At 39.4% G+C, this 72,089-nt stretch overlaps 1 protein-coding gene across 1 annotated transcript; it reads left to right on the top strand.

The window, feature by feature from the left end:
• Positions 1-3,514: 3,514 nt before the first annotated feature.
• Positions 3,515-57,079, top strand: STMN2 (stathmin 2). Its single transcript, XM_032610607.1, has 5 exons — positions 3,515-3,905; positions 32,936-33,031; positions 36,782-36,954; positions 47,042-47,233; positions 55,719-57,079. The coding sequence occupies exons 1-5, from the start codon at positions 3,887-3,889 to the stop codon at positions 55,776-55,778; spliced, it is 540 nt and encodes a 179-aa protein (XP_032466498.1). The 5' UTR covers positions 3,515-3,886; the 3' UTR covers positions 55,779-57,079.
• Positions 57,080-72,089: the final 15,010 nt, after the last annotated feature.

Here is a 72,089-nt window from a genome sequence, read left to right on the forward strand (position 1 = left end):
TCTGTCCCTATTTTGCCCCTACCCCATCAGGCTAAGATGCATGCTTGACATTGTTATGTTAAAAGAACATAAATATATAACAATAATTGATGTAACTCAGCTCTTTGAATTTATTTAGTTTTTCTTAGGCAGTTGATGATAGCCCCAGCTTGACATTATTTGAAAATCATACATAATGGGGGTTAAGTAGCTAGCACCTAGAAAGTCAGAAATAGATAAGAGTCACCCATCTAACACTTGCCCCTGTGAACACTGACCTCCATCTCACATTCCTATACATCAGTAAGTAATGTTCCCAGAGAGTGAGAGATTAGACCATAAAATGTGTGTTTTGTTTTGTTTTACTCACAGTGATCAAAAGTGCAATAGATCTTGTTCAACTGTTAATGGTGGTTGTTAAAGACATTAATGCCATGACTTAGGGACCTTTTTCTCCAAGGAAGCTAAAGAATGGGTAGTAATGACACATAGCCTGAGGGGAAAGGGTGTGGTGGGGAGAAGAGGAATACTTTAAAGATATTAATCACACAGACATACTGAAGATCCCTCATCTCACGATTGGAAACTACTCCACTGAGAGGGAATTAGCTGTCACATTTAAAGTGGGAAGTGACTATAGAGAGGGAGAAAAGGGCTGTTTATTTCCAGACGCTGCCAAATTCCATATTGCTCTCTTGCTGTGTCATAGTCACAGACCTGTACAATGACAGGAAACATAATTTCTAATCTTCCTGTTCAAGAAATGATTTTATTGATCTCCACTTTATCTTTTATTTTTCCTATGATTCAGCAGGTTAGAACTGCTCCAGCTCCTGTAGCTTTCTATCATTCAGCAAGATGTCCATGGAGTTAAAATGTCTTACAAGTTAATAGGAGGTGAAGAAATTTATTTCAGCACCAAGGAGAGTACCCTGTTATTTTCAAATGGTTTTATGCATTCAAAACTACATATTACTCATGAAGCTAGAAAGAAATTTTGAAAGGTGGTTTGACAGAAAGCTGCTAAGAACTTATTTCATTCATGAGAAAAATTCTAATCATTTCTATAAAATTAAAAACTTGCCACTTTTGTACCTGTACATGATTTCAACAATGCACTATTCTTTTAGCTTCAAAATGCAATGGGATTCGAGATTATTTGTCTATTTTTCAAATGTCAAAACCACAGATTCTGGATGGACTTAGATTGCAGGAAGTTTCAGTGAAGTCACAGAAGAGTTAAATTAACAGTGATGTTCCATGATGCAGCTAGAGATTATCATACTAAATGAAGTAAGTCCAAAAGACAAATACAATATGACATCACATATATGGAATCTAAAATATGACACAAATGAACCTATCTATGAAACAGAAACAGAATCAGGGACATAGAGAATAGACTCGTGGTTGCCAAGGCGGAGGATCATGGGAGAGGGTAGGAGTGGGAGTTTGGGATTAGAAGATGAAAACTGGTATATATAGAACAGATAAACAACAAGGTCCTGTTGTATAGCACAGGGAACTATATTCGATATCCTGTGATACACCGGTCAGAATGGCCATCATCAAACAATCTACAAGCAATAAATGCTGGAGAGGGTGTGGAGAAAAGGGAACCTTCTTGCACTGCTGGTGGGAATGTAAATTGATACAGCCACTATGGAGAACAGTATGGAGGTTCCTTAAAAAACTAAAAATAGAACTACCATACAACCCAGCAATCCCACTACTGGGCATATATCCTGAGAAAACAATAATTCAAAAAGAGTCATATACCACAATATTCATTGCAGCACTATTTACAATAGCCAGGACATGGAAGCAACCTAAGTGTCCATCGACAGACAAATGGATAAAGAAGATGTGGCACATATATACAATGCAATATTACTCAGCCATAAAAGGAAACGAAATTGAGTTATTGGTACTGAGGTGGATGGACCTAGAGTCTGTCATACAGAGTGAAGTAAGTCAGAAAGAGAAAAACAAATACCGTATGCTAACACATATATATGGAATCTTAAAAAAAAAAAAAGTCATGAAGAACCTAAGGGCAAGACGGGAATAAAGATGCAGAACTATTAGCGAATGGACTTGAGGTTACAGGGAGGGGGAAGGGTAAGCTGGGACAAAGTGAGAGAGTGTCATGGACATATATACACTCCCAAACGTAAAACAGATAGCTAGTGGGAAGCAGCCGCATAGCACAGGGAGATCAGCTCGGTGCTCTGTGACTACCAGAGGGGTGGGATAGGGAGGCTGGGAGGGAGGGAGACGCAAGACGGAAGACATATCGGGATAGATATATATGTATAACTGATTCACTTAATTATAAAGCAGAAATTAACACACCATTGTAAAGCAATTATACTTCAATAAAAATGTTTAAATATATATATATATATATATATATCCTGTGATAAACCATAAAGGAAAAGAATATGAAAAAGAATGTGTGTGTGTGTATATATATATATATATATATATATATATATAACTGAGTCACTTTGAGGTGCAGCAGTAGTTAAAACAACATTGTAATTCAACTATACTTCAATAAAAAATAAATTTAAAAAAAAAAGCTCCATGAGAACAAGTCCTAAAATCTTTCTCACTGCTGTATCCTCAGAGCTTGGCTCATGGTAAATGCTCAATGAATATTCATGTGAGTCAAGTGAGAAAGAATGAATTAATGAATGGCATTCATTAAGTGAGTAGGAAGGAATTAAGGAATACCTTGTTTGTAATGAATCACTTTCTGCAACTGGTCTCAGAGATCCTCACATTGCTCAGCCTGAAACATGGACACATCTTGCTTTGCCCTGTATCAATGGTGCTCTGGATCTCAGAAAAAATCATGCCCCAGATCATGCCTCTCAGCTCCATTAAGCTTTCAGTGTAAAGGGTTCTCCTTAGAGCCCTGGAAGGGTCACTGAGGTTTCTATCCATGTAATCCTACATCTCCAGGGTAGCATGGCATCCACCCACCTGTGGCTCGTCCAATTCTCAAGCCAACCAGTCAGGTTGGTTCTGCCCTGTTACCAGTCAGACAGGACCCAGTCACAGGAGGCTAACTCTCATCCTTTTCCACAAAGTCCCAGGTAGACCATAACTACTTGTCCTTATTCCCAAGCAACCCAGGCAGCCCCTTCCTTCTGTGCCAAAAGTAGAAAATATCAGGCCTTGCTCTACTGAGAGATCCTCAAGAGTCCAGCGACATCTTAGTTCAGATGTGCTAGGAGACAAAGGACAATAGTGCAGTTCTCCTCTGAGTTACCACCATAGCCAGACATGAGGTCACCCTGAGAGACTAGAATCTACCAGAGACATGGCCAAAGGTGAAAGAGGAAACATGAACGAGTAAAAACAGTGTTGAAACAAATGTTTCTGACAGTCAGCATGGCATGAAGACTTCTCAGGCCTCTGAATCCCTTTCCTTGTTTTATGTCTATTTGTTCAATGAAACACGTGCAAATCAAGTCAAGCCTCCTGGCTCCCAGGTAGGTACAGCCCAGTTCTTAGCTCCTAGAAGGATTCTGGGCTAAGGCTCCACTCTACTTGGACTGTACTATCAGGCCCCCAAAACGGGGGGAGCTGGCAGGGAAGGACTGATTTCCATTTCAAACTGCATTCTGGTACTTTGTACTCCAGCACCATTGGCCGATCAATATTTAATGCTTGGAGATTCTGACTCTGCGGGAGTCATGTCAGGGGACCTTGGGAGCCAATCTGCTTGAGCTTCTGAGTGATAATTATTCATGGGCTCCTGCCTCTTCTTGCTCTTTCTCTCGCACGGTCCCACTCTGCAGACTCAGTGCCTTATTCAGTCTTCTCTCTCGCTCTCTCCGCTGCTGTAGCTGGACCCTCCGCCTTCGCCAACGCTCAGCATCTGCACATCCCTACAATGGCTAAAACAGCAATGGGTAAGGCATCGCGCCTCGTTCTTCCTCGGCTCGACCTGGAGCCCACCTCTCACCCTCTCTCTTACAGCTTGGAAGACATTCGGAGATATTTTATAGAGAAAAAGTCATTACTGTTAACATAGCAATCGGGAAGGATGGAGGCCGCTCTGGGGTTTGAGGGAGGGCAAAAAGGGGATCCTTGAAAATCTAAAGCTAAGGATTTTTTTTTAAAGGTGGAAGAAGGTAAGTTGCCGTCCCATGGGTAGCGAATTTATTCTGTTTCCATATTTAAAATTAGGGCTCAGTCGTGGGGGGGAGGGGTCTACTCGAACTGTATGCCTTAAATGGGGTTAAGGGACATTTTGGAAAGTGCTTTGTAACATCCTTTATTTCTTCTCTAGTTAAAAAAAAGAAAAGAAAAGAAAGAAAATAGGGGAGAGAAAAGGGGACGGGAGAAAGGAAAAAGAAAAATGCAAAGTCAAAGCGGTCCCATCTAGGCTGTTTGAAAGATGGGTGGAGACGAGGGAGGCGGGAGAACCGGGCAAATGTATCGCATTGTCTGGTCGGAAAAACTGATGGTCCTGGGGCGCGGTGCGGAGAGGTGAGGGCGCGGGGCGGGGTTGGCAGTTGGGGGAAGACCTACACTCTTTTGTTTTAGGGAAAGGGAGGGGAAGGAGACAGGAAGTCGGGAGGGCACGGAGGGCGCGGGTGGGCAGCTGCAGGGGCGGGGAAGCGCGCGGTTGGGGAGGGGTGGAGGGACAGCGGTTTCGCAGGCTCTCGGGTGGGGTTTCTTTGTGTGAGGACGAGCCGTCCCGGGGGGGAGGCACCTGCAGAGCTGGGCACACAGTGCGGATGGCCCCACCCTTTGCGGAGCCGCGCTGGTGCCCTCCCCCTCCCCCCTCCCCCCAACCCGGTGCCGCGGAAAGGGGGCCGGGTGCGGAGCGCAGCGCGACGCCCAGGAGCCCAGCCCTGGGGAGACAGCAGCGCCACGCCCGGAGCCTCGCGCTCCCGACTCCCACCCTCGGCTTCCGAGTGAGACCTGACCATTGCCCCCGCCTTTCCCACCCTGGCCATATTGTTCCGTTTTACAGAGGGAAGGGGGGAAAAGTGGGTTAACATTTTTCTTTTCAAAACCGCATTGCACAGGGTTATTAGACATAAACGCGATAAAGCCTTCTTTGAACTCATTTGATCGTTTGGGGGAAAAGCTTCTGGAACCTAGATACGAGTATACATAATAATACAGACACAAAAGAGGTCAAGGTCTTAAACTGAGCCAAGTGAAACATGTTTTGTAGGTCAGACAGGGCCAAATATCGGCAATTTTCATAGGCTCAGCCTGTATCGGAGAGACGGTCGAGACGCAGAGACCAAACGAGGTTCCGGATCCAGGGCCGCCATCCCCACCGGGTCTTGCGCCTCCAGTACCCCTCGGTTCGGCGCTCGGTGGCCCCGGGAGAAACAGGCAGGGAGGGACCGGAGGTCGGGTGGCGGCTGGAAGCACCCCTTCCGCGGGACCCGGTGCGGGATGCGGAGAAGGGGGAAAGAGGCCAAAAGGGCTTGCTCTGGTCAGCTCCGCCCTGCCCTACCCTCCCAGGCGGAGCCGGAAAGACCTCAGGCTCAGATACTGGGCAAGGAAAGGGGGCTGGGGAGGGGCCCTTGAGCGGTCTGCCGTCCTAGAGTCCTTTTTTCCAGCTCCGCAGTCCATAACAGCCCGGGGGCCCCTCGATGTGCGCAGACAGCGGGCGTTGCTCGGAGTCGCAGCGCCGAGCCCCTCCCAGCAAAGTGCGTGGCTCTGCGGAAAGGCCGGCTCGAGCCCCGCCCGGCCACACAAAGGCGCCGCCCCACCCCAGCCGGCCGCGGGACCGCAGAGGTGACCCCTTCCTAGGAGCGCGGGGAGGGTCTCTTCTCGCCCTCCCACAGCCCGTGGAGCATGGGGCTGTTTCCCGTAGCCGAAGCCCACGGCCCACGCCCTGTTCTCCATGCTTTCCTGGGTGGAGACCCCTTGGATGGTCTCGGTAGGAGAGGCCCTCGCTCCTTGAGCCAGGGCCTCGGCCCCACCCTTCCCAGCTGGGGCCCAGGCCCGACAGCCGCTGGCCGGATGGGGGCGCACGTGGCGAGCCGGCGAGTGGAGCGCAGCCAGCCCTGCAGAGCCCCGCGCCGCGCCCTGCGCTCCCCTCCCCAGGGCTGGGCGCTCGCCCGCGTGGGTGCAGCCGGGAGACGGGTTTCTGCGCAGTGTCCTGAACTACCCCGGCCTCCCGCGGTTCGCGGTTCGCCTGGCAGTCCGGCAAGGTTCTGAGAATGGGAGGTGGGGGCCCTCTCGCTCTGCGCTCTGCACCCCCACCGAGAGGTTTCTGATGCAGGCGGGCGTCTGCAAACTCAGCAGTAGCAGCATTATTGCTATTATTTTAAATTACTATTATTGTTTCCTGACTCACTGGCCATATTTGTTCAAAAGGTTTGAATGACTGCATTTGAATAAGGATTAACCCTTGTTGTGCTCACTTTTCTTCCTCCTGTTCCCAACCCCCCCTCCCAAAAAAAAGAATGCATTCCCCCTTTCATTTTACGTTATAAAACAAATACATGTTCGGTTCCTATAGGGACTTTGTACGTTCATGTGGGTCAGATACAAGTGCAGGTGCTTGCTTAGGGCAAGGCTTGTGTGCCAAAGATTGCTGGAAAATTCTTCGCGGAGAATTGTTTGTGGCCGCAATGGATGAAAATATCCGTATATAACTGAAATATTTTGATCTTCACCTTGTAGTCCATAGACCCTATCTATAAATATATAAATATAGGTTATGCACAAAATTTTAACTTTTTGTTTTTATTGCTAAACTCTTCTTCCAATTGCTGATTCTTGATACCGACTCGATTCTGCACAGAAACATGGATGGTGAAATAGCCACCATCCCATTAATAAAAATCCCACCCCAAATATGACAAACGTAACGGCCCTTTCTGCCATGAGTAAGCAAATCATGAAAAGAAGAACAACCTCTGCATTATTAAAATAATGGATTTTGAAGTCATTCCAGTTGCAAAGCATAATCAGTTAATCACCAGGGCGGGAGATTTTTCCTGATTCATTAAACAATTATTGTATTCAGCAAGATTGTACTAGGTGTATATAATATTCCCTGTTAACTTCTCAAATGAAGTGGGCACCTTATAAATGGATATATAAATAACTAGAAGTGTAAAGGAGGATTTTGTCAAATTTTCAGGATAAAATTGAAAGAGAAATAGCAGTAGTTTATCACTTAATCTTATATGCATAGTTCGTACCAGGAGAGTAAGCTGAGCCTGCAGTAAGCATTACTGACTGACCCAGTGTAGCAGCGTTACTGACCCAGTGTAGCTCAAGGCAGGTAGCTGGTTTAATGATATAAATTAATACACTGGGTGGTGGTTGTCTACCTACGCATGGTAAAATTCTCTGAAAGAAAATTAATTTTTCAATGATAATTATCAATGATTATTGGATTGGATGGTTTGTCATATTAAAATATACAACTTTAAAGTTAATTAAAATTAACCATGGTTTTGTGATGTGACTTACCGAATAATTGTACTAAATTATTCTAACGGGGAAGGGAGTGTTTTTATTGTCAGAGCAATTGTCTCTGCCCTTAATCATTAACAGTTTTAGCAGAATTGTATCTGTTGCATTAAAAATACTTTTACTTACTTTCATATTCTTTTAATTGTTAATGGCTAGATCATGGAATAAGCATTTAGTTATTTGGCACAATATATTTACCTTCAAATAACTTGTTCTCAATGGTGAAATGCTGCAGGAGGCTACATTTTCCTCAGATTCAAGAAATGTCCTCTCAGAGTGTCATAAAGCCGGTTCACGCAATAAAATAGCTTTCCTCCCTGTAATTTAGAATCAAAATAGTTACTCAATTCTGTGAATATTTAGTAGTAGCTATTAAGCAGAGTTTTAAAGTTAAATCTGTACAATTAAAAATGAAATGGAGGATAAGTCAATTACATAATTAATTGAGAATTTTTGTCATTGATAAATCCAGACCATCTTTAGGAAAATTCCTGACTTATCGGTCACTCGTGTTTTTTATTCCAACCGACTATACACCCACCCCAATAGCTCACTGCTCACACAGGCTGGATGAAGCTGGCCTCAGAGCTAGTGGCTGCCTGCTTTGGGTGTGGCCACCCCAAGCTGTTATATCTAACTCCAGCGCACACCAGTTTTCCTCCGCGGTCTTAGAAAAACACACATTATTCTGTTGTCACAGAACCTGTGACCTTATGTGAAGAATGCAAGAAATTTTCCGGACAAGAAAAAAAAAAAAAAAAAAACGGAATTAGCCAGTGACCCAGATGTTTCCAGAACCAAGGCTTGGAGTCTGCATTAACTTTTCATCCCACTAGAGGGCACTCAGGTTCTCCAAAGAAGTAGATTGATTTAAACCCTGTTCCAAATACTTGCTATTTAAGAATGTCTTTTATCTGGAGCATTCAATTGCTTATTGGATAAGTTAATGCCACGCTTAGCCTAGTGAATGAAAAGAGTTTGTACTCTTTTTCAAGGAGACGAGATGAAATGAGCCATGTTCATAATCTGGAAGTAGGTGTAGGTCCTGGTTAAGTATTCTCTGATGATTTTACTTTCTAGTATCATTACATTGTTACTGTAACATCATTTATGTTATTAAGGTTTGTAGTGGATAAATAGTATACGGTGGTCAGTAGTAATATCAAGATTATATAGGAACAGAATGTTTCAATGTTTAAATAAAGGAATAATTAAACAAAAACATTGTTTAGTTATTCATTTATTTAAAATGTGCTCAGTGTTGAGGACACACCTGAATGTCACTCACCACTTCCAGAGAGATGTCATGTTAGTAGATAAAGCAGGTAGATACAATGTGATACTGAGAGGGGGCCCCCCAAACTGGCTGTTACTCTTTTTCCCACTTCCTGTTTTTGTTTTTTTTTTTCCATTTAAAGGATACCTTTTAAACCAAATCCAGTGTGATTTCAGCTTGAATATTTAAATCTAATGTTATGTCAGCTTTCAATAATTATTGAGTACCTCCTTGTAGTTTTATTATTTAGTAGAAAATTGATGTTAATTTTCATGAAATAAGAAATAGATAAGCATAAACTAATTTTTAGGATTATCAAAAGTGGATTTTTTAATGTTTGCTATGGTAGGAAATTCTTTTTCTCTTATATGTCATGTACTATAATCCAACCGTGAAATATTTAATAGGTTCATATTACTATGCTCCCCAGACTTTAATGTGCATGCGAATTACCCTGGATTTTCATTAAAATGCAAATTCTAATACAGTAGGTCTGGTTGAAGCCAGATATTCTGCATTCCTAACAAGTTTCCAGAAGATGCCAATTCTAGCCACCAAACACGTCAGTTTAAGCAATATAAAATTGTGATATATACGTTCCTCCCACAGTAAGCTCTGGCATTACGTCTTAACATTCAAGCCTATGGCAATCTTTACAAAATATTTCACCTCCAAACTCATACACTTAAGGATTTTATTCCTCTGGGAGTTATGTGTTCTGTGCCATCATTCTCTTTTAATTGGATTTTTTAAATATATTCATATTGCAGGATTCAGCAAAAGACCTTCAAGAGAAATGTGGAAATAAGAATTTGACTCTGGGTGGGGGGGGCGGTGTGTGTGTGTAAGAAAAAAATGAATGTGGCTTGCAGCACAGTTGAGAAGGACGATAAATCAATACTGCTAGTTTACTGTCGTTTACAAAACAATGCACAGAACAAAAAGTTCAATTCGGAAACTTTTAGTTATGGAATACAGTGCAAAAGTCTGTAACCCCATTTACCATATGGCTAATTCATTGCAAGTACTCTACATACAAAGGAAATTAACACAGAGGGTTGAGCAGCTCTAAAGTTGTCCCTCAGCATATCCCGTACTTATTACTTACCAAGTTATCCAACAGAACACTTCTTCCTGGATACCACATGAGCAAATTATTAATCATTTATTGAGTATGGCTGTATATCTGAAAACATTACGCGTGTGTTTTCTGCTTACTTAAGCCAATAAAGGAACTCCATTATTCTATACTAACTTTCTAAGAAAGTCAACCTAGAGGTAAAAAATGGGTCTTCAGGGAATATCATCAAAGATGTACTATGTCAGTCCTGGCATGCAGTGGGTGGCTGACCCTGCAAACATCACCACATCTCGGGAAATGCTCTCCTGCAAAAATGATACTATGCATGAAACATCTCAAATTAGAAATTTACCGTTTCCCAAATAGGGCACTAAAAACGTGGTCCCAAATAAAACTGGCCATAGAGATAATAAGATGTACTTTTTCCCCATGAAGTTGGATTAAGCCTAAAGCTTATCCATCCCTTTGTTCCTGTTGTTCATTTCAGGGTCTCTCAAAAGCTAGGGAACTTTCAATTTTGCAACTCCTGGTACATTTAAAAAGGAAGAAGACGTGCTAAGACAGCATTATAAAAGTAAAGTGTGTTTTAAATGTTTAATCCTAGCAGTCTGCTGTAGCTGTATGTATACTTCATTTGGAGATAACAGAAATTTAAACTAGTGGACCCCGAAAAATGAGGCAAAAAATTTCCTGACTGGTCCTTCAATCAACAATTTTCCTGTGACATTGCTTATTTTCAAGGATCATTTCTCTGGCATAGAAGTAAATTTCAGAATGTCTATAAGAAGTTAATTTATTGCTTTCATCCTTATATAGTGTATATAACATGCTAGGCACTAAGCACTTTACACATATTAGCTATGTTCATTTATAACATGTTATAACATGTTCATCATCCAATAATCCTAAAAAGTATGTACTATTACAGATGAGGAAACTGAGGTGCAGAAAAGAGGAATGACTTGCCCAAGGTCACACAGTTATTCAGATTCAAAATTTGAATCCAGGCCTTCTGGCTCCAGAATCTTTGCCTTTAACCAGTACCCTTAGACTTCAGAGGTGTTCCCATCATGGGGTTTGAACCAGTGATACTACTATTTTGTTTAACAAGCCCGATGGTCTTATCCTTTCTGAGCACAGATCCACCTTGAAGATGAAATACCTTCAAATTAATGACTATTTTAATAGCTAACCTGGGACTTATTAAAATAATTGCTGTGATTTAGGCTTTTGGTGAAAGAGAGCTATAAGACCTTGGGGGCTCTAATGTATGGGATCACTTTGCTCTCTGAAGGCTCAACTAAGAACACAGCAGGGACTTCTCTTGTGGACACAGTGATTTTTTTTCTAGAAAAAAAGAATTCTTGACTTATCTAATCAGTATCTTCCGGTTGACACATTTCAAAATGGGCTCTTAGCTGGTTCCGTAGACCCTAGATGTTTAACCTTAATATTTTGTTTTATGAAATAAATCTAGAGCTAAAAGAGAGATACAGCCATGGCATCCACATTTAACATAATCATTAGATATTACTTCAAGATTTTCTCCATCTTCTTACCTCAAAAGCAGACACTCAGGCAAGAGAGATCTGTGGGAAGGCTCTGACTCCCTTGCAAAACATTTCTAATTATCTTTTAATAAAGGAATCAGGTCCTGTCATTTGTCAAGGAGACATTTGCAGTAGTAAAACCTGTGTTTATATAACCCATTTTTATTAGTCATGATTAAGATAACATTTTGTGTACATTTGTTCTCACAAAACACTTTTATGTGAATGTAAAGGTTAATTAATGCATTTCAGCAGTCATTTTGCTAGTCATCTAGAAATATAGCTTCTCTGGGAATTGTACTTAAGAAAAGAAGCCACACGTTATACTGTAAAACCATAGCAAAATTTTAAGGCTTTTCCTCATTTGCAATTTTGTTGACCTCCAGATTAAAATATTTAATACTTTGAACAATTATAAGATTTAAAAAATTTGTTTTTGTGATCAAAAATAATTACAGTTCTTGTATACTCCATTAAATGTAGTATTATCTGGAATTGATTTTTTTTAATTGTAAAGCAATGACTATAAGTGTGCTTATTTAGCAGTTATTCTTCTGGAATAATTGTACTTTGGATGTCAGAATTTGTACATCACCCATCAGCACAAGTACTTAGTATCACAATAGATGACCAGTAATATGAATCTGTCAACCTTTTAGTTGTATGCCTTTATATCCGGAAAAGAAATGGATGAAATTCATCTAAACTTAGTTCCACAAATACTTGTACAAGAAAGCATTTTCAAGTTTAAATTTTCATTCTACTCCCTGTTTCGGAAGATTTTTTTTTTTCTATTAATGGCAGCCATAAACTTTAATTTCCATTCAACAAAACTGCTTACAGTAAACCTAATAACAGTCTTTCAGTTTGGGCTTCCTAGTAAACAGAAACCTAACTCTCATGATAAATCTCAACGGTATAAAACATTTGACTGTTGCAAAAACTGAGACCAGAAAATCACATCAAGATGTCACTTGTTACCACTTCCAGACTCTGATGGGGAGGGGCGCCAACCATCTCAGACAACTGAACAGCAGCTAGAGTTACAGCAGCCTGCCTTGGAACCCTGCTTCAGAACATAATTGTCTTTACTACTGCGTGGTTCTTTTTTGTTCCTGACACACTAATATCTACTGCTGTTTTTTAAGTCTTACAGCTTTATCTGAGCAGTGCCAGTTAGCATCTGTCTCATTGTTCAAACACGTGACAAATTACCAGAGTTGATTCTAGCCTTTTCATGCACAGATTACATGATCCAAGACCCCTGTCGCTTTTAAAATCATCTTTTCATTCTATTTCTGACCTAATCTTTACTTTTAGAATAAAAAAAAAAAGGAGCAGATAAACACAGAAGACTGAAAACATTCAAAAGAAAAATTGGATAGCATGATCTATCAATGTGGGACCTTGTAGTTCTCAGAAAATACTCACCTGTGCTACACTTTGTAACCTTCCTATAATTCTTATGAGATGGGCATAGTATACATGTCACTCTGTTTAAAAATGAGCAAATTTAAGCTCAAAGAATTTAGTAACGTTCACATGTGGTAAGTTTTAGAGCTAGGGCCAGAACACAGGTCTAACAAAGATATATGTATCTATGTATACATACAATATATGTGTGTGTGTGTGTGTGTGTGTGTATGTAATTTCACTGATATGTGGAATCTACAAAACAAATGAACAAACAAAACAAAATAGAAACAGAGTCATAGATACAGAGAACAAACTGGTGGTTGCCAGGGGGCAGAAAGGGGGGTTGGGCAAAATAGGTGAGGGAGACTAAAAGGTACAAACTTTCAGTTATAAAATAAATAAGTCACAGGGATGTAATGTATAGCATAGGGAATATAATCAATAATATTGTAATAACTTTGTATGATGACAGATGGTAATTAGACTTATTGTGGGAATCGTTTTATAATGTATGAAAATATTGAATCAGGGCTTCCCTGGTGGCGCAGTGGTTGAGAGTCCGCCTGCCGATGCAGGGAACACGGGTTGGTGCCCCGGTCCGGGAAGATCCCACATGCCGCGGAGTCTGCGCGTCCGGAGCCTGTGCTCCGCAACGGGAGAGGCCACAACAGTGAGAGGCCCGCGTACCTAAAAAAATATATATATATATATTGAGTCAATATGCTGTGCACCTGACACTAATACAATATTGAAGTCAATTATACTTCAATAAAAAGATATAGGGCTTCCCTGGTGGCGCAGTGGTTGAGAGTCTGCCTGCCGATGCAGGGGACACGGGTTCGTGCCCCGGTCTGGGAGGATCCCACATGCCGCGGAGCGGCTGGGCCCGTGAGCCATGGCCGCTGGGCCTGCGCGTCCGGAGCCTGTCCTCCGCAACGGGAGGGGCCACAGCAGTGAGAGGCCCGCGTAACGCATAAAAAAAAAAAAAAAAAGATATAGATATCTAATATATATTAATATATATGTATTAGATAGGATTAGATTAGATATATATATGAATATATCTAATATATATTACATCTATATTAGATATGATAATATATAATAAAAACAAAACTAATAAAATGTAGCACTTTCTCCTGTCCAGTAACAATATGCACAAGTGAGGAAAGGCACACACTAAGTGGGTTTACCTTCAGTCTAAATTTATTAATAGTTAATGGCATTCGCATAGCACAGGGAGATCAGCTCGGTGCTTTGTGACCATCTAGAGGGGTGGGATAAGGAGGGTGGGAGGGAGGGAGACTCAAGAGGGAAGAGATATGGGGACATATGTATATGTATAGCTGATTCACTTTGTTATAAAGCAGAAACTCACACACCACTGTAAAGCAATTATACTCCAATAAAGATGTTAAAAAAATAGTTAATGGCATTAACTGCAGTAAAATAGATTCAAATACCAGCTTTGTTCTGAAGCCTATGCTAGGTATTGTAAAACTATAAATAATCATGGTCCTTACCCTTGGAGAATTTAGTCTTTTGAAGAAAACAGGACCCTGTACATACAAAAAAAATTAATAACCAGTAATTGTAGCTTGTAACTATAAATAGAAGTCTCCACCATTTTAACAATCTTATTACACTACCCTACAATATTATGAGGCAGCATATAATGATACACTAAGATCATCAATTAGGAAGTACAGAGAGCCACTCAAGTGCTCTAAGAGACCTCTTGCAGATAAGAGGTGGGTATGGGAATTAGATGGATGTAATTTTATTTTTATTATTATTATCATTTTTTTTTTTGCGGTACGCGGGCCTCTCACTGTTGTGGCCTCTCCCGTTGCGGAGCACAGGCTCCGGACACACAGGCTCAGCGGCCATGGCTCACGGGCCCAGCCGCTCCGCGGCATGCGGGATCTTCCCGGAGCGGGGCACAAACCCGCGTCCCCTGCATCGGCAGGCGGACTCTCAACCACTGCACCACCAGGGAAGCCGGATGGATGTAATTTTAAATCTTGCTCCACCTATTCACTAGTTGATAATCCTTGAGTGAATTATTATTTCTATACTACTGTTTTCTTGGTTATATCTCACAGTATATCTCAGGTATAGCTCAGTTATATCTCGGGGAAATAAGACCACCTAAATTACATGGTTGTTGTCAGAGAAAGAAATACTGTATAATATTACTTATATGTGGAATCTAAAAAGAATACAAATGAACGTATATGTGAAACAGAAACAGACTCACAGACATAGAAGATAAATTTGTGGTTACCAAAGGGAAGAGGGAAGGAGCAAATTAGGTGTATGGGATTAACAAATACAAACTACTATGTATAAAATAGATAAGCAATAAGGATACACTGTATAGCACAAGGAATTATAGCCTTTCTCCTAGTAACCTATGATGGAGTATAATCTGCAAAAATACTAAATCACTATGCTGCACACTGGAAACTATTATAATATTGTAAATCAACTATACTTCAGTTTTTTAAAACATCACATGTTGTGGAGGGGATTAAGTAAGTAATTCAGTGTTAAGCACTTTGTAATCCAAAAGAGTAATCCCCTTCCCTGACACCCTAGATGGATGACGAAAACACTAAATAAAAATATTATTTAAAGTAAATAACTAAATTCTTATACTTTGTAAATTTCTACATATAATAACAAATCTACTGGAATTACTTGGAATTCAGGAAATAAGCATCACTCAATAATTCTTCGTGGTAAGGGGAGAACTGACGTGATATTTATGACACAGCGGCCAATATAGAACACCTCCAAGATAAATCCATTCCAGGCAATGCCAGAATTAAAAATACATTTCTTTTGCATTTATTTCTCATCTCATGTTTCCCCGTTATACTTCATATCTCATCCTCCTTCAAATGCGTATATAGCTTCAACAAAACTAACCCTTCTTGCCTACCCAGTAAGGCTCATCAACATAAAATGTCACATTCAGTAGAAATAAAAACTGATTCCAGAAACATTAAAATGTAAAAGTCTTCCCTGACGTTTCTTGGAGAGCAGGAAAGGGGAAATTATATCACATACCACACACACGCACGCACGCACGCACACAGTCTCTTGTTCCTAAAATCCTCTTAACCCATCAATTTCACCCAAATCTCACATCACTTGACCGTTTCATAATCTCTCTCATTTCTGTTTCTCCAGCCTCCTCCCTGCCTGGAACTCTCCTGCTCTCCTACTTCCATTTTCAACACCTATCCTTCAGCTAGATCTTTTCTTTCAGGGATAACTTCAGGTATTTCTTACCTGGGTCCATTTAGCCTTGCTACTCTCCACCCATTAGTAGATAAGTACAACAAAAATACTAGAGCCAAACGGTACAAACAGAATATTCCTTAGATGACTGTAGTAAGGAAAAGGATATAGATACTTAGAGTTTAGTATATTATTCTCCCAGTACTCATGAAAATAATATGTTTTCAATCAGTAGTGTTCCAGGTACCAATCAGTAAAACACTAAAATGTTACTGGAATGTCATTATTAAAATAATAAAGATATCCTGAGAAATCCAATTAGCATTCATCTGACATCTGACTTGACAAAGGCTTAAGGGAGCGTAATTCTGCTATAAAAGAGCATTACAACTATTTTGTTTTGCCTTCAAAATATCATTTCATATAAACACATGGTACATAAAGTTGGAATTATATTTATGACATAATTACAGGCATATTAATAGAAATATGTTTACATTTACAAGTATAGTCCTTTTTCAAATTAGATACTGTTGATAATAACAATCTACATATAAAAATACTCAATATTGTTCGTATTTATAGGCCATAAAATGCAGAAGATAAGATATACTCCTACTTTCTCATAAACGTGAAATAATGAAAAAGGAGCTTTATATGAAAGCATCAATACAGTTTAAATGCTCACGAGATCATAAGATATTGCAGTGGGTAGAAGAGTTCAGCTTTAAAGAAAATGTAGACATTCTTTCATTTTAAAAAAATTGAACACGCTTCCAAAATGCCTAACCAAAACACAACGGTAGAAAGAAAAGAACTTCGTCTCTTCTATCAACCAAAAATCTGGTTTAAAAAAAAAAAAGCTTAGTAGTAGAACAAATAAAAGAAAATGAAATTCAGTATCTGGGATGAGAATTTTTTCTAAGTTCAGCATTAACGTTGAAGAAGTATTGAATTATGCTGCTTTGAAAGAACTGGATTCCACGTGCTGAAATTTTTCTTAAAATGAATTTTTTTCGAGCGTGTACAGTAGCCAGTCTGTATTTGTTATGAGTTGCAGGAAACTGTATTCCAACTTATGCAAGAGAAGAATTGCAGAAAAATATAACTTGGGAGAGAATGATGAACTTTATGACCTGCTTGCATAGCTGAAGAGAATAAACGCCTACCCACTTTTGCAAAGGGACGGTGCTGCTGACAACAAATAGCCAACATTTTATCACTTTTGATAAATTTTAGACGTGAATGGTGAATACATAGGGTGAGGACGGTCAGCTAAAAAGTCAAATAGGATTTCTCAGAATTGCTTCTGAAAAAGCTTTGTTCTGCTTGAGAAAAAGAGTAGCAGGTTTTGCAAGGCAGCCTCAAATCTAGCTTTGCATGATCTTCCTGTGACAGCTCCTCCCTGCTCAGCCACCAGAAGATAAACAGGTTTACTGTTTAACAATGAGCTTGGGGATTAGCCACATACCTACTTGCAGCACCTTTTTGTGGTCATCATATTTCCCATCATTTATTGTCCCCTACTATGCATGAACCAGTCACATGTCACGTGTCCCTATGCTCTTTTTCCCGTTTCTTTTTTTTTTTTTTTTTTTTTTTTTTTTTGCGGTACTCGGGCCTCTCACTGTTGTGGCCTCTCCCGTTGCGGAGCACAGGCTCCGGACGCGCAGGCTCAGCGGCCATGGCTCACGGCCCCAGCCGCTCCGCGGCATGTGGGATCTTCCCGGACCGGGGCACGAACCCGTGTCCCCTGCATCAGCAGGTGGACTCTCAACCACTGCGCCAACAGGGAAGCCCTTCCCATTTCATTTTTATGGCAACTCTTAGGTTTCATTATTCCCACTGGACAAGGAAGGATAGGAGAAACCAAGGGAAGTGACTGTCGAAGTCACACACCTTGTTCACAGCAAAGGTGGGTTTCAGATCTCAAGCCCTCTCTCTTCACTCCAGCTGCCTCACTGGGAACAGTTGTTAACTGTGTTTTGCTACAGACATTTCTTTATCTTATACGCAACTATACTGAGGGCTTCTTTTAGGCCAGAACCACGTTTCATGTACTTTGTCGCCCTCACAGCATCGTATGACCGGCAGTAATGATACTACTGGGTAACGTGTATTGAGTGTAGTGTGCCGAGTGCAGTGACAGCTGTCCCAAGCACCTTGAGAAGATTATCACCCCCATTTCCACAGCTGGGAAAGGAAGGCAGGGAAGGAAAGCCACATGCAGCCAGTAGGTGCTAAGGCCAGGATTTGAAACAAATCAGTCCCTGGAGCCCTCTTAGGCAACCACTATACCTACAGTCTCCCTTGGACATAAGTAGGGGCTCTGTGTTCGGTAATTTGATGAGCTAAGGATGAAGAGAAGCCACAGCATTACAAGAAGCAAGATGCCACAGCATTTCACTATAGCCACGGCCTGTAGACTTCAAAAGTCACTCAAAGAATAAAGAGCAAATCAGAGAAGGTTAATCTTTGCTAACAAGATCTTACATGAGTTAGCACTTAAGTTTTGTAATACATTATTTAATTCAATCTTTACAATAATATACCCATTTTGTGGATAAGTAAACTCATGTTTAGAAGGTTTAATAAATTGTTAAGTTTGGATAGATCCTGAGCTAGAGCCTAAGTAAGTCTTCAGCTCTTACTCATAGTTTTTTCCATTATCCCAAGGTAATATCTACTCATCTTAAGTCAGTATTGTGGCCAAAAAAGCAACAGAACATATAAATGAATGCAGAGGAAACATTCATCTGCCTCCTTTTTCTCCTTGCATAGAGAGAGGTGATTTCCTGTTTTCATGAAGTTGACTTTATGAAGCATAGAGGTAGGTTTGGCTGCTTAAATTTTGCCTGGGATCCAAGCAATTACAGCTGTGCCACTAACTAGTGCCATTTTGAAACTATCGCCATAGCTACAGCTATGGGATAAGGGCTAAGTGAGATAAGTAGGCCACTTCAAAGCACCCGGAAATACCAGTCTGTAGCATAAAAGGAAGTTAGTAAATTTAGTGAAGATAATCGGTGAGCTCAATCTGGCTCCAACATCTGGACTCTTAATCCCCACTCTTAAGCTAGTCTCAATGGGAAGCCAGCTGAGCCACTGACAGATCCAGGGGGTATCATTTGGAGCTGGTGACAGCTCCTCCCTGCTCAGCCACCAGAAGACAAGCATTTATAGAACACTAATGGCTACGTATAACTACATGCATGCATTAAATGAGACACCTTCTCTCGCCCTCAAAAAACTTAAATATAGTTGGGAAGAAATGATTAGCAGCGAACCCAACAGTAGAGAAATAAGGGCTAAGCTTTGTGAAACAAGCCAGGAACATGACTGTGTCTTTGAAAGGAGAAGAGACTCAAAGCCCTTTGCGAAGGAAACCATTAAGTTTGAGTCACTTCTATTTTTAGGGAGATGCGAACTCAGCCTTATGGAATTGCATGAATCAACCACTGGAGACATTTCTGAATTGTCGCCACATCCTCGTACACAGATCCTCTGTCCTGCTCTACACATTATTACTTGGCCAACTTTTTGAAATTGTGAGCAATATCCCAAACCACAAGTACACTTTTTCATGAATGTATTTAGGCTGAATAAATCTAGAGAAAACAGAACGTGAAGGAAAGCCCATATTGTGCCTTTAAGTATTATGTATTACCAAGTTATGATTTTTAAAATAATATCAGCAATTTATTATGCCAAATTCTGATTCATATTTTTTGAAAATTTAAATGATGAGTTGCTTTATGAATGACATTATATATAACATTTTGTGTCTATCATGTAAATATTTATTATGAAATACCAAGATTTGGAAAGAGGAAACAATTTACAAAGCAGAAATATGAAGAGTAAGTTTTCCTTTTCTTTAAAAATGTAATGCCTTAAAATAATCTGTTTAAAAGAAGGTAGGTAGAGAAAGCCCTTAGTGCAGAAAACGCAAAAAACTGAATCTGCGTGTAATGAGGAAGTTAATTCATTTATAGACAATATTTGCTAAATTTGTAGAATCATAGAATTCCAGAGCTTGGAAATACCAACTATCAATGAAAAAAAGGTCCAGAAAAATTAAATGACTTGCTCAAGTTCTTAACAGAAAAATCTTAAGTTTTAAGAAGACCTCAAAGGTCATATAATCCAGCAACCATCTAATACTTCTTTTCCTACCTGAAACATGGGGTTAATTAAGGCTTGAGCTACTATCCAAGAGCGTAGTTTAATCGCAACACATTACATAATTTTGTAAAGTAAAAGAGAAATGCCATTCTTCATGAAAATTTTGTAAATGGAGGAATTCTACAAGTAATACATGGTACGTATATATTGCCTTGGTCAGCGGAAGCAGCAAGTACCACCATTCTGGGTGCATTCCAAGAATTTTGTATGTATACGTGAGGCACTGGTCTTCACATGCAGATGAATTTGCTTCCCAAGAAGTTTGAAAGTGTGTGAAGCCCTCCGAAAGGCTGTTCCAAGTGCTCTGGAAGAGGAGATCAATGATCCTTAGGTTTTAGGAAAGGAAAAAAAAAAAACTGCCACAATGCAAATAAATTTCTTTGTATCACCCAACATCAAAAATGCACAACAAGATTTAGAAGCAGGAGAAAGAGTCAAATATCGAAGAAAGATGATTTTTTTAAAAGCCTTTCATCACTTCCACTCATTACACCTTTCTCCCATTGCTGTTTTCCCCTCTGTCCCTGTCATCACCACCACCACACCATCTACCATCTCCAAAGTGGGGAAAGGCCTTTAAAAAACTAAGGTTATCAAGTTTGATTTCTTCATGTATAAAATGAGACTATCATTAGATTATTTAGATTATTTCTGCTGTTCCTTCCAGTTCTACAATGCTAAGGCTAGTGATTCCAATTACATTAGACAAAATGCAGACTTATTAATAATCTAAACATATTTATATTGATGACCTTAAAGCAACTCTTTGAGAAACTGCTCACCAATCCAGGTCAACCAGATTTCACTAAAGTACAGAAACAAAATGCATAACCAAAACAAACTAAAAACCTCATACTATATTTCCTCAAAGTATGAACAAACCCTCCTGATCACTCAGGTATTTTTATTTGTATCTTATAGGTTAAGCATATTATGAAATCCACCTGTAAGAGAACATACAGTTACTTTTTTAATCTTTCTGGGTTTTTTTGTGATGTGTATTGCTTATTTCAAATAAATCAAAACCCAAATTTCAATCTCTTTATCCTTTCTGTAGCCATTTACTTTATTACAAAAAAGGCAAAATGATACTTTGGCATGCAAAGAACAATGACTTAACAAAACTACACTTATCGTAGCATGAGCATACAAAACGTTTGCATCACTGAAAATTACCGTTTCTTAGAAGAGTTTTATTTCCAGAAGAAACAAAACGCATGTGAAAGAAAGAAAATTTAGAAATACTTTTCTTGGGCCAAGTTGTCTTTTATATTTTAATCTTGTTTGTAACAGTGATGACACGAAAGGGACTGTGGAATTCAGAAGCTCCCGACATTTTTCTTACTTTCTTTTTACACTGCTTTTCATTCCTGGCAGAAAATCATACGAATTCAAGTTCTAGGATATGATGGGATGAATCCTATTGCAGAAAATGAGGCTTTACGTGGCAAAGCTTGAGGAAGTAGCATTTGATTTCCAAAACAAAAAAGCAATTTTCATGGCATATCTACATTAACCTGAGGATTTCTTCCACGCTATTTAGCTGCCTCAAGAATGGACACTGAAAATAATTACACAGTGGAAACCGTAATATGAAGAGGTTTCACACTCATCTCAAAGGCTCCAGTACTCTCACATACTCGCAGAGATAATCAGTGGTATCGTTCAATTTTTCTATTATCAGTGGCAATTCTAAACCTTGACAATATTTACATTTCCTATAGTTTTAAATATATATTTGTTCATTCTATTCTCTTTGACACAAAGTGACTGTAGGACACATTACTTAAGTGTGACTAACAAAGTCACAAGACTTGTTTTCATTCAGGGGAAAAAATTTACCTGACTGCTCAGTTTTTGTTCACTAAACCAGTTACCTAAGCTTTTAATACACAGGTTTTGAATGGATGACTAAAACCAAACTCTAATAAATATGATTTAAAAATCCAACTTTTAGAGCACTATTGAGTAAATGTTACATACTGTTGCATTTTACAAAGTTTCATTTAAGACTCTAGAATTCTTAGGTTTTGGGAAGCAAACAAAATGCTGGCTCCTACATGAGGCTTTTGTGGCCTTTTCCTGAAATATTGTCTATTAATCATTTATATGCTGTTCATTTCCTAAGAAAGAATTTAGAAAAACTGCTCTAAGGACAATTTGTATGCTACCCAGATAAGGATTCTATTCAATGGAAACTTAATAAGTATTATTTGGCAATAACAGCAAGTTAAATACTTCTTTTATTTGCAGTTGATGCTAGTAACTATTACAAGTAGTAAGGATTTTGTAAGATGCACTTAGAACTAAAACAACAGCATGGGACTCTTTAAATGTGTAGAAACTTTACACCGTTCCAAGGGAGTTGAGGTTTATGGGCAAACTTCAAGAACTATGCTTTTGACTTTTGGCAAATTTTCAGATTGGTAGAGGAATTAAATCAGGATATAACTGATAAGGCTTATCACACAAATTACTGCAGAGTCCCCGCTTAATCGGACTGTGTTTCTTCTCAGTGTTCTGTATTAATTAGCATATTCCATTAACTGAATACAGGCAACCCCATCTTGTAATGATAGAGAGGATTTTCTTTGAAATCATTGTTTGTATTCTCAGCATCTAAACCGCTGGTTAATTCATGGGGAAATTCAACTGACCTATTAAGGGAGATAAAGTCATGTGAATCTTATATTACAGGTTTTTTGTTTTGTGCTTGTAATAAAAGTCTTGCATTTTTCATTTCTGGAAGTTCCTGCTTTCACTGAGAACATAATAAGGAATTCACCATATATGCAGTTTTATACTTCCTTATGCAATACAAAAACATGAATCATAGTCAGACTTAATTCTAAAATCCATGTGAAGGAGAAGCCAGGGCTTATTTTCTAGAGAAAGGCTACATGTTACAACAAAGTGAAAAAGGAAGCCAACATCCTCATCATCGATGGCCAAAACATTTTTGATTCTAGAATTTATACCACAAATGCAACAGTCAGTCTGCATAAGAAGTATGTTTTGCTGAATTAAGAATGGATGCAAAGTATTTTTTTACTCTTCAACCAAAAAATTAAAAAATAATGGGAAGAGATTTAAATCACTTGGGTGTCACATTCAGCCATTTGTGGAGACACAATTCAGAGAACATCATGGCAGCCCTCAAATGGAGGTTGCCTCCCCAACAGGAGACTGAAGGGAAGGAGAGAAAAGAGTCATTCCTCTATGAGAACTCCACTCAGCCAGATGCATGGTCTCTCTGTTCTTTCACTCTGGCTTTGTCTCATTTAAGTTCCAACCAATTTAGCTATCATCCTAGGCTTGTGACTACTACTGGTGACTTAAGAAAAACACATCCCTCGGTACCCAGAATTAGGCTTGCCAATAAAACTTGAATTGCAGACAGAATAAAGTGCTCCCATTACCCCTGTAAACCACAGCGTAGTTTGGTCTCCATGTAGAACTACAAGAATTTCTTTACCAGGGGAAAGATAAAAGAACAAGACCCTGCATGATAACAGCGGAATTCTCATTAACTCAACAGGTGCTTGACCTGGAATCAAGAGTAAGGTGAGGTCCCAAATTGATACAATTTACTGCTTTTATTATAATTTTGATCACAAGGACTGATTCACATCACCCAATTTCTTTTCCTTGTCACAATTGTTTTTCCAAGAATCAATGGAATTGAAATTTAAGAGCCTCATATGTTTCTGTAAAATCCAATGATGGGTTGTACAGCTTTGACCTTCTTAAATGTTCCTTTATTTGATTTGGTATCTATTCCTACAGAAAAAATATGCTGCTCTGGCTTATCAAAATATTAATCTTTCAGAACCTCCCTGGTTATTATAGCTTAGGAGATCATAATCCTTGTGGGGAGATGTGAGTGGAATAAATACAAACCGAACCCATATTTATTTGGATTAGCATTACATCATCATGGCAGAAATATCTAGAACATTACTTCATATCAGTGATCTTCTGGGATGTTAAAATAGATCTTGAAAAATTTGAGATTTATTTTTCATGTAAATGTTGAATTCTCAATTACATATTCATCAAGCTAAGTTTTTTTTAGGGTCCAAATTGAAGCCAGTATAGTATGCAAATGTTTTAAATAGAATCATTTTAGTCTATTTCATCTCTCAAGAAGAAAATCACAGTGATGGAACTCCTGAAAGTATTTCTAAACGGGATGATAGATTTGACTTTTAGAAGATAATCTGACCTCAGGCTCTAGGACCTCAAAGCAATCAGACTACCAAACACAATACACATACACACACACACACACACACAATAACACAATATGGCCAAAATCAAGTTAAGATGAGCTGTGGGAGCTTAATTTATGACATGGATAAAGAAGGCATCAGAAAAAGAGCTTATAGGTAACAGATTCCCATCTATTTAAAGACACATAATAGGAGGCACAGAGAGAAGTCAGATCTAGGAGATCAGTGGTAGAGTGTGAGTTCAGTGTTTAATGACTCTGGGTGTAAGTCTTGAGTCTTTTTAGAATCAATTAGCAGAGTATCCTGTTTCTCCCATTATCTGTCATTTAAACCCTGGCAACAGCAACGAGGACTGCCAGGAATGTCCACAACTATCGCCCCCAGCTTGCCAGATCCTAAAGATGCCCCTACCTGGAAATGACAGCGATTTTTCCCAAAGAAAGAGGTGCTGCTTTTTTTTTTTTTTTTTTTTTTTGCGGTACACAGGCCTCTCACTGTTGTGGCCTCTCCCGTTGCGGAGCACAGGCTCCGGACGCGCAGGCTCAGCGGCCATGGCTCACGGGCCCAGCCGCTCCGCGGCATGTAGGATCTTCCCGGACCGGGGCACGAACCCGTGTCCCCTGCATCGGCAGGCGGACTCTCAACACTGCGCCACCAGGGAAGTTCGAAAGAGGTGCTTTTAATTCACTGTTTATATAAATTGGAAAGCTTCAAATAAAAAAATGTTGTCAATGAAATCTCTTAGAAACCAATGCAAATCTACTTGCTGTAAAATCATTGCAAGGAACTTATATCCTGCATTCTGTATATCACCTGTGTCCTTTACTTTCTTCCCAGAGACCTTTCAAAAGAAGAAATTTAGGTTGACTCCAAACTGAGTATCTTAGGACTTGCCAAGAAACCCCACCCCTACCCCCTACTGGACTAAAATGATCAATGATTGCAGGTAAAACATGAGAAAGGCAAGGAGGAAAATCAATGTGCTAACAGACCCTGAGCATCCCTCATCGGAGCCCCCAAAACACAAATCCATGGTCAGGCAACGAGTGCCTTGAATGACTCTGTTCTTATGGTTAACACTGCTATGTGGGAACACAGACCAGTAGCACATCCAGAGATTATGAGATATTTTCTTCCAAAGTAGTATATTAATGACATTTTCAGAGCATTCCATAACTGTCTTTCACATGTTAACAGGAAGTCTAATACATATTATTTCTTTTTTATACTCTGCATTAGCCAAAACTGAGTCAAATAAAATTTTTCCCAGAATGAATAAATGGAAGATATTTTTGTGATACTACTGATTCTAAATCAAATAACAACACAGTAAGTATGAGAACTCATATTGACGGTCGTTCCCACACAAGCCAGGTGAAAAAAAAATGAACATTTTAAAAACACTTATTTTTAATTATTCAAGCCTTTCAAAAGTAATGGAGTATATTGTCATGAATAATATAGATATTGTCTTGTTGAAACACAAAGTGTATAAAATTAAGATGCATTTGAAATTTTGAGCAAAGGGCTTAGAGCTTGTGATATATATTTAGAATGGGAGAAATAATTTTATATGTATATACATACGTATGTGTGTGTGTCTATTTCATATTTTACTAAGTAAACAAAATCTCTGCTATTTTAATCTATGCCAAGATCTAATCTGATAATTAAATCTCTAGTACGGATTGTATTGTTCTCCTCAACCACTCTTTGTTCCTCGAGGGAGAAGTACAATCTCCAGATTCACACACACACACACACACACACACACACACAGGAAAAAGCCAAAAAAAAATTAAGAAAATTTACGTGATTGCCTGCCAAAATATATCATCCTTAAAATAATAATCCAAATAACTGATGCAAAAGTATTTGTTTCCTAAAATACCTAGATAATTACCACTTTCTCTTTTTACCTCATTAGCTGGAATATGAGTGTGTAAGGATATATTTACTCATATAATAAAATATACATATACTCAAAGTTCCCTTTGAGAAACTGTTCCTGCGTTTTCTAGCCATCTCTGTACCAAGTAAAATCCACAAGTTAAAAAAAAGTTACATTTTCTTTCTATAAACCCCTACACTTACCTATAGCCATGCAGTCAATAAAGTTAAACAACAAATGCCAAAGAAAAAATGGGAAAGAAAAAAGTCTTGAACTCATCATTTTAAAAGTCAGTAATAATATGCATTATTTTCTAGTTAGAGACAATATGTAGATGGTGAAGGTAAGTGTAATACACCTGAGCAAATTCTTGGGGAAGTGAATAACGTTAGCAGCAAAGCGTTTAGAGTCAGGCAGACCTACATTCAAACTAAACTCCACACTTTATCATCTACTGCACATTGGGCAAGCTACACCACCTCTCTGAGTCTTTTAATTTCATCTGTAAATCTGGGCTAATTATAGTACCTCTTATCGTATTGTTGAGATGATTAAATGAGAAAATACATGCAACCAGCTAGCACCATGCCTGGTACATTGTTTGTTCTCAACGAATCGCAGCTGTTGCCATTATTCATAGTTCATTGTAGCCATTTAGAAGAGTGGAAAAAATATCAGCGTTCATACACCATTAGGTTAAGTGGATATTGCTATAAAATCATTATGCATCATGTGGATTGAATTTTAAATGAATTTACTAGAGAAATACACTTACCTGTAAACATCAATAGTAAATAGCAAATGCAAGTAACAATGAAAAACATTATATGGAATTACCTATCTCCTTCCACATCCTTACAAACATGCACGCTCTGCTTGGTGTTGGGTATAGTGAAAAGATGAATATATGCTGATTTCCAAAAACCAATGAAGAAAATGATTGTCAATTCAAAGTATGAAATTTCAATACTGAAATCTTAATAACATGTTTCTAATAGCACTCACATTTGCTTGGGATTTGTTTTATTGTCAATAAAAAAATTTATTCAAATTATATATATTCCGTACCTCAACCCATGGTCTATTTTCTGCAAGGCCAGCTCATCCTAGATGAGCTGGACTCAGTTTTAGCAACCCTTTTTCTGGAAAGCTTCCCTTGGCTACCCATCCATTAGGATCTCTCACTCTCTTCCATCTGCCCTTGACTCCAAATTTAGGTATTCTTTTCTAACAATTCATCTTTCATAAAGTCCCCTGCATCTTCCCTTTCCTTTTCCTCTGCACTACCCTTTCCCCAAACCACACTGCATTACCTGCTGAACTTTATTCAACTGTTTCTTAAGTGTGTCTCCTAGCGATGGACCTTTCCTGCATAAAACGGCCAAATAGGTCTAAGAAGAGCTTTTATCAGGTAATTCCACTTTCAAAACGTTCAATGGCTTCCTGTTGCTAGGATGACTCGTAATAGCCAAACGTTTCGACCGTGAATGGGGATGTTATTAATGTTACTAATGGGCTTAAACCAGAACGATGCAGGCAAGCCAGGACTTACAGTGAACCAACCCATTGCCAACTCTGTGCTTTTCAAACTTTCTCACCTAAATATTCCTAAGGGTGGACTCATAACTAAACTCTCAAATTCAAATTTCTTTTAAGTTTACACATTTAAAATTCTTGAAATTCTAACATTCTTGTATATATCCATGTTTTAATGTACACATAATGTTTTTAAGTCCCAGCAACCCTTTTACATGAGCAAAATTTCAGAACATCTTACCCAAAATCTTGGAGCCAAACTGACCTCAAAGAAGACTTACTATCAGGACACAACTTCTAAAAACCCTTTGTAGTGTAGTCTATGAAAAAGCTGTCTCCTGAAACAGAGAAGGCCATTCGTAAAGACCTGGAATTGAATTATGCTCCCTGAAGTTGAGTTGAATCATCCATCCTTATGTAAACTCACTGTTCCACTCACAAAAGTTTTCCATATGGTCTCTTTATAAACCCATTTCCATGTCAGCAATAACAAATATACCTCCTCTCTTCTTTGCTTTCCTCAACCCTACTCAGTCTTATGACCCTGGTCCATTTGCTCTGGTTGCCATATAAAATAAAAGGTACCCAGTTAAATTTGAATTTCGCAAAAGCAAGGAATGGTTTTCAGTATGTCCCGTGCAATATTTGGATTAAAACTGAACAAGGTATTGGTATTTTTATTTGCTAAATCTGGCAACTCTAACTGTAAAGCCATTGCTGACCACCCTCCCTACGGCCCCAGGGCTTTGAGGTTCTTCTGAATTTCTAGTACAAATCACCTACCTCTATTTGACGCTTACCCTATTTTGCATGTGTTTCTATCGCTTTTTATATCCATATACTTCATTTCCCTGACTTGAAAGCTCCTTAAGAATGAGGACACATATATATCTTTTTAATTTCATAATGCCTACAGAAACTCTTGACCATAGGTGGTGATCATAAATATTGATACTTGTCAATTGAGAGATTGACTTAAAATCAGGACTTCCCTGGTGGCGCAGTAGTTGAGAATCTGCCTGCCGATGCAGGGGACACGGGTTCGTGCCCCGGTCCGGGAAGGTCCCACATGCCGCGGAGCGGCTGGGCCCGTGAGCCATGGCCGCTGAGCCTGCGGATCCGGATCCTGTGCTCCACAACGGGAGATCAGTGAGCAAAATAGCCAACAACTATTTATTAAGCAACTGCTTTCTGTTCCATTCAGAACCATGCTGTAAATTATTTCATAAATGAGTAAGATGCAACATTTGCCTTCAAAGAGTTTAGTTTAGTAAACAAAACTTACGCATCAGAAACCAGTAGTGAATGACCTGAAACAGTACATAATCAAGTATAACAGTGTATAATCGTGATTATGTAGTATAGCCTACTAAGGACAACAGGGGATCAATGTGGGAGTATCCCAAAGAGAGGGAAACGCTGAAGAGGGGTGATCTGAATTGGGATTCAGATCTTGGGAAGGATGTAGATGAGTGGAAACGATTAGGAAGGGTAATGCCGTCTGGGGAAAGTCTTGGGCAACTGCAGCAAGTGGAAAGGAGACCTATCTTCACAGTATGCCTTTGCTGCATGGAAACAATCAGAATTTGCTTGCGCTGTGGTTGCAACTGGTTTTACGGGGTTCCATAGGATTCAGAGCAACTATATCAGCGAAAATCTATGCAATGGCTGCTACTGGATAGAGTCGTGTCATGTAGAGCCACAGGCCATGATGTTTAAAAAACATAATCAAAGTAAGGATGCCGTTAAAGAAGTCACCCACGGAGACGAGCTGGGGTTTGTCCCCAGACCACCTAAGAGAGGAAAGAACAAACATTTTTATCAGTCACAGTTATATATTACACATGGGCTCTAAATGTGTTGGTTCCTGACAACGTTTACACCTTTATCAATCTTAATTAGATCAGTGACCTTACTGAAAATTGGTGAACTTCATTTCCAGGAAACTGAGGACAGATGTTGAGGAATGATTTCTTCAGTAGGAATTCATTTTTTATTACAGCTTTAATCTGTTACCTCTATAAAATGGAAAATCTTTTTTTATTGAAGTATAGTTGATTTACAATATTGTGTTAGTTTCAGGTGTACAGAAAAGTGATTCTGTTTTATATATTTTTCGGATTATTTTCCATTATAGGTTATTACAAGATATTGAATATTCTTCCCTGTGCTATACAGTAAATCCTTGTTGCTTATCTATTTTATGCATAGCAGTTTTTAATCTGTTAATCCCATACTCCTAATTTATCCCTGCCCCCTCCCTTTCCCCTTTGGTAACCATAAGTTTGTTTTCTATGTCTGTGAGTCTGTTTCTGTTTTAGATTAGATTAGATTTCTGATATAGATTCTTTTGTATTATTCTTTAGATTCCACACATAAGAGACATCATATATTTATCTTTTTCTGACTTACTTCATTTAGTATGATATTCTCTATGTCCATCCAGGTTGCTGCAAATGGCAATATTTCTTTTTTATGGCTGAGTAATTTTCCACTATATATATATATATATATATATACACACACACACACACACACACACACACACACACACATATACACTCCCTACATCTTCTTAAACCAATCACTGGTGGATGGGAACTTGGGTTGTTTCCATGTCTTGGCTATTGTAAATAGTGCTGCTATGAACATTGGGGTGCATATATCTTTCCAAATTAGGGTTTTCATCATTTCTGGATATCCAGGAATGGGATTGCTGGATCATACGGTAGTTCTATTTCAGTTTTTTTAAGGAAACTCCATACTGTTTTCCATAGTGGCTGCACCAATTTACATCCCTACCAACAGTATAGAAAGGTTCCCTTTTCTATGAGACAGAATATCTTTTATTTTGCTTTTGGATTGCCCTTCCCTAATAAAGTTGATGTCTTTAACATGTGCTTCTAATATGTGCTTAATTTTGCAAAATATTTTGGGTAACATTTGGCATCCTCTTACCAGAAAAAGGTACAAGCCTACAAAGGCTTGCTGTTTTGGTTTTAATCAGTTCATGGAATTAAATGCATTGAACCACAAAATGCTTTTATGTGACAGATACTGTGGTTCACGCTGAACATCCATGTGAAGATAGGCTTGGACCTTTATAAGTGACATAATTTTATTAACTAAATAGACACATAGGACAAAGAAATGTGGTTTCAGCCTTCTAAAATTCCAAAGGCATCCAGTAAAAATCTCTCAGAATGGGTGTTGGCAGGACTATTCTGGCACAAGGCAAATTGTGTTGCTTATTTTAAGGAAATAAGCTAAATAGGGATGGAGATTCTTTTAGAGAGATGCTCTGGATATATTAGGTTGAACCATATGCAGTATGACACTATTGGTCTTTGTGTATGGTTCAATGGTGTGCAAGCATGTCTAGCCCTCTTGGCACATTGAATCTCTTTTTTTTTTTTTTTTTTTAAGAGGATGTTGGGGGTAGGAGTTTATTAATTAATTTATTTTTGGCTGTGTTGGGTCTTCGTTTCTGTGCGAGGGCTTTCTCTAGTTGTGGCAAGCAGGGGCCACTCTTCACTGCGGTGCGCGGGCCTCCCACCATCACGGCCTCCCCTGTTGCGGAGCACAGGCTCCAGATGCGCAGGCTCAACAGTTGTGGCTCACGGGCCCAGCCGCTCTGCGGCATGTGGGATCTTCCCAGACCAGGGCTCGAACCCATGTCCCCTGCATTAGCAGGCAGATTCTCAACCACTGCGCCACCAGGGAAGCCCGGCACATTGAATCTCGCCCGGCACATTGAATCTCATTCTGAAAGTAGAGCTAGAAGAAAGCCTCTTGGCAATCTTAAGACAGATTGATTTACTACATTTTATCCAGAGATCCCAACTTTGTCACTGGCCATATATGACTTCAGCCTCTGTGGGCCATTTCATTTGCAAAATTGATGGTACAATGGGTGGACAGTTGACTAAATGATCGCTTAGAATCTTCCCAACCTAAATTTCTGTAGCTCTAAAACATCCAGATACTGAATCTGTTTCCTACTGGCTAACCAAAGATGCACCTGGCAATAATGCCCAAACCATCTTCTGCAGATTCTCGCCTTGCCAAGGTACTCCTCTTCCATGGATTACATAACGATCAGAAGACCCTGCCAAGAGGTACATGCCCCCTGTGAGGTTCAATATGTTAGGACATCACCATTTGTTTATACTTTCTCACAAGTCAGTGCACATTATCTCTATTATTTTTCTTCCATTTTCCTTAATTTATTAATTTTGCTAATTATATAACCAACAAAGGTCAGAGGATCCCACCTCTTTATCCCCATCTGGTCACTTGTCCCAGTGATGACCAACGTGATAAGAGGCCCTCTAAGGTTTCCTAGACAGGAGACCTCTTGAAGGACAAAGGGGAAAATGAAATGGGGGGTGGGGGGAGTGAAGGGGGAGGAAGGTCTGAACTCCAGCAGCTGCTTGGCATCCAAACTGAGTGTGCAGAGAGGAAGAGGCATCCTTATCAGATCTCAGGTCCAGGTTTTTGGTGTGTGTGGAAAGAGGGAGATAAAAAAAAAGTGCACTTGGGATGAAGAGAAATAAGCAACATTGGCCCCTGCAAGATATATCAATATTTGCTTAATAACTGTCCTGATGAGTTCTCTGACTCTCCAAATGTGTATGTGGCCATTCAGGGTCAACCAGCAAAGGACAGCTCCTGAAGCTGATTTATATACAACAGACCTGCGTGCAAATGTACTGGAATGGACCTTTCTCTTTGCCCATTTTGTCTGTTTCTGCTTCCTCTGTATCTTCCTGTCTCTCCCTCCTACCCTGCTGGATCTCATTTCCTTCTACCTTCCTCTCTTTCTCTAGCTCCCTTTCTCTCACTTCTTATCTAACCTGCAACAATTTGTGTTTTATGTCCTCTGTAATAAGGAATATGCACCCCAGAGTCCGTTTCCATCTTTCGTTCATTTATATTTTGTGAAAGAGAGCAGTGTCCCTGGCAACATTCATTCTGCAGGAGACTACAATTATTACTCAGGTTAAAAGAAACGTTCAGAGGAAATTCAGAAAATGATAGATACTAATCTTGAGCCTTTTGTTTCAGCCTACAAGGAAAAAATGAAGGAGCTGTCCATGCTGTCACTGATCTGCTCTTGCTTCTACCCGGAACCTCGCAACATCAACATCTATACTTACGACGGTAAGATGCCTACAATAGAAATGCCCCCGCTGGCTGGATCAGTTGGCAAAGCTTGGATATATTTGTTTCTGTCTCAAAGTTCCTGATATAATTAAATCAATATTTTGTGGATATTACTATTGACCTGCCGCGTCTAGCTAATGGGTCTTATTGATTGCCGTTTGCTCAAAACAGTATGAGTTTGATGTTAATGACAGCACATTAATGGCTCTTAAGAAACATGGCTGAGTGCTTATTAGCCATCGCATCCAGCATGTCAACAACCACAATATGTCCGAGGCTTTTCTTTGCAAATAACATGATATGCTAAGCTGTAATTAGAGATCACAATTTGCAAGAAAATGCTTTGTAGTTAGAAAACTCAGGAGAGAAAATCAACCACCATCACAGTTTTTTAGTGTAGTCTTTAAAAAATCCCCATATTTTGTGTGTGCTGTCAACAACCTAATAAGTTCCAGTAGTAAAACCGACCTATGAAGCCCCAGATAAAGAGGATTTTAAAAGAAAATCCTGAAGAACTGGCATAGCTATGAACCTTATTTTGCAGTAAAACCTTTTTGGTTTGATTTATCCTGATTCATACTACTTAATTTTATTACCTTCCTGGTTCTGCCAGTATCTGCATGACCTCGGGCAAGTAACTTAGATTCTTTGAGCCCAATTTAACTCTAATCCTCCCAATGGTGTTGCTGGGTTTAAATGGTTTCATGTTTAGCATAGAGCCTGGCCTCTTGTAAGCATTCAAAATGGTAGCTGACATTATCAACAATACCATTTTTACGTAATTCAGTCCATTTAATCAAAATGTTTGGTGCAGTTACATATGTAGTATATAAAGCTGAGGCATATCTGGCTACCTGTTTGGCTCACAACGATTTTCTTTTCCACATGTATAAGGAAATACATTAAAGGTAAGGTGAAAGGATCTATGGCAGTTAACTCCTTATATGCCTTTAAAATATTCCAGGACTCAAAGACGCTTTTCTTTCAAACTGATTCTCTCATGGCACAAGCATCATAAATATGAATTAACTGTTTCACAAGGAAATGTCTTTCATGCAAAAAGATTTTGGTTTCCAACCAAAACTCTCATTAGAATGCAGGTCCCACGCCTACTTCGTATAAGTTCATTCAGTCAACAAACACACTGGTCCTTCCTTCATCTGCTAAATGTGGCTGTGACTAGCAATCCAGCTATGTTTCTTCTGAGACTGTATCTCACCATGTGTTGTCACTGAGGCTCCAGTGAAGAATGCAGCTCAGGCCTCTTCTTTAAGGCACTCATGGCCTAGTAGAAGAGAATTACAACATACAGATAACCAGAAAGTGGAACTCAGTGTGATTATTTGCTAAGGCAGCGTTTACTGGTAGGACACAGAAGACAGGGATGGTTTCTGCCCTCTTAGGGACTGGAGAGAAGGAAACGAAAATCAAAGGTTATATATAAGCTGAGTCTTAGAAGTCAAATAGACAATTCAACATAGCTCATTAACTGCTTCCTAAAAGAACTGGTAGAGAATTTCAAATTCCCAATGTCTGTAACTTTGTTTTCTCTTTCTGTATTAGGTAATAATGTGAAGTGTTTATTGTAGACAAATATTATCACAAGAATTAATAATTATTATTTACATTTATAAACACTAAGTGCTATGGCCCGTGCTTTACATTTAGTATCCTTTATATCTTTTTTTTTTGGAACACCTTTACAATTTAATTTTTTTAACAGCTGTATTGAGGTAACTTACAAATCACTGCACATATTTAATGTATATAATTTGATTAATTTGGACAAGTATCCTTCATCTTTTAATCTTCACAACAGTCTTATGAGAAAGGTGCCTTTTATCTCCATCTTTTAGTTGAGGAAATGAAAGCTTAAAGAAGTGAATTAACCTTCCCAGTATCACACCCTAGTAAGCAGGGCTTACTATTTGGATGCAAATACAGGCAGTTCTGATTTCAGTGTCTCTAACTCTATCCATTTAAAATCCCATCACCTCATCAAATAAGTGATTTTTATTTGCCTCTGTTCTCTTGAAATCCTTTTCCATAAATTTACACGCTTTTTATAGAATTGTACTTAAGATATAAGTACAAATTTGGATGCCTTCAGGAAGATTTAAAATATTTTTATATTTGTGAAAAAAGCCACATCATTTTTAACATACTTACTGAATTGACTTTGTCTATATGATCTGTTAGTATTCACAGATCTAAGTAAGTAAGGTCAGTTCCTGTTCACCTGGTGTCTTACCTGACCACAAACTGAAAGTGCACTAACCAGGCTGCTAAAAGAATGTTAATGGAAGCTAATTTATAATTCTTCTCTGCTCTGCTCTAGTCAGAACTAGCCTGGAGACCTGGCCAGCTTGGTTGCCACAACTTTTAAGGGACATTAATAAATTAGTGAGCCCTGTGAGGTTAGGGAGTGATGCAGTAGCAAAGATCTAGAAACCGTGTCACTTTAGGACACTGAGGATGCTTTAGACTGGGGAAAAAATTTGAAATGGAAAATCATAACTATTTTCAAATACTAATGTGATGCACAACAGAGACTGGCCTGACTTTGGGTGGGTTCAGAGGACAAAACAAGGACTGGGGGGCCGAAATGAGAGGGGTGTAGTCTGGGGTTCAAAATAAAAAACACTCATCTAAAAGTTAGAGCTGTCCAATGAGCTTTTAAAAATCAGTATATTTTACTAAGCTGTAAGTTGTGTAATTACACTAATATCCTAGCAGGTGCTAGCTATCACTCTATTTTATATTATAAATGATATTATTTTACATTATAAATTATTATTTTACATTATAATTTATTACATTATAAATTATATTATGCATTTTCAGGTTTCTGCCCATTTAATTACTATGCATATTATACAGCTATTGAGTTTAAATAGTTTTAAAATGTACAGAGTGTATAAATTAGATAAGCAGATGTTGCCCCCTCCCTCCCCTACTACAATGCCTCTTCCCCCGGTTCCTGTCTACAGCTGAGGGATGATGAAGAAGGACATTCTAAGTAGCAACAAAGTAGAAGCAAAGAGATTACCATGGTACCCTGTCTTATTGTCTTCATTAGACTATAAGCACCTTGAAGACAGGGACCCCCACCACAGTGTCCTCCCCAGAGAGGACATTACACTGCTTGATGACTCAGATCAACAGACACACTGAAGGGCAAAACAGGAACCAGCAGGATGCTTTGCACATGAGCCTTGACTGCTGCAGGTATTTCCAACCATTCAGGGAGCTACATCGGTTCCAACACAGCTCCTGTGATTTCTAACCACAGGATTAGGTGTGAGAACTGGAGGACTTTGTTATTTTCCTCATTATGTAATCTGAAAGTGTTTCCTGCTATGCTAATTTCCAAAACAATAAAAAAATCTAAATCTGTGCTCCTTGGTTTTCATATGAGGCTCATATTTATTCAAAAGGAAAATAAAGTTAGTTTAAAATCGATTCAGGCTATTTTTTTCTGGGCACGCCTACTATGATTCAACTCCCTATGGACATTATTGAATTTCCCCACACTGTAAATATTTATCCAGTTAAAATATATCTATAATTATACGAAAGAAAGAGGTCTTATATGTTCAAACAATGTAGAGTAAATGATCATATGCAGCATTTTACTCATCTTTGCCAGAATAACAAGGCTACTTTTAATTGCCAGAATTCAAATTATTTTAGTAAACGCATGCCTGTGTTCTGTGTGCTTAACCTTCTCAAATATTCATCTCTCAGATATGGAAGTGAAGCAAATCAACAAACGTGCCTCCGGCCAGGCTTTTGAGCTGATCTTAAAGCCACCATCTCCTATCTCAGAAGCCCCACGAACTTTAGCTTCTCCCAAGAAGAAAGATCTGTCCCTGGAGGAGATCCAGAAGAAACTGGAGGCTGCAGAGGAAAGAAGAAAGGTAACTTTTTTCATAGGTTTTTAAATTCTGCTCTCTCTTTTCCTTGCCTTCTCTCTCTCCTCTTCCCTCTCCCTTCCCCTCCCCAACCCCTCTGCTTTCACACACACACACACACACACACACACACACACACACACACACACACACACACTTCCATCAGAAGTTCCAGGAGACAATGATGCCTGAACCTGCACATGTAGGTCTTCTAGACATAGATCCAGGCTACTTCAAGTAAAAACTGCTGCTTTGAGGCTAGTTAAAACCAAAGATCTCAGGCACTGAAAGAACTTCAGTGCCCTAGTGCCCTCCCTCCATCTTGGACCCATTTTGATAAAAGCCTCCCTGCCTTAGCCTATCCTTGCTATCAAGAAAGCACAGCCTTAGGTACTGTAACTCCAGGGGTTGTGGTGGAGAGAGGTGCCCAAGTGGTGAGTCCTTGCTCTCAGACTCTGCGTCCTGCCCCAAAGCATAGTACATGGTTTTCCTTGGAACTAGAAAGCACCAGATACTCCCTCTGAGATACTTCCTGCCCAGAAACGCTGTTCACCCCAGGGTAAGGGCCAGAAGCTTGCCCCTGTCCCCAAGGCCTCACTCCCTGTCCTTGAAGTTGGTTCTTCCAAGATCAGAACCCTCTCGGGAATATATGAGTATCTTCCTCTACCCATTTCTAAGCCTTGATGGCATTTTTTTCTTTTTTCCATTGGTCCTTGTTTGTATTAAAGAGCTTTTTCTTACAGAGCTAAATCTTTAATTTTCCACAATCAGTTGAATAAGAAAAGCCAAGGGTATTAAAAATGGAGGGCATACAGAAATCCCTAAGACTGTATACATAGAGACAGAAGTTATGTCTGAATATGTGTGTATCAGCTGTGTGATTATGGGGGTACATCCCATTGAGACGCTCTTGATTAACCCAAATGGATTACTGCAGGTAATTCATTCCTATGTTGTATTTTCCACTGACTTTATCATGATATATTTTTAGAATCATGTAGTCCCTAAGAATATGCTCCACGCATGGTCTCATGATTTAAATGGAAACTCTGCATTTATAATAATTTTTAAGTTTTATTTAGATGTTTATAAAAAGTTAGCCAATACATTAAACACTTCTATGTTGGATACTTACAAAGAAAAGGAAAATAGTCCTTCTCCTAAAGACTGAGTTCTCTAACAGGGAGTGCAGAACAAACCCAAATGTGTGTGTATGTATATGTGTTTATATATACCTACATGCACACACACACACAAACACACTCACACATATGTACATACATAACTATAGCATCAAATAACAAGGCTCAGAGATTATAAATCCTAGATTAAGTTTTCTGAACCAAAAATACTTTTTGTTTTCATTTTGTGGTTGGAAAATCTTCTTATATTGTGTAACTTTCTGATCACAATTTCAATTTTTACTCAGGTGAAGTTCTCTTTGCATCCAGTGAGTATTTCTTTACATATTATTTATTGTATTTGACCAATTACTGTTGTTATAAATTTGGATTTCAAAGGAAGGAAACTAAGCTACTAACCCAAGCAGACATACAGGAAGTTGCTTTAGAAATATTTATCATTTTTTTTGTTGTCATTTATAGCTTTCTTCTTATAGTAAAACTGAATTAACATATTCAGAGTTACAGTACTTTGAGACTGTCGCCAACAAATATGAATAACTAACTACAATAGTAGAAAGCATGTTACAGTCAAGGTAATTTAAGTTCTCACTGAAGCATTGGCATCTTATAGCTAACAGTTGTAAGTAGAGGTCATAGGTTGACATATAGAGATGCCATGACTTGATTAGAAGTCAGTAACTGACCTGAAATTGAAAATTAAAGATGAAAATTCAACATCATAGCTCAGAATGTTGCTGGTATGTTTAATTTGAAGGAAATTATTAAAAGAAAAAGAACACAGAGATGATCAAAATTAACTGGACGGTCTCATAAAATTCCCTGAGTTAACTAATTACTGATTCTGGTAAAATTCATGTACTCTGACAACAACAAATTATCAACAATTACACATTTAAACCATTGAATTTAACTAGAAATTGGCCACGTGGCTAAAAGACATTTACAAATGTAATCATCCAGCATTGTGACACCCAGGAAAAGTATTCTTTGGAACCCTTTAAAATCAGTATTCCACCACATTTCTGCTCTTACTAAAATTTGCAAAAAAATGATTTTCAAAAACATCATTATATAGATTATGTCCAGGTACTAGGGTTTTAATTAGAAGAAAATACAACTGATTAACAGAAAGTGACAGCTTAAGAAATCATTAATTGATTTTTTCTATTGGGTTGTACTGACTTAATTAGCACTCATTTGAAGAACTGTTAATTCTCTTTAAAGAGAATTCTTTAAATTCTTTAATTCTCTTTAAAGAGCCTTTAGCAAGTGCATATATCTCAGTAACTATCTAAGTGAGGATATGCATATAACCAAAACCCAACTCAACTAAATGAAGCAAAAAGAGGGTATGGGACTAAAATCCTCAGAGTGGTTACAGCTTCAAACACAGCTTGATCCAGGAGCTCAATATTTCTTTTTACATTTATCATTTATTTCTGCAACTAATTGGTCTCAATACCAAGGATTTTTTGTTTCAGTCAGTCCCAAATTATTTTTCTCACAAATTAGCAGCTCCAGCAGAAAAAGAGCTTCTCTTTCCTAATAGTTCTAACAGAAGTCTTAGAATTGAGTCTCAGTGACCTGTGCCAGGTCACATGCTCAACCCAGTAAGATGGTAATAAATAAAGTAGGACAAAGAGAATTGGTAGTTCTGGGGCGAAAAGTGCTATTCATATGGGGTGGTCAGAAAAGCCCTCTTGAATATGAGAACATTTGAAAAGAAGCATGAAGATAGTGAGGGAAAACATTTGAAAAAAAGGCAAGAAGGTAAGGAGTGAGCCATGGGACTCTTCTCTGGGGGACAGAGTTTGAAGTAAAGAGAATAGTAAGTGCAAAGGCCCTGAGGTAGGAGTATGCTAGGACTACTCGAGAGATAACACAGAGGACAGTATGGTGGGAGCAGAAGGAGCAAGGGGAGACTGAGGTAGGAACTGAGGTTAGAGGTAGCATTTTTAAGGACACTGACTTCAAATGAAAAAGAAGTTCATTGGGAAGATGAAACCATTTCACTCCTTGTGAATCACAGTCTCTGTTCAAAGAAATATCTGCTTTAAAAAAGCTGGGTGACTAGAAAAATAATAGTGTTAGATAAACAGAGAAGACATGAAAGTGTGCTAGATGTAGAGAATGGTTCCAGAACTAAGGATACCCAGAGGTGAGAGTGCAGAAAGTGTGTTTTCAGGGCAGTGGGTAGACCAGTAGTTTGGGCTAGTGGCCTTGGGTAGGGAGTTGGAGAGTAGTGAGGTGAGATTGTGGAGGGCCTTCGATGCCAGGTTAGGTATCCAAACTCCATTTTATCTAAGAAATGAGGAGTCACTAAAGGCTTTCAAAAATACTCAGATGTCCAACCTAGCCGAGTAACCGGCAGCACTTATATTGCCCTGGTTCCATTTCCTTTCCTACAAGCTAAAAGTTTGTAAAGATTCCGCCTACCGAACATAATACATTTAAATACGTATTAATCAATTCCTTTTGTCATGGTTATAATCAAAGCATCTATAACTGCCAATTACTATTTCTGATTATCATAAAATAAGCATTCTCTCACTGAATTAACATAATTCTAACTCAAAGTAAGGATTAAGATAGACACAGAGGTATTTCACAGAGGTGAAATATGACTCCTGATAGGGCTTTTAAAACAAAAAGGTTATGAGACCCCTCCCGTCCATTAGTACCCTTGAAAGACTTGCTTCTGGGACCTGAATTTAGAGATCATGTCTGGGAAACAGTGACCTACCTCGGCCGTGCTGCTGGAGCCTGCTGGATCTAGAGCTGGAGGGCTGCCACTGACTCATCTCCGTGTGGGCTCCAATTCACTTTGTGTTCGATGTTTTGGCAGTTTCCCCAATTCCTCACTCCATCTGTTGATACTATTGCAGCACTGACCATCTCATCACTACGTTAAATGCGCCTCCCTTAGGCTCCTTTGAACCAGAATTAATGCTCCATTGATCAGTTGGTAGAAGATTATTATAAAAGGAATAAGTCCTTTTCCTGATGTTTTTCTTCCTTCTTTGATTATCTCTGAGAATCAGTATTCACCTCCATGAGACCACATTACCTCATGAGGTCAGATTTGAAGCTCATTATTTGAAATTATAGTTTCCATACAGCAGCTTACCCATGTGGATGAAATGATATGAACTCTTCGGTTATCCATCCATCTATCCATCTATCCATTTATTCATTCAACAAACATTTATTTAGTGAGAGGCAGCAGAGCTAAGCTAACCATACATTCCAGTTGGCCCAGGACAACCCCAGCTTATTCCTACTGTTTGGTTATCATTATTATCTCAATCTCATAAGTATCCCAGTTTGGACAATAAATTATGTGATATGGCAAGACAAGTACAGTGTTTAAGAGCATCTTTAAAAGCATAGTGGTTAAGAACACATGGTTAAGAGAATGCCTGTGATCAAAGTCTGGTTTCGCCACTTAATAGCTGTGTGACCTTGGGCAAGTCCCTAATCTCACTATGTCTTATTTTATCCATCTGTAAAATGAGACTAACAATAGGACCTACATCCTGGAGTTATGGTGAGAATTAAAAGAGTTATTCCATATCACAAGCACTGTGAAAGTGTCAGCTATTATTGTGTAAAAACACATCCAATTCCAACCTCACAGAGATGATGATCTAGCAAACTCATGATTTTATAAAGAAAGCTTCTCATTAACACAGATGCTGAAATGTTACTGTATAATACATTTCATAAATATTTTTAAACATTATAAAATATTAGTTATCAAATTACAGAGGTGGTTTGATAGGTAACAGATATATAAATAGTTCAGCCCAACTAAAAGTGGCTTGGAAAAATTAGTATTATAAAAAAAATGATGAAAACTTAAGGAATTGAATGATATTGATAAAATCTCATGCTAAAATCAATTAAATTAAAAAGAAAGTTATTCAAACCACTCCAGTAAACTATAATTGGCATACTGACAATACTGGCACAATCAACTCCAAAGTCATGGAACCTCCGAAAGAAATCTGTGTTGCTTATTTTTAATAATATAGCCTCGAAGTGGACCATTTGTCACCAAACATGATAGACTTACCTTTTCCATTTGTCGGCATCTCACATTGTAGATGGCAACTAAAGTCGAATCCAGTAAAAGAGGGGTGGTTTGTATAGCAATGATTATGAGCTAAAGTGCTGGATTATTCACAATTCAACATTCAGGAAGCGTTCTGCTCCTTAGAGAATGTGACATATGGTCCACAGACTCTTCCCGTGTGTGAAGAGCACCATGGGGACCTCCCGGCAGTCTAGTGGTTAAGACTTCACCTTCCAATGCAGGGTGCGGGTTCGACCCCTGGTCAGGAAGCTAAGATCCCACATGCCTCACGGCCAAAAAATCCAAAACGTAAAACAGAAGCAATATTGTAACAAATTCAATAAAGACTTTAAAAATGGTCCATATCAAAAAAAATACTTTAAAAGAAAATAGAGGTAGAAACGTGTATACTTCAGAACACATAGAAATAAAAACTAGCACTATCTAAAATATAGTCTTAAATCCCCTCTGTGTACACAAAGTAAAATGAGTTTTATTATACCACTTAACTCAAATTTATCTTCCATTTCATTATACAGTAATTAAATGCTTATACTCAGTAATATAAGAAATGGTAATGAACCTCTTTGGAAAATTATATAGTTAAAGTGTTCCTAAATGTACAATAATTCTTCTCACCATCTCATTATTTTTCCCTTCACGTATGTCTCTTTTAATTATTTCAGTGATAGTGAGTTCAGTGTGAGGAAATTTATGCCTAGAATAGGTGTTCACCATCCTTGTGGCTCCGCTATTACAATAGCAAGATGGAGATGATCTTCATCTTCCAGAACATCATGCTGGATGTCTTAGCTCTATAAATACTTTGCCTTGACGTTCGCATTATACCTGCATCATGCCCTCATTTTCTATTTCCGCGTTTCAGTGACCTTCAACATTAGGTACATGCTATTCAGAAATGCGCCTCCATGGTCAGATCCTTTTCCCTTAAACAATTTAGTTTTAACAACCTTTAGCAAATCCCACCTCTCCAGCCTCCCTATAAGTCAATCAAGATTCCCTTCTGCTAATCTGCCCAAACAAGGAATAAAGTAAGAATACCTATTCGACCACGTAGCAAAAACTTTACTCCGATTGAAATGAAGGAAAATGCTTCTACTTTTATATATCACATCCTCACACTCATTTTCTGTTTTAAGGCAGTTTTCCGGACAAAATAATTATTTGCTTATTGATAGAAATATTAGAATCAGGACCAGTGAGGCTGTGACTGGGGGGATTAAAGCTGTATTCATAGAATCAATTTCTCCCCAGGAACAAAGTTAGAGGTTATAGGTGGTGATATCTGGAGGCCAGGCTATGTAAGAAGGAAGAAGAATTATGACTCTCTGCCGCAGTGGAGTTCCAGAGACCCTAGGAACTGAGGTCAAAGCCCTCAGGGCTGTTAGCTCCATGGAAGAATTTAAGAGTTGAGTACGTATGAGGAAGAACCAAAACAGGGAGGCAGACGTATTTTCTTGGTGAGGAATTCTTTCCATAATCAACTTCTCATCCTGTATTTTTTTTCCATGGACTTGAGCTTTAAATATTTGAAACATATATAATTATTAGATCCTACTAATGCATGAGTTGAGGCAATGGTGGTTATAACAATCCCTACCAGTGCGTAAGGAAAGGCTCCATGGAGTGGCCCTGAAGGGTGGCCTGGCCCAGTTAGGCAGGTCTTCATCATTGAGCAGCGGCCTCACGTGAGAACGTTCTGTACTGCCTTCTGTTTCTGTTTCACCCCATTAATTGTGCTAAAGGAATGCGCTTGACACCTAGGCTGGGTAATCTCATTTAGCCCCAGTGGCTGCAAAAGTACTAACGCCATTAATTGAGGCATTTCGAACTGAGCCAAATGCCACACTCCACAAATGCAATAGGCCTCCCTCCTTTCGTGATTATGGGCCCCCGAGGGAGTCTGTGTTCACACAGACCAAATGTGTCCCACCAAGGCAAGAGATCTGAAAAGGAATGTATTGCTCTATTACCATTTCAATGCCAAGGCCTTCCCTTCTCAATCCTATTCCCCTGCTGTCTCCCGACTGGTTTCGGCTCTTTCACAAAAGAAAATTAAGAGCACAAATATAAACATCAAGTTACAGCACGATTTCACAAAGTGCCAAAGTTAATTTGAGCATCTGAAAATTAAAAATTACGCAGTTGCTTCTGGATAACTATCCACGGTAACTCTGCGAGAAAGGGCCACAGAAGAATCCAGGTAGATCCTATCCAGGGCAGCGCTGGAAGCACTGATCTATGGGAGAAAGAGGAGGGGAAAGGGACTTACTAACATACGGAGCAGAAAGTTCACGTATCTACTGGCTTCAGCAGCCTTGGCTGATGGACCATGTCGTACAGAGGAATACAATCTAAAAGCACTGCTATAGAGGATTTTGAAAAATTTTGTTTTGCTTTATTTTGATTGATTTGGTGTTCTTTGGTTTCCTGAAGCTGCCCCATCGTTTTCTGCCCATTACAAGAGATACCTAAGGCCCCAATCTTATCCATAATTCTTGGACACATTGCACCCTTGTTTTGTGATAACTCAGACTTCTCTCCCTCAAAAAGTTTTCTGGACTTAGGTTACGTAAATTGAATTGAACTTTCTGAAATGAAAGATCAAAGTCATTTCCTCTTACTTCTTTGTAGTGCTTCCTTAAGCGTGAAAATTCTTAGCAGTACAGCCCCATTCAGTGTACGTGTGCCGGTGGAGAGGACGGAGTTAAGGAAGGGCTGACTGTCACCAACCACGAGGACACCTGAATCTACTCACCATCAATAACTAAAGGAATGTGAACAGATATCCTGCACACGTGAGATAACCAAGATTCTACATCCGAGCTTAGGTGTAGCAGGAGGTTCAACTGCCGTCCTCTCCTGTCACAAGTGTTTTGAGTTTTCCTTTCAATAATAATGGCTGCCGTTTGCTCAGTACTAACTTCCTCCATATTAGACACTGTGCTGAATCCCTAGCAAACATTATTTCATTTGATGCTGACAAATAGTCCTATGAGATAGCTACTATCTTTATGCATATGCCAAAAAACTAATTTCGTGAAGACTTTGCTCAGAGAGAAACTTTAAACACTCACACACCTTTTGTCAGTCTCTCTTTCCCTGTGTCACAATTCGGTAGTCCCGGTAGCAGTAGATAAGCAAAATCCATGTAGGATGTTTTACCAATAGCCCCACCTAGAGGCAGAAGGATGAATAAACTAGAAAATATTTTTTCATGTTTTTTCCAGAAAGGCTCCATTTGATCTTGAACTTACTTTGTGTTAACATTTTATCATTTTTCATAGTAGATTTTTTGCAAGCTATAACAAAGCAAGAATGAAATGGGTCCACTAAAGATATCAGTGAAACGATTACGGGGTTAAAACAAGAAGTGGGGCTGGTTCCCAGAACTGTCTGTTTAATCTCCAGTGAGTCACTAGACACATTCCTGATAAACTTCAGAATAACCACATCAACAAAGACTCTTAAGGCTGTCTGATTTTACCATTCCTGTAGAATTTTATCTAAGGAAAAGTTTCTTTCCCTGTCAGACTTCGTATTGTTTATACATCACAATCTCTCCAGTAAGGGCCCACGACCACTGCCATCAACTGAAATATCTTCCTATTAATGTTTTTAATGGTAACCAATATTTACCCCATGAAATGTTTGTTTAATCTACCATTGTTTAGATATTCACATTTACAGTGAATCCTCTGAAGCCTCACCTCAGAGGACCAGCTGATCCCAAGGAATTACCCAGGAACTATGGATGTGTAATAATTTAGTCTTAAACCTGGATAGTTCATTATTGGGTAAGACTGCTCTTAGCTGCATAATTGAAGGAGAAGGTGAATGTGGAAAGATGTTAATATATCCAGGGTCATTGACACAGTCAGCACTTAAACACAGACCTGACGCCAAAGCGCATGCCAGTGTATTTTTCAAAAAGTAGGCTGTGAACTGCCTGCATTACAATCACTAGGGCTGCTTATCAAAAATATAGCTTCCTGGGTCTTACCAAAGAACTGCAGAGTCAGAATCTCGCAGGTGGATACCGGGCCTCGGCATAATTATCAAGCACCCCTCTGACTGTTAGCATAAAGAACCGTATAACCTCCTGATGCTGCGGGAGAATTACGGTGTGCAAAAATGTGTGGGACGTGCAGGAGTGGGGTACACAGGTTTCTGATGTTTCTGCTGTAATCACTGAGCAATCACAGGGTTTCACAGGTGACCCGGGTGGCCTTGGCATATTCAAGACGGGGCCAGAAAAGGACTTTCTGTTGTCTGTGGCCATATGGAGATGAAGTTTGCACTGTTCCCAAAGTCTCCAAAGAGAATGTGGTGCATGGTAAAAAAAAGAAAGAGCAGAGGTGGGCATGGAATAAAATGAGAAAGTGGATTTAACAATTTAGGGAAAGTTGAAAGGCTCATTGCAGGGCCCGGCCTACAACTGATCAAAAACAATGAGGCAGGAAAAAGATGGGAACATGCCCCAATCCTCACCTATTTTCCTCAGGCTTCCAGGGATGTTGCCATCAGGTGATTAATTACAGCAGTCCCTGTTGCATAAATGCCTAGCAGCAACTTATGAAAACAAAAACTCTTCCAGGAGGGTAAAATGCTTCTTCTTCTAAAACAATCTGTCCGGAAAAACTCACAGCTGAAAATTCAGCTCACTGCATTTCCCCACTCTGCGCATTCTATAGAGAATTCTAAGGCATGCAGATGAGCAGGGAATTGACAACAGTGCTCAAGGCTAGAAGTACTATTCATTTGAAAAGAATGCTGTCTTGAATCAGTGGACCATTATTCCACCAGGTTTGTGTCTGGGTGATTCTAAGACGGATATGTTTTTCTTCCCCAGTCTCAGGAGGCTCAGGTGCTGAAACAATTGGCAGAGAAGCGGGAACACGAGCGAGAGGTCCTCCAGAAGGCTTTGGAGGAGAACAACAACTTCAGCAAAATGGCAGAGGAGAAGCTGATCCTGAAGATGGAACAAATTAAGGAAAACCGTGAGGCTAATCTAGCTGCTATTATTGAACGTCTGCAGGAAAAGGTAATCATAACAGAGTCCTGAGCAGATGCATACATTCGTATGCAACACGGCCAGATGAACTCTCAAATGCCCAGGCACCAGAGACTTAATCAATCTCTGCTGTGGGTGCATAAGGCACCTAAGCCCATGGGCAGGGTTTCCCGGGGTAGCATGGCCTTAGTGGGCACTGCAACATGGTTGAAGAATGAGAGTAGGACTTAAAGCTGGAATTCTGTCAGATTTTTCCAATGGTGAATAGTTTGAGGGAGGCTGATTCCTGCTTTTCAAATGTATAACAGACTTCGGTACAAATCTCAGGAACCCATCTACTGGAAAAATATTAAATTGGAAATATTATTTCATACAATCAGTAATAAAAGACAATAATATATAGTAAATAATAAATTTAATATTTAGTCTAATAATTAATATATAATAAATTTGTAAAGGTTTTGTCAAAATATATTTGGACATATTTCCATACATTTGGAAAAACATTTGTCAGAAAAGGACAGAATATTTATGAACAGCGGAAAACCCATTCTCTCCATTTAGGAAAATCTACACTAAAAGCTAGTAGGGGAACTTCATTTACTCAATTTTCTGGTGCCTTCAATTTCCCGGTGCCTTTCTTCTCACCAACCTGAACATATAACTATTCCCATCAGTCAGGATGAACAGCCCCGGAAATCCTCTAGAAATTGTTCTCTCAGAACCACTGTACCTTTTACTCAGGATAACTGTGAATCAACCTTCATCTCTCATCCTAGGCCCTAAAAAAATAAAAGCAAATGGCATTGCTAGGAATGGGGCATGCTGCTTTTATTCCAGGATTGGCAATTAGACCTTTAATATCCAGTGCAAGATTTATATCAATCCAAGTGGGGATGAATTGGGAGATTGGGACTGGCATATGTACACTGATATGTATAAAATAGATAACTAATAAGAACCTCCTTATAAAAATAAATAAATAAAATAAAATTGTTAAAAAATTAAATTAAATTTAAAAAAGACATATCAACCCAAGGCTATCCAGGAGCATTACTGTTTTTTAAAATTACACATAGTCAAACACACAGCAGATCCTTCTTGATTTCAGTTGTAAAATAGTTCATAAAATTTGCATATTTAACTATTATTTCCAGAAGTGCTGGATTTTAATGGGCAATTTATTTCTCTCTGTGTATTTTTCTTCACCCACCCCTCTGGCCAGCTCCTTTTTTCTCTCTTCTCACTCTCACCCAGAATTGGTCTCCTCCCTCCATGCATACATACTTGCATACACACTTGCATGTCTACATACATGCATACATACGTATGTACATACATACATACAGTTTGTCCTGGAAATAATCAACCTGTGGAATGCTTAATATTCCTGGCATCAGGCTGCAGAATCTCCAGGGGTGGGATCCAGGCATCCATATATTTTTTTTAACTCTCCAGATGTTTCCAGTATGCAGTCAGGTTTGAGAACTAGCGGTTTGTAGCTTTTTCTGATGTAAATCTCAGCTGACAGCATTTTATCCTGTGCTGAGTGATGCAGCCCACATCATTTTTAGGGCCACATTTTCCCTGGTATTCCATAGCTAAAGAGACACTTTTCAAATCTAATAGAATCTTTGACCAGTGACAGCCAAGATCTGTTATCTTCTCAGTAAAGTGGAGATACTCCTTAGAGCATACTAACTTTACTTCCATTTGATGTATTTTAAGTACATTGTAGATTTTTTGTTGACATATGGTATATGTGTTTGTATGTACTAAAACTACTATGCTTCTTCCTAAAATAAGACAAAGTTAGTTTTTTATTGTGATTTTTTCTGAATGAAATTACTGCAATGAAGTTAGAAATTAAAAAGAGGATCAATAATAATCATTATGCTGAAAGTGCATGAAACTGCCGATATAACATAAGCTTTTCTGGAATCTCCCACGTCAAAAGATGGTTATTACTGAAATGACATCTATTAGTGAGATAGTCATGAGGCGACCACACTAAGTGCCCACCACTTTGACAGCCCTCACTGGCCCTACCGATTAGCCAAGAGATGTGATACAATTCCACGTGAGCTTTTGCAGCAATCTGCCTACCACCCAGCCCTCAGTCCCCCTCCTTCTCAATTAATTGAATTGAGCATTTGAGCAGAGCATGTCCCTCGATGGTGGCTACGATGGTATCCTCAGTGTAATTCACTGATGAATTCCCACAGACCTCTCAGAGTCCCAGCCATGTTAGCACAAAGCCTTTAGATAAGACTGAAAGCCTAAAGCAAAATCAATCCCGGTTGCACTTTAGAACTTACTGAAGAGCTCTTTAAAATGAGAGCTTCTGATGTAGCTGTCTGGGGCGGAACCCAGAGATCAGCATTTTTAAAGCTTACCCATAAGCACTCATATTTAGCCAGGGTTGAAAAGCACTGAGCTAAAGCCTTCTTAAATATGTTCTGTTATGTTGTCATAAATGATATTTAAATCTTTTTGATTTTTCCGTAAACATGTTCTTTCTCCCTTCAACTATAATGTTACACTCTTTTTTCAACATACATTACTATTCATTTCTTGAATAAATGAGCACCTATAAAAATATAAAAACACTAACACGTGAGTAGTAGGTGGGCAGGTACTGTGTCTATATTGTTCACCACTGAACACACAGTGCCTAGAATGTGGAAGAGCTCAACAAATATTTTTGAATACATACATACATACGTACATACGTACATACATAATTCAGCTCATGATCTCTCTTTTCTCTCTATTCTATTCCCAGGATTCCTCATGCCTCTCACAATTTCTACTATCCCCTATATGAGAACATATCCTATGATTATTAGTTTATTAATCATTCGGCTAATAATTATTAATGATAATAAATGTAGTTGTGATGATGATGATGATACATTTACTGAACACATGACACATATAAGCTTTGTGCTCAGTACAATTTTGAATGTTACACTGTTTTTAAATTTCCGTTTCTGTTTCCTTAGCACTTCATCTCAGCACTCCAACTTATCATATAGAAAAGAATCAAATGAAGAGGGTGTGAGCAAAAAGATGCCTGTGCCACAAAGACCTGCATTAGTCTAACCTGTTTCAGTCACTCAAATTGAGTGACATGAATAGTCATGCTCAGGGCTCAAAATTGTAGTCTATGACTACACTGCAGATTATGACTGACCCTGCAGTAAAATTAAAAATGTTCTTTTTCTTGGAGTTTCTATTTCTAAAAAATAGAAAGAGACAGACAGAGAGAGAGGCAACACCTATTCTCGCCATACAGAAAGGATAAGAGACACGTTCTCCTTCCCCCACGTGTGCTTCTTCCCCTAACCCACTAGACAGTATCCCACAGAAAATCCACCACCTGACCCATTTGGAACCCTGGGTCATAGCAGCTCTCTTGTCAAACACAACCAGGAACTGTAGTGAATAGCTAGTTTTGAAAAATCAATTAAAGCATGTATAATCATTTTGACCATAGATACATTCATTAAACATATAACTTTAACATCAAACATTTAAATGTACTTCTAATTACACCCTTTGAATGTGGACCAGGACCTGTCTGAGAAATGGCTCAGTAAATTGGAGTTCCATGTCCCTTTTTCCTTGTGTTAGCCACACCTATATCACATTAGCTATGATTTACAGTTTCCTTTTTTTTTTAATTGCGTGAAGGCTAAAGACATAGGCAAAATAATCTGGATATAGAAAGGATAAAAAATGTTTTTTCTTCAGGGAGTAACATTCTGTGATTCTTTTTCTAAGAGATGATTTTGATGATATATAACCCTTTAGATAGAGATTTCAACCATTATCAATTTCCATCTGTTGTAACCTTTCATGCTTCTCATCTGACTTTTTTTTCTTTATCATTCTGATTCATGAATGCTACTTGTGTAACTATTTCCTATGGAATATGTCTGATAAATGAAAAATGAAAGGGAAAAGAGGATTAAACTAGGTTTCACTGATTTCTCACTGTAGGCGAGGCATTTGACACATACTATGGAATTTAATCCAAACTACAGCCCTAGAAGGAAATACTGTTATCATTCCCATTTCGCATCTAAGGAACCTGGTCCTTAGAAAGGTTAAGCCATCTGGCCAAGATCACAAAGCTAAGCAGATAGCAGAGTCTCGGTTTGAACCCATGTCTTTTTGACTCCAAACTTTTATACTAAGCTAAAGTTGTAACTTTGGCCATCCTAAAACACTGCACAGTAAGCAGACTTGGCAGCGGCATTGGATGTTGATAATGCTCCCATGACCAACGTCCTCTTCATGTATGAAAATGTGCTTTCCTGCACTCCTGACTCACTCCTGACCCCTCTTTTGCATTGCAAGCTCATAGTTATTAGCAAAAAGAAGGATTCTGATGATGTTGAATCTCATCTTGCATTTAAATACTCATATAATAGGATTTCATGGATTGGAATTGATACCCTAGGTCATCTAGTTCAAGTCTTTTGTTTAGATTTGATACCTAGTGAGGTGAAGGGGATATTTAAAGGTAAAGTAAAAGAAAGACCTCATATTTCTTCGCTTCCAGTACAGAAATCTCTCTAATCAGATTTTCTCCAAGTATCAGAATTTTTTCCTAAAACCATCTCTTACACATTTTTGCATATCAGAAGAATAGTTGCGGGCTTCCCTGGTGGCGCAGTGGTTGAGAGTCCGCCTGCCGATGCAGGGGACACGGGTTCGTGCCCCGGTCCGGGAAGATACCACATGCCACGGAGCGGCTGGGCCCGTGAGCCATGGCCGCTGAGCCTGCGCGTCCGGAGCCTGTGCTCCGCAACGGGAGGGGCCACAACAGTGAGAGGCCCGCGTAACGCAAAAAAAAAAAAAAATTGTTGCATACAAGTGCTCAAGCGCTATTATATTGATGGGAGCGAGGGGGTAAGTTGTAGAGAACATCGTAAATTTAGATCTGCTTCACTCTGTCTAACCCTGCGTGTCTGACAGTGCCTGGCAAATATTAGAAGCTCAATAATGAAATGAATATTATCAAAGAAGAGACTTGACCTCTTGATGCACTTTCTCAGAGCATCACAACTTCCTCAGTAACCTCTTACTCAAGGTCTGACAATTGCCAACATTTTGCTGATTAAAAAAAAAACAGACTATGTTGAAAATTACACGCCCCCTGCCTATCTGCCTTTGATTCTCCCACATTTTTATACGAAATCACATTACAATTTTGAGTATATATTTGATGATTTGAATGTAAGGTTTTCAAATAATAGATTTACTAGAATGCCTGAAAATAAACAATATTTTCCCCAGAAGCTCAGCATTTATTTAAATTTCCTTTTTTTTTTCATGTTATCTCAAGCTCACAGATTATATTTCTTCTTTCCTATGGCAAAATCCATTTCTTTGCAACTAATTTTGAGCTGAATAAGAAGTGTGCTCCAAAGTAGCCTAATAATACTGATTATAATCTTTCCTGTTATATTATAAATTTGAGTTTATATGAATCTTTAGACTTGAGGCTGGTTTTCTTCCTAACGTAGTGATGGTCTGGGCTTTCTCTCAATTTTTGTCAGAGCTCAGGTCTTACTAATTAGTTTCTTTCTGCATGAGAAAAAGATTTTATGGCGTCTTTTTCCTCACCATAACAGAACAAAAAGAAAGAAGAGTCAGCTGCATTCATCCTAGTTCCCCTGTGACATTTCCAGACCGGACATGATTTCTCTATACATGCTTCTTCCCTCTTCTCTTCATGGCTTTTGAATACAGACAAAAAGCTCATTTAAACCAATTAAATAAAATTGCTTTTAAACTCTTTCTCTAGAATCAACTTCCTGTTTACTCTAACTCTGTATCTTTGAAAGAAATGTAAGGCTGTACATGCCTTTCTCTCCCAGAACCTACATTTGAAAAGACATATTTTTCCATACAACTCTAAAATTTTCTCCTCACGTTCACATTGAGGCTATATAGCCGTGGTTGAATGGGGGCTGTATAGCCAGACTCCCTGGGTTGGAGTCTCAGCTCTGCTGCTTCTTAGTTTTGTGAACTTGGGCAAGTGACTTAGCCTTTCTGTGCCTCAGTTTCTTCATCTGTAAAATGGGCACCAGAATAGAGCCTCCATCACAGGACTGTTTCGAGGATCAAGGGAATTAATACAGGTAAAATCTGTACCTATGCAGAACTGGTACATATTAAGTGCCTAATAAATGCTTAGTATTATAAGGAATCTATAAGCAGAGACTACTTGAGATTAATAGAGCTTAATGATAAGATTTACTTTATAGCTGGTCAAGATCATTGCCTCTGAACTAAAGGAATCTATAGAGCAGCAGTCCCCAACATTTTGGCACCAGGGACTGGTTTCGTGGAACACAATTTTTCCGTGGACCCGGGGCGGGGGTGGAGAATGGTTTCGGGATGATTTGAGCGCATTACATTTGCTGTGCACTTTATTTCTATTATGATTACATTGTAATACATAATGAAATAATTATACAACTCACCATAATGCAGAATCAGTGAGAGCCCTGAGCTTGTTTTCCTGCAACTAGATGGTTCCATCTGGGGGTGATGGGAGACAGTGACACCCGAAGTGTGTTGCTTATGTCCAGTCTACTCTGTAAGATGCAGCTTAATTGTCACTTGCCACTCACTCGTAGGGTTTTGATATGAGTCTGCAAGCAGTTGGTTTATTATGGTCTCTGTGCAGTTAAACCTCCCTGCTAATGATAATCTGTATTTGCAGTAGCTGCCGAGTGCTAGCATCACCGCCTCAGCTCCAGCTCAGATCATCAGGCATTAGATTCTCATACGGAGCGCACACCCTAGATCCCTCTCATGCACAGTTCACAGTAGGGTTCGCGCTCCTGTGAGAATCTAATGCCGTCGCTGATGTGACAGAAGGCAGAGCTCAGGCGGTAACTCAAGCCATGGGGAGCGGCTGTAAATACAGATGAAGCTTCGCTCGCTCGCTCGCTCGCCGCTCACTTCCTGCTGTGCAGCCCGGTTCCTAACAGGCCACGCACCAGTACTTGTCTGTGGCCTGGGGGTTGGGGACCCCTGCTATAGAGCCACAAGGAATTTCTGGAGCTGCAGGGGAGTAAAGTAGCAATATAAATAATATTCTAAATAGAAAAATAAATAATACTAATAACAATTAATATTTTAAAAATTCAATTTCAATTTAACACTTATTTATTTATCACCTGTGATAGGCAAGACCACGTGCTTATAATCATCCAAGGCAGAACTGTGTACTAAAAATAGAATTCCACCTTTCCTATCAGTTCCCTTCTCAGAGAGTTTAGTTCCCAAATCAAGTTTAGTGCCCCAGATCCTCATGTAAATAAACATCTACTGATCATGCACTATGTGCAAGAGAACCTGCTGGGCCCTGCAAGTGCAACAAGAGTGAGAAAGTGCAGCCCTGGCCCTCTGCGAGCTTCTAAGTAGGCATCTGCCTAAGAGAGCTGCTGAGATAAGAACAGAAATGACCAAAGCACAAGTTAGAATAAAACGGCTGCCACAGAAAAAGGGAAGATTAATGCAGGTTTTCAAATGGAAAGTGAGATAGTTTTCAGTCTCATGAAAGTCTTCACGGAGAAAGAGACAACCGCTACAGGGATTAAAGAGTCTGTTTACTATCCTGGTGGTTGGAATTGGAAGGCTTGGAATCTCCAGCATTGAAAAGTGCAGGAAAAGACAATTCCGGGGCTTCCCTGGTGGCGCAGTGGTTGAGAGTCCGCCTGCCGATGCAGGGGACACGGGTTCGTGCCCCGGTCTGGGAAGATCCCACATGCCGCGGAGCGGCTGGGCCCGTGAGCCATGGCCGCTGAGCCTGCGTGTCCGGATCCTGTGCTCCGCAGTGGGAGGAGCCACAACAGTGAGAGGCCTGCGTACCGCAAAAAAAAAAAAAAAGACAATTCCGTTAAACCAAGAAATCAAGCAGGCGTAGGAGAAGGGTGGAGGGTAAGACTGGAGAGGTCATTTGGACTCAAGTTTTGAAAGCCCTTGACTAAGGGGTGAAGAATTTAGGAAGCATACAAAAAGTCTTGTTCCTGCATCTCATCCTCCCAAAGTGTCCACTGGCAATTATAAATCCCTTAAAATGTTAGGGAAAAGGAAAAACACCGTTCAAAATGATAGAGAAGACAGGATGATACTTTATTGCTATTCTCTGGATTTATACAGTAGTCCTAATAGTCAAAATTCTCTTAATCAAAAAATTTAATTTTTTTTTAAATTCTCTTAATCATATGATCTTTTGTTCATCATTTTAATCAAATACAGTTATAAAATTTTTTTAGACACTATTAGTCTTCTATGATCTTCTGTAATGTGACCCTTATTGCATTCCACGTTTTCCTTTCTTTGAAATGAGAACATTTCCTAAAGGTAGGCGCTAAAGGGAGTTACTTCCAGTCAAGCGCATAGTAGCCAAATTAGTGGGCGAGCCCTCCTAATTCTCTGTGGACCAGACGAGGTTCCTGATGTCTCGTCTCCCTTCGGTGTTTTTCAGGAGAGGCATGCTGCGGAGGTGCGCAGGAACAAGGAACTCCAGGTCGAACTGTCTGGCTGAAGCGACAGAGGGTATGGCACGCCCCACCATTAGTAAATCCCCCTGCCTATATTATAATGGATCATGCGATATCAGTATGGGAAATGTATGACATGGTTTAAAAAGAACTCATTATAAAAAACAAAAAACAGAATCAAAAATAAAAAAAAAATCAATGCGGTCTCTTTGCAGAATGTTTTGCTTGATGTTTAAAAAATACCTTGGATCTTATTTTGTAAATACTTACATTTTTGTTAAAAAATACAAGTATTGCATTATGCAAGTTATTTCATAATCTTACATGTCCTGTAACAGGCTTTTGATGTTGTGTCTTTCCACTCAAATGAATTTGCTAGGTCTGTTCTTTTTGAAGCTCCCCATGTCTGACTCCATTCCCTGCCCTTTTCATTCCAACAGAAAAATGAGGTCAATAGACAGTCTTTGGTGCTAGAAACCCACCATTGCCTACTGACCTAGACAGCTTGGTAATCTCTGAACTTGACTGAGACCATACCTAGATCACAGGTATTACAACTCCACACAAATCACCACATTTGTCCGCTCATAATCTACTAACTGCCTAAGAACTACAAAACCAGGCTAAGAGAAACCACTACTCGTAGCATTTACTTCTGCTTCTACTGGATTATGTGCTGCAAATGTGCTTTGGCTTTAGAAAGGGATGGACGAAAAAGACAGATCTGAGATCAATCTGGGTAGAAGCAAAAAGCTGAACCTTTTAAAGTGCTGAACACAGATCCTAACCCAGATGGTTCAAGCAGCCGTGAAATCGCTTTTCATGAAGTGGGCTTATTCTCTAGTTTAAGTTCTTTTGATGGAATGAATTCATGTGTCAGGTGGCTTATTTGTGGATGCCATGATTGATGATGTTCATTTTAAGCTCTTACCTATAGTACAAGTACATGATGCTACTGAATATTTTTCCACTTGGAAACTGTGAGCTGATTGTTGCATTCAAACACACACGCAAACAAAATCAAAAACACTGCGGACTTTCACTTAAGCTGGTCTTTCTTCCCCAGTGTGAGGCAATCCTGCCTATTTAAAAAAATATTTATATATATTACTCCATCTATGAGGGCTGACGCAGTCAAGGGGGCTAGGCAGGGCGTTTGTGCCAACTGAGAGAATCAACAGATACCCACCATAAGTACCTATCGCAGTTTTGAAGTCGTTTCTCCCCCAACTCCCAACTCCCGAAGGTTGCTGCCTGCATATTTACTCTTCATTAGTGCTATTTTCCTGTATGTCATTGTGAGCAAGCTGTGATTAATAAAGAATTGGAGTTCTGTGAACTAATACAGGTTTGGTCTGTTCTCTTGCCCCTCCGTGTGTCAGACCCTGGAGTTCAGATTTTAAAAGGGTAGCCGTTGCATTAGGCAGTCTCAGAAGCAAAGACAGTAATTAGAGTTTGAAGGAAACCAGGGCCCTGATGATTCACTTCCCTTCTGGAGCAGCAGGAAGCATCACTTTTCTCTCTCCCTCTGACAGTCCAACACAGCAGGAGAGGGCTTCAATCTGTTCCCCTTAAAAAACATTCAAAATTGAAGGAGCTACCACAGGTTTAGACTGATAATTCTGCAGGAGAGAGCCCTTCTCAAAGAGCTTGGAAGCTTCCTGGCACCGCCTCACGTTCTCCCACGCGGCCACAGGACACCTTCCCCAGCCTGTTAAAATGTGATTTCCCTGCCATACTGCCGAATTTTGCACTGCCAATAAACACACTGCACACACGGACACAGCGGGGGCGTGCCAATGACCCAGATGGATACTGCAGGACCAAAGGAACCACATCCAGTTTTAGCAGAAAACCATAAATAATTGAGACCACACAGACTTATGAATAAACAAACTGAGCTATTGTCCATAGGAGTGCTAACAAGCCAAGTTTAAGGTGGAGGCCACCTGGTCCCTATCTTGAATATCCTTTATTTGTGGGCATCTAACACTGCAACCATTGATACACATCCTTAAAAACATGAATTCCATGATCTTCCTTTCAGAAGTCAATCAGAGCTTCTGATTAGCATAAAATAAATTATACTTTCACACTGCTTTTTATGTTGCTTAATTCAGTAAACATTACTTGAAGGGCTTCCACTGGGCCAGAACCTGTGATTAAGCCCTGGATTTCCTCAGGATTACGTTTAAATTGCGTATATGACTTTGAGATGTTCTTTAAAGAAAACTCACATCATCCCATTGATTTGAAGATTCACCCTCCTCTCATCTCTTCTACTCTCAAAAATGTGTGAAACAGTGGAGGACTGATAAATGTTATCCTCCTCCCTGGATCAGGCACCAGACTTTACAACACTTGCACTGATAGCCGTACTCTAACCCTCCCATCAGCCCTCCCACTGAGGGAGAGAATGAGAAGGGAGACACGGCACCCTTGACTTTATAGCAAGCAATCACCTCTTGCATTCCCAGGCTGGACAGGACAACGGTCCTTGACTTCTAATCAGGCAATTTGCTGAAAACTGCTAAGGCAAACACAGAGCCTAAAGCAAAACTAACATCCTCAAGCTCCCCCAAATTATCCCAGATCATCTTAGATTCCCCTCTGTCCCCACTGCCCACCTCCAAGTGACCATCAAGCAGCACTGATTTGACTTCCACGTTGCCCCTCATTCCTTGCTTTTCTGCTTTCATAACCACTGCCCTAATTTGGATGCTATCAGACTCTTACAGGAGCCAACTGAGAAGTCTCTTCCGTGCCAGTCTACAGCCTCCTCTACACACTGATCGGGTCCCTCCCACATTCTACTACCACCTCCCCTTTACCAGCAGAATAAAATCTGCACTTCTTTACATGACATTAAATTGTCCCCAACACACCTCTCTTTTCTCAAGAACGTCATTTTCCTTAGACACCAAACCATGCATCCTGACATACCAATGACATGAAATGTCTGGCCTCCATGCGTATGCTGTACTCTCTGTCTAGAATTATCTTCACTACAATGTCAGTCACGAGAGCCTAGCTTGCTCTGTAATAAAACCCCCCAAAATCTCAGTGAAATAAAACCACAAAAGTTTATTTCCTTCTCCCTCTGTACATGTCCAACATGAGTCACAGTGGACGCTGCTCTGTTTCACTGCTCACTCTGGGGCCAAAGGCCTACAAGGACTGCCTCTATCTGGAACATCGTTGGCCACCGTAGAAGAGGAAAAATGTAAACTCAATGTCCAGGATCTCGGTGGGACACAGTACTCTTTCCGACAGATGTGGATGTGAGTCCTCCTGACAAGAGACAAATAAATTTATAATGCAAGTTATCTTCCCTAACATATTCAATATACGGTGGTGAAATGAGGACAGATAAATCACAATAAACAAGCTTGTTCTAAAGGGGAACAATAGGGAATACATGGCATTCACTGAAGATAGAAATTCTGGTGACCCATTGGCCAGTAATTATGAGGGTCCTCCTTTGGGATAGGGAACGTTCCTTGCTTCTGTCTCTATTCTACTCCCAGAGAGGGACTCCCCACTCCATGGCTCTTGGCTCTGTCAACTAAGCAGATCTTCCTGTTCCTTTATTCTCCTTGGGGCATTGGAGAATACGCCCTCCATGGAACCTTAGCAGCTCCTTGCCATCTTGCTGCCCACCAAACTTGTAGATCCAAGACTCATTACGTTTTTACTATCATACCCTCACATATTAGTCCTCAACCTGGCAAGAAATAGATGGCATACTATAAAGGGGTAAATGAAGTCTATTTAATGAAGATTCTTTTATGAGGATGTGGACAGATTAAAAGAAACCAACAAACGATGGTGAAGGACCTAGTGTGTACCACCCAGAGAGAAGCCATTTCCACCTGTGGCCTACAGATCCAAGAGAAAGTTGTAGCTGTAGAAGAAGGCTGTCTGATCAGGGGCTATGACCTTAAAGAGAGGAATTCAGCCTCTAACAGATGCAACCCGGCAAGGAGGGATCCACAGAATAGAGCAGCTTTCTTCTGTTACTCTTCCATCTGTAGCCAAGGACTCGCAGTGGCCAAATCCAACAAGAGACCAGACGGCAAGGGAGCCCAGGTGAGGCAATGTGTAGAAGTCAGTCTCTGGGGCTGAGGAGGATGAAGAAAGGCAGAAAGAGAATCTGGAAGGACAGAGTATATGGCAACCTGTAGTACAGACCGCCGACAGAATTAGAGGACAGTGTTCATGACAACTAGGATACCTTCCGTTTGTTTGTCATTAGTGCTATTCACTAAATATTTCTGGCTTCTTTTTTTCTGGGATTGATTGCTTCCCTGACACTTCTAGTTAGGCGTGGTTGTGTAATTCCCTTTGCTCAGTGCACGTTGTGCGGGAGTAACCTGTGTCCCTTCCAGGTGGAAAACTTAAGAGGAAATGCACAATTCACCAGGCCTGATTTCCCCCTGCTACCATGACCTGGAAGAAGAAAACAGAGCTCAGCCCCCATCTGTGAGAGACATGTATCAGGAATGGGGTAAACTCTTTTTGTTTTATGCCCGTGAGCTCTGAGATTGTTATTCACTAATAACTATTAATGAATTGAAATTCTTTTTACCATCACACACCGTAACTTTGAGCCAACCACATCATCCCCAGTCTGAAATTGAATGTTTCAACAGCTTTCAAGTGACTTACGTATTTTCAGTTCATTTGAGTCCTAAATGGCAAAGAAACCATTTAACACTATGATATTGGGAAGGGGGCCTGACCTAACCAACTGAGCTATTTATCTCAAACATGAAAAGGCAAATTGAATTTTTTCATTGGTTTATTTTGAACTATAGTCACTCGCATTGTTTTAAAAGATGAGAGCAAAACGTTTAAAACCTTATACAAATTCTAGCATACAAAAATCTTCACATACATACTTGTGCCAACTACCTCTAAAAGTTATTTTCCTAACACACATATTCCCATGACTGAGGCTTCAGTAGACCCTTTTGTGTATGAAAGGAAGTAATACGTTTGACTAGCCTGACACAGCATGGAATATTGTGAAGGATTCCATTTCAATTAATGGAGACTTCCAGAAAGTCTTTTAAAACCTGCTTGTGATGTTTCCTAAATACTAGTTAAATAAATGTATCAATTCAATTCTGTAGGCTACATGACAGACACTGAGCTAGACTACATGTTATATGCAATGGCACATACAATCATTGAAATGATCCTCTCTCGCTCTTTTTTTTTTTTTTTGGCCACACTTCACGGCATGTGGGATTTTAGTTCCCCAACCAGGGATCAAACCCGTGCCCCCTGCAATGTAAGCGTGGAGTCCTAACCACTGTACCACCAGGGAAGTCCCCCCTCCCTCTTTTTTGAGTCACATTCATCTCTTCTCTGTCCCTCACCTCCCACCAGCGGGGTCATCTTGTATGGAGGGGCAAAGATGTGTTGGAAGCCAAACTTCAATCCAATGGGGCCTCTCTACTAACTCTCAGGTTAGCATTAAGCACTCAGGTCTCTGAAGAAAAAAAAAAAAATGCTATCTTCTATCCTATTCCAATCCTATTGTCATATTTTTTTCTACCTATCTTAGTCAAGCTTCTAGAACCTGTTTCTCTTCTTTCACCTCCCAAGCACCTTTCAACCTACCACCATCTGCCTTCTGCTCTCACCTCTCCAGTGAAACTGCTTTCACCACTACCAATGGCCCCTTTGCTACTAAACTCCCAGTCTGGCCAAATACTACTCAGGATCAGCTCCAGTCCCTTCCTTCCCTACTGATGCCCCAATAGGCTGGTGAGCCGCATCGCCTATGTGCTCCCAAAGCACCCTGTGCAAAATAGTGTAGTGGTCAAGGGCATGGGCTCTGGAGATTAAGGTCCCTAGCTCTCTGACCCTGAGCAAGTTGTTTATCTTCTTTAAATGTCCTTACGGGGAAGCTGGGGATGATCTCATAGTCAACGCCTACATTTGACTGAATCATTGTCTCAGCTCTTCACTCGACTGCAGGACCTCTCACTGGAGAAGACAGAGTACATTTCCCCACCCACTGATGTTGGGCCTGACTACGCATCAGACCTTGGCCAATGGAATAATACTGGATTTGCTATGAGTCAAGGCTTTAACCGAGCAGGGGCTTGCCAGCTTATAACTCCTATGATGCGTCATGGAAACATGTCCTGGAGGAGCTGTCGTAAACAAGGAGAATGTGGAGGCACGTGAGCAGACCCGAACGCAGTCAAAAGCCTGGAGCCAAGCCCAGCTGACCAACAGTCTGAAACAGAAAAAATATATATACATATATATGCAAGAAAAGTAAATATTTATGGTCATGAGCCACCGAGGTTTGAAATGGTTTGAAACACAGCATTGTTATGAGATGATTAATGTAGTGTCTGAGAAGACTGCTGACCAGATTCAATGAGCTAATGTAAAGGATCTTTACACAGCACCTGGTGCATAGTAAATATTCCATAATTATCATTAACATATATCCCACTATATTATAATTTGTTTGCTTAGCTGTTTCTCTCATTTAACCATAAGCTCCTCCAAAGCAGAGAGTCCTCTTCTAATTTATTGTTGAATCCCTAGTATTTAGCAAGGGTTCAATACACACACGCACGCACAGAGACATACTTTTGGTGAGTTAATGAATGACTGAACAAAATGAATCGATGAATTCAAATGAGAAGAATACTTACCGCAGTGCTTGGCATATTCAACGCTTAATATGAGTTCCCATCTTCTTTCCTTCCTCTGTAGTCTAATAGTGTCTTCTTGGTTTCAAATTATTTGAGCTTGAAATTAAGCTTTAGGTATACAACACCATTTTAGATGATCAGGAAAATAAACCTCCGCAAAAAAGGGAAAACTTTTTAACATCTAACCGTAGAGAAAAACAATAAAATCACTTGGAGGTAACTCTTTAATTAGGAATTTAATGGTAACACTTTCAGCAACATACCATGAAACCAACACTGGTCCCAGCAGGTCACACCACATGGGCTGCTGATTCTGCCCGCAAGTCATGCCACTTAAAGCAGCAGCTAGTCCAGGGCTCTGAAGCCTGAAGTTCCCATTTGTTCCTGAGGAAATGGAGTCTAACTAAACTGAACTCTCTTCCAAAATGCGAAAGTACAGCAAGGGCACATTTTTCAGGGTCTGGTGACAAAAAAATTCCTGGCATTTATGTGCTGAATACTGTACGTGCATTGTCTCCTTTAAGCCTTAAATTCCCCAGGTAAACAATGTCTTTCCCAATGGAAATTCCCAATGGAAACAATGTCTTTCCCTCTCTCCCCTGGGGATTCTGCTTCCTCTGTAGGCTTCTCAAGGAGTGTGTTCTTGTTTTCCACATTCAGATCATTTTAACTCCTCCCTAAAATACCCACTCTTGGATCTCATGTCACCAGACTATTCAACCTCTTTTCTTCATTGTTGGGGTTCACTACAAACCCCCAGGTCACGGTCCCACATTTCTCTATGATTTTTAGATATTGGATCACTGTTACTCTCTTCAACTCTATTTCTGTGTTAATGATAATATCCACATAGATGAAGCTCCCACATTCATTTGTTTGTTTTTTTGTTTGTTTGTTTGCTGTACGCGGGCCTCTCACTGTTGTGGCCTCTCCCGTTGCGGAGCACAGGCTCCGGACGCGCAGGCTCAGCGGCCATGGCTCACGGGCCAAGCCGCTCCGCGGTATGTGAGATCTTCCTGGACTGGGGCACGAACCCGTGTCCCCTGCATCAGCAGGCGGACTCTCAACCCCTGTGTCACCAGGGAAGCCCCCTGTGTAGTCACCTTTGATCCCCTTCTTTCTCTCATACTCCATAGGCAAACATCAGAAAATTTTGTTGACTCTATTCTCAGAATCAATAGATAGATAGATAAATAGATGATGATGGTAGATAGATAGATACTTTATCACCTTCGTCTAATCTACCTTCATCATTTGTTGGGATTACTGAGATAGCCTTCTAACAATGTAGAAACATGGTGTGCTGGCCAATAACATGGGGCCAAAGTGTGTGGGTTCAAATCCCACTTTGGTTACTTATCAGTCAGGTGTCAGTAAACAAATAACTTAACGCCTCTGCCTCTATTTCTTCAGATATAACGGAGGATGATAATAGTACCGACCTCATAAAGTTATAGTGAAAATTAAATGAATTAGCAACTTTAAGCGCTAAAAAGAAAAGCCTAACCTCTAGGAAGTAGTATTTACTATTTATAAAGTATTAGTTATTTGGTTATTTTTTATCTAGAAGGAACTGAAATGCAAATTTTTCTGTCCTGAACTTTATATTAAACTCATCACGAACAGCTATTTGAAAGACATTTTATAATTACACCCAGGCCACTTTGATTTTCATACAAGTTTTATTACAGATTTGGCTTTCAAACACTTCTCTGCCTGCAATGAGGGCTTATATTTACACATATAAATATCGCAGATGATTTTTTGAACAGAGTAGGGCATTAAATAAATATATTTCCACTCACAGTTATTGTAGCCACAAAGCCCAAACATATTAGTAAAATATACTTATTCTGCTGAAGGAACACAACATTTAACACAACAATAAGAATCACTTATAAATTTAAGAAGTTGTCAGCAACTTTCTATATGTAATTTATTTGTTTACTCATTAACAAGCACTTGTGTAACCACAATATTTTGCCTATATGTCTTTTTCATTACTACTGGGAGATGGACAGTTAATTACCAAATTACATACTGAAAAGAAATAATGAGAAGTAACAGAGTACATCAAAGTTTCCCCTAGAGATTAACATTTTGAGTAATACCTCTTTGGGAAACTTTTAATGTTTCATACATTCAATATGAAATTGACAGTTACAGAAGAAAGACACATCATTTCTAGTCCAGAGCTATAAACTAAGCCTAGTTATATATTATCACAAAAAGGATGGGAAAATCTATTAAACTTTAGCAATTATAGAATGTCCATTATAGAAGATCGATTACAGAATCACATGCAACCTTCTTATTAAACTGGTTTGTATTCTCTTGGCTAGATTTTCATTTTTGTAAAATGAATCTAACAGTAAATGGAAGAGAAGAGCAAGAGAAACGTGTAAGAATAGGACACTCTTTTGCAAAGAAAAAATCTTACCCACTTCTAGCCTGTTCTACATACTACAGCCAAGGTGGGAGTCCATAAAATTGATATCTGATTGGGTCACTTCTCCACTTAAAATATTTTGGTGGCTTCTCATTGCCCTGAAGTTATTCTAAATTCCTTAGTGTAATTTACAAACTTGTGGTCTCACTGCTTTCATCTCTTATCATCATAGCCCTATAATCTATGTAACAACCTTACTTTCTTTAGTTTCTGGAAAATACCGTGATTGTCTCCTCCCAACATTTAACAGAGTGCCTGAAAACATTTGTGGAGTATTAAAAAAAAAAAAAAAAATCGAAAACAAATGAATGAAGCAAAGGGAACATCTCCATTTTTTTTTTTTTTTTTTTTTTTTTTCCATTTTTTTAATGATTTGATTCATTTCCTCCTTTCACGGCTCAGCCCACAAACATGGCTGATGACAACATTTTAACAGTACGGAGAGTAAAAAAAACAAAACAAAAATTCAGAATCAAAAGTAATCTCAAAGGATTAACAAATTGATTTCTCCGTCATTGAGTAGGTCTGCACAAAATGTATCAGAACAGATAGAACAATAACTTTTTAGTTGTTGTGTTGTAAATGCGGGATAATAATTTTGAATACATATTTTGAAAATCAGTTTTTTAATTAAAATTCTGAAAGCAAAGGGTGATTTCCTCTTATTTGAGCAACACCATAAATGGTTTAAGGAACTATTTCTTTAGGAAAACGTAATTGAGAAGTCACCAGTTAGGGCTTCCCTGGTGGCGCAGTGGTTGAGAGTCTGCCTGCCAATGCAGGGACATGGGTTCGAGCCCTGGTCTGGGAAGATCCCACATGCCGCAGAGCAACTAGGCCCGTGAGCCACAACTACTGAGCCTGCACGTCTGGAGCTTGTGCTCTGCAACAGGAGAGGCCGTGACAGAGAGAGGCCTGCACACCACGATGAAGAGTGGCCCCCGCTCGCCACAACTAGAGAAAGCCCACACACAGAAACGAAGACCCAACACAGCCATAAATAAATAAATAAATTAAATTAAAAAAAAAAAAAAAAGAAGTCACCAGTTAGATCAAGATGGAGGGTTAGATACATTCATTTCTCATTTTTTGCCCCAAATCCGTGAAATAGCGTAAAATATATTTAAGATAGAGTAATTCCATTGCAATAATAGAAAATAGAAGTGCTGTAAATAAGCCAGAAGTTTTGAGCAAACTTTGAAAAATGGAGACCAGTTGGACTCAGATCTGTAGAGAAATCCAGCTCGAGGAAGGCATGTATTTCAGAGGTAGATGCAACTGGGGGCAGTTCTAAGTCCAGAGTCAAGAGGTAACAGGTGTGGGGCAGCAACCAGGTATCAGAGTGTTTAACTGAGAGCGTATATCTTGAGTATGTAGGCCAGCTGACTCCTTTCCACTTTCCAGGCTTTAGTGAGAGTTAGACAACACTATCTTTGTATTCAAACTAAAACAATGAGTGTGAGCCCTAAGGACATAGAGGCAAAAAAGAAAATTAGAGTAAATGAAAGTGGAAACACAACATACCAAAACTTATCGGTTGACAGGAGTATTTCTAAGAGAGAAGTTTACAGAACTGACAAACCTTTATCTAAACTTACCAAGAAAAAAAGAGGGAGGATTCAACAAAATAAAATTATAAATGAAAGAGAAAACATTACAACTGATAGCCAGTAAATACAAAGGATCATAAGAGACTACTATGAACAATTTATATACTAACAAATTGGACAACCTAGAAAAAATGGATAAATTTTGAGAAACATACAACCTACCAAGTCTGAATTGTGAAGAAAAAGAAAATCTGAGCAGATCAATAACAAGTAAGGATTGACTCAATAATCAAAACCTCCCTACAAAGAAAAGCCCAGAACCAGATGGCTTCACTGATGAATTCTACCAAACATCTAAAGAGGAATTAATGAAAATTCTATTCAATCTCTTCCCCCAAAAAAATTGAAGAAGAGGGAACACACTCAAACTCATTTTACTCTCTAAAGCAATTTACAGATTCAATGCAATTCCTATCAATATTCCAATGACATTTTTCCAGGAATAGAGCAAATAGTTTTAAAATTTGTATGGAACCACAAAAGACCCTGACCAGACAAAGTAATCTTGAAATAAAAGAACAAAGCTGAAGGCATCATGCTTCCTGATTTCAAATTATATTGCAAAGCTATAGTAATCAAAACAGTATGCTATTGGCATAAAAACAAATCAAAGGAACCAAATAAAGAGTCCAGAAACAAACCCATGTATTATATACTCAATTAATTTATGGAAAAGGAGTCAATAATATAAATGAGGAAAGCATAGTCTCGTCAATAAAAGGTATTGGGAAAACTGGACAACTACATGCAACAGAATGAAACTGGACCCCTAACTTACACCATACACAAAAATCAACTCAAAATAGATTAAAGACTTGAACATAAAACTACTAGAAAAAAATATCAAAGGTAAGCTCCTTGACATCAATCTTGGCAATGATTATTTTGGATTTGACACCAAAAGAAAGAACAGAAGAAAGATGGATTGAGGGTTCCAACATTCATCTCAGAGCTCTTCTAGATTACTTGGGTGAGAGGGGGAGCAGTTGGTGTAGGAGATAAAGACATAACAGAAAAAAATTTCCTAGCACTACAGAGCAACATGAATCAGCAGATAGAAATAACCAACTAAGTGCTAAACAGAGCAAATGCAAAAAGACTGCACCCACACAAATGCTGAAATTTGGAAACATCCAATCCTTTAAACTGCCAACAGAGTTAAAAATAATTTACCTACAGAGGAGTGAAAATCAGATCGATTCTGAGTCCCTATTGGCAACTCTGAATGCTAAAAGATAAAGGAGAAATATCTTTAAAGTCTTGAGGAAATAAGGTAGGGCTCTACCTCCATCAAATGATCAATCAAATGCAAAGGCAAAATAAAGATATTTTCATATATATAAGAGCTCATAAAAGGTATTGCCCAATTTCTGAGAAAATTACTCAAGGATATACTCTGTCAATATAAGGAGCCAGTAAGATTTATAGGTCTTCTATTTATTGTTGATGAATATGTTTGATATTGTCTAACATCATTCGGTATCGTTCTCATCCCTCTGTACTCTCCTCAAGGACTACAAGCCTGTGAACTACATTTCCTGTCTTCTTTGCCAGCAGAGTTCCTGGAACTCTATAGATTCTGCCAATGATATGTGCTTGCATTAGATTTGGAAGGTGGAAGGGAAATAAAAGTCATTCTTTCCCCCCTGGAATTGGGGGGAAAAGCAAAGATGATCTTTTGTAGCAGTCACATTTCTCTGACAATGCCTTACTTCAGGACAACTGTGACCATGGACACTGGCCTTTCCTGCTGTCTCCAGACTCCTACATGGCAACAACCACTTCCTGATTTTCTGGACCACACAGCTACAGTGCCTCTGACTTTCACTCTCGCAGCACTTACAAAGTTCTGGAAAACACCAAATTCCCTTAAATCTCTTTCAGTTTGACATAATTAAAATAGTTTCTGATTGACTTTTTACCAGTCATGGTCTTTTCAAAAGTAATAACAATTTGGAACTTTTCAGAAAATGTTATCCAAAAAAAGTGTTATTTATAAAGAGAAACTCTCTGCAGTTCAAATCGAGCTTCTTTTCAAGACTCTTATCAGACTCCTTCCACACTATCTTATCACTAAAGAGTTCAATAAATTTAAGAATACAGGAAGCCTCAGTAAAAACAGATGATTCCTTAAAATGTCACAAAATCCAGAACACTTGTAAATTGTTGTGCTTGATTCTTAAATTTTCAGATTCTCCAGAAACTGCAATAAATTCTAGAAAGGGCTTGCCATGCAGTGGAATTCACTCTCAAGTAATATATTTATTAAGAGACCCATGAATTTCAGCTAGATTCCACAAAGAGAAAAACATGTAAGAAAAACTACTCCAAAGTAGATTTTGTTCTATGTATAAGTTTAAGGTAAGATCCTACCCTATGAATAAGCCAAAACGTAATTTTCATGGCCACACACTCAGAACAAAGCTTCTAAACTTTTAAGTAGGGATCAATTTCCAGAAGTGAAACCCAGATTTCAGGGGGCTTTCCTCACTCACTTCACAGTTGAAACCTTATGAAAAGTAAGTTACATCTAAGCAAATCAATGGTCTTGCTCTTTAAATGGCATATACAACCAAGGCACCACGGAATGAGCAGTACAACACCAAACCGAGAACAAAGGTAGAACTTGATTAATTCAATTGGCGCAATGCCTGGCACATGGTAAACGGGGATTGAAACTGCACAGTCTGTAGAATTGTGTTGCAACACATTCAGCTCACTATTTCTCTGGTAACAAGCCCTCCAGTTCACTGAGTCATTCAGCAAACATTCATTGAGGATCCAGCATGGAGTTTACACAATGGAGAAAACTATCACATGCATTCGCCATCTTTTGCTCTTTCTTCTACACACAGACCTGTGCCCATTCTCTTCACTTATTTTCTACTTGCATCAACCATCCTCAGGCTTGTCCTTCTCTTACTCCTGTTCTTACTGATTCATGTTTGCATTTAACATTTATAGAGTGATTCGTGCACACCAAGCCCTGCATATGTAAGTGAATAGAACCCGATCCTCAGCTGTGAGGCCATTCAAATGGTGATCTGCCTAAAAAACAAAGGTAGCTATCTCATATTCTTACAATAGTTGCCCGTTGCCCACTGGTTGGTCTTAAGCATGTGCCCTCCGACATGACTGGACTGATAAGCACAGTTCATACACGCCATGCTCATTTTCAGGCTCATGCTTTTGCTTGTGCTGTTCTATCTACTTGCTTACCTGCCTTCTTCTACAGCTCACACATCCACTGGTTCCTTTAGGAACCTATCTTGAACACATATCCATCCCTTCCCACTTCCCCCCATTGGCTGACTCTTCCCTCTGCTTCTGTAGCTCCCTGTGTTTGCTTGTGTCAACAATTAACACATTGCAATTGAAATCATTTCTTCCAGTTTTACCCATTCACTCCACAAACACTACTGATGGACTATTAAGTGCCAAATATTTGACTAGCTGTTAACTATACAGTACTGAGTAAAACAGATGTGATTCTTGCTTTCATGGATCTTACGTGGTTGTGAGGGGAGATTGACAACAAATAAGTCATATAGATACATTCATACAACTTGGGGGAAATGGCCATGAAAATGATGAGATTCATACTCTGTTAGATTAAAGGGATACAGAAGATAAAGTTGTCCAAAGATTCTTATCTGAGGTGGAAGCAAAGGCCTGACACATAGGAGGTGCTGAGTAAATGTTTCCTTAACTTTCAAAACTGTGCTCAGCAAGCCTACATTGGAATTAGACTTAGATTTTTATACATAAACTTTTATGTATAAAAATTATAACATGGGGATTTCCCTGGTGGCGCAGTGGGTAAGAATTCGCCTGCCAATGCAGGAGACACGTGTTCGATCCCTGGTCCGGGGAAGATCCCACATGCCACTGAGCAACTAAGCCCACGTGCCACAACTATTGAGCCCTCAAGACACAACTACTGAAGCCCGCGCGCCTAAAGCCCGTGCTCTGCAACAAAAGAAGCCACCGCAATGAGAAGCCCGCGCACCGCAACGAAGAGTAGCCCCCGCTCTCCGCAACTAAAGAAAAACCCAGGCGCAGCAAGGAAGACCCGACGCAGCCAAAAATAAATAAATAAATTTCTTAAAAATAAAATTATAACATGGCAGCTATGATGGTGTAAATAACATGGTGGAGTAGGGAGAACAGTAGGGAAAGAAGTTTTATGTGCGTGAGGAGGAGAGAGAGAGAGAGAGAGAGAGACCCTCAGACCCCCTAAGGATGTGCTGCCTTTGTATTGCGGGTTTTCCTTCCTGGAGGAAATGTGAGATCATTTTGGACCACCAGGGGGCAGTGTCTGACCACGTGTGACAACAACTTTTCTGACCCGGGCAATCATTTTGTATGAGAGCCACTCCTGCCTGCCCCATCTGTTAAAAATGGGCGTAAAACGCTATTCATTCCTTTTACATGACTAATAAAATACATAATCCTCACAGATGACAACTATAGTAATTGGATTAAAATGTATTAAAAAGGAAGAAAAAAAGAGGCGTTTCCATATTCATAATTCTATAATTGTCCTTATCTAATGGAACAGATCTCTACTTCCTAATCATTTATAATTTTCATCACTCAGCTATAGGTCACAGCAGGTATTAATATCGGGTGAGAAGGAATTTTCCGGTTTCTACTCAGCATTGATGCTGTTCAAGCACTTCCAACGGGTGCTTCCTTCACATTGAATAGTCTGGTTTAGCCTCATCATAACTCATTGAGATAGATGAGAGGCAATTATCATTTTTGCTTGGCAGATAAGGAAATGCAGAGGAGCGCTCTGCTGGTGCGGGCAGAATTGAAAATGGCCACCCACGTTTGACAGGCTGCCCAGAATTCACTCAACTCACTGCCAGCCAGAATGAACAGGCCCTGGAGCACTGCCATTTCCTGACGAAAGTCAATGACCAGGTGCTTTCAAGAGTGTGTTATCTGAGACACCTAGAGACATTATTCCTGTCAGAGCACATCAGAACACTCATAAAGAGCTTAGCGCCCCTGCTTGGTCCAATGAAGTTGGTCCCCAGAGGCCTCAGCAACTTCTTCACTAGGAACCGTTAATGGGAGAGACCAAATACTGTTCCAGGAAACAAAAAGCCATAGGAGTTGGAAAGAAATAATCTAGGCTCTGCTACCTGGTTATTCAATTAATGGACATTCATTAAACAGCACTGCATGAATCACTGCGGGGAAAGCAGTGTGTAAAATATTGTCCTTACCCTAAAGGAACTTTAATTATGAGAGCATGGCATATATGCATAAAAATATTTGTTAATAATAATATAAAACAGATTCTACTTCTGTGTGGCAGAGTTCAACTGAGATGGTCGATACATATTTGTTGATCGCCTACGAAGTTCCAACCATGAATGAGCTGCAAGAGTGTATGTAAAAGGCACTGTGCTCTCCCTTGCAGACTTTAAACTCTCGCTGTAAAGAGTATGATTTATTCTGTTTATTAATTTGTTCAATGAAGATTAATGGACCACCTGTAACATATGAAGCATCTTGCTAAACAAGAGGGATGTGAATAACCCACAATCCCACCCACAAGGAACTCAGGCTGGTAGGGGAGACAGACTGTAAACAAATTGT

This window comes from Phocoena sinus, chromosome 17 (genome assembly GCF_008692025.1).
Source record: "Phocoena sinus isolate mPhoSin1 chromosome 17, mPhoSin1.pri, whole genome shotgun sequence".
Lineage (NCBI taxonomy): Eukaryota > Metazoa > Chordata > Mammalia > Artiodactyla > Phocoenidae > Phocoena > Phocoena sinus.

Bases quoted from the DNA above. Each gene is read 5' to 3' on its own strand.
- STMN2 (XM_032610607.1), top strand. The intron at 33,032-36,781 runs GTAAGATGCCTA...TTCATCTCTCAG, and splicing joins CAACATCTATACTTACGACG to ATATGGAAGTGAAGCAAATC. The intron at 36,955-47,041 runs GTAACTTTTTTC...TTTCTTCCCCAG, and splicing joins CTGCAGAGGAAAGAAGAAAG to TCTCAGGAGGCTCAGGTGCT.